At 36.2% G+C, this 51321-nt stretch overlaps 2 protein-coding genes and 1 pseudogene across 5 annotated transcripts; all 3 read left to right on the top strand.

The window, feature by feature from the left end:
• Positions 1-9505: 9505 nt before the first annotated feature.
• Positions 9506-12863, top strand: LOC136202334 (receptor-like protein 7; annotated as a pseudogene).
• Positions 12864-18746: 5883 nt separating this feature from the next.
• Positions 18747-22251, top strand: LOC136202335 (receptor-like protein 7). Its single transcript, XM_065992893.1, has 2 exons — positions 18747-18838; positions 18962-22251. Exons 1-2 carry the CDS (start codon positions 18836-18838, stop codon positions 21584-21586), a joined length of 2628 nt encoding a protein of 875 aa, XP_065848965.1. The 5' UTR covers positions 18747-18835; the 3' UTR covers positions 21587-22251.
• LOC136202333 (receptor-like protein 7) lies at positions 19085-27173 on the top strand. Of its 4 annotated transcripts, none has more exons than XM_065992889.1 (4): positions 19085-19218; positions 22314-22520; positions 22619-22669; positions 24037-27171. In XM_065992889.1, the coding sequence occupies exons 2-4, from the start codon at positions 22479-22481 to the stop codon at positions 26887-26889; spliced, it is 2946 nt and encodes a 981-aa protein (XP_065848961.1). In that variant the 5' UTR covers positions 19085-19218; positions 22314-22478; the 3' UTR covers positions 26890-27171. The 4 variants fall into 4 exon arrangements, with proteins under 4 accessions (XP_065848961.1, XP_065848960.1, XP_065848962.1 ...); XM_065992888.1 differs by lacking the exon at positions 19085-19218 and adding an exon at positions 19560-19694; XM_065992890.1 differs by lacking the exons at positions 19085-19218; positions 22619-22669 and adding an exon at positions 19560-19694 and having other exon boundaries at positions 24037-27170.
• Positions 27174-51321: the final 24148 nt, after the last annotated feature.

Genomic DNA, 51321 nt, shown 5'->3' with positions numbered 1-51321 from the left:
GTCGCAACCTTTAATTTCAGAGGAGGGGGGTTTCAAGGCCATTAAAGTCCCACAAGCCATTTATGAGGAATGAGTTAAAGCGTTTCAGCACTCAGTCATTGGGAGGATATCTCTGAATAAGGGAGATCGCCCCTGGAAACATGCCGAATTGAAGCAGCGTCTGAATCAACTATGGAAGAGAAATATGGATTGGAAGCTTATATCGTTGGGTAAGGGTTTCTACCAGATTATTATGCCAGATAGGGATGCCCTACAGACTATTTGGGGGCTCGAACCCATTTCACTCAAGCCTGGAATCATTCGGTTTTCACCTTGGACATCGGGATTCAATCCGTACTCACACAAGTCCACCTCTGCGCAAGTTTGGTTACGTTTCTATAACTTGCCTTGGGAATTTTGGGACACTCGGATCATTGCGAGTATTGCACGTGTGGTAGGGGTGCCTATTCGTTTCGATCATAATACTGTTAATGGAGAGTTTGGCCATTACGCCAGGGTGTTGATAGATGTTGACTTGTCAAGGGATATTCAGTCGAAGCTCAGAGTGTATACGATAATCAGAGGTTGTGGGTTTATTTAGAGTATGAAAAGCTCCCGGCTCTTTGTGGCACTTGTTCGTCCATTGGGCATACCACGGCTCAGTGTAGGTGCAACACCAGAGAAGTAAAACCTCCAATGCAGAGGCATATGAAGTCAAGTAAGAGTGGAGCGGCACCTGCTACACATGAAAATCTGGATGTTCATTCGGAACCAAATGAAGCTCACGCTTCTTCTGCCGCGGATGATGCGGAAAAAAACAAAGTAGCAGAAGACACTTTATAAATAATTCTTCATCCCGTCGCCAATTTGGAAATTCAGGGAAGTGAGGAGGGTTCCAAACGTTGGGGAGACTGCAGTGACGAGGAAGACGTCCCAGCAGCAGAGACCGATACTCCTCGTACAACTGAGCGAGTTGCTGGAGGTAACTTGACGAGTTCTTCAGAACGACCTCAGAATAATGATATTTACATTTCAGATGTGGATACTGACTGGATAACAACTAGAAAGAAGGATAAGGCCAAGATGTCGGGTACTAATACATATTCGGCGGAACAAGCCGATTATCAATTACACATGATTGTGTTGTATTGGAATTGCAGGGGAATTAATAACCCTGGGACTCAATGGGCATTGAAGCTCATTTGTCAAGTAAATCATTCGGATTTGGTATGTATTTCTGAACCCATGGTTACTTTGGATAAAATTTCTACGTTTTTCTAGAATTCGATTGGCTTACAGTTTGTTGAAAGCAATCCTTGTAATTCTATTTGGCTTTTCTGCAAAATCGGTAATTTCAGTCTTTGCAACATCATTTTGAATCATGATCAGCACATTACGATTAGATATGGTACTGCAGTGGGTTTTTCCCAATTTACTTTTGTATATGGCATCAATTATTTTGGTCGACGACGTCTGCTTTGGGATTCTGTCAGTGCTATTGATGATAGCAGAAAAAAAATGGTTATTGGAGATTTCAATGCGATTACAGGGGCTCACGAAAAAACCGGACGCCTTCCGTCTGATATTAGCTGCAGGGAGTTCCGTGATTTTATTAACAACAATGAGCTTATCGAAGTGGCTAATGCAGTACACTTGGTCAAACGGTCGGTTTGGCACTGAACATGTTGAAAGTAGACTTGATAGGGCTCTTGTGTCTGGGGATTTTGTTGATTCCTGGAGTACTATCAGTTGTACGGCTCTCTCCCGCTACCAATCAGATCATAGTCCTTTGTTATTAGTTTGCAAAAATGGTATAGTAAGGCATTCCCGGTTTCGGTTCTTTTCCATGTGGACTACCCATATCTCGCTGCAGGATTTGGTTTTTGCGCACTGGCAAGGTACTCATGTCTCTTTACCACCAGCACAACTTTTCTGCTACAAACTGAAATCTTTAAGGGCTAAGCTCCGGGTCTGGAACAGAGAGATCTTTGGCAGAGTTGAGAATAATATAGCTGCTGCAAATTCGCGCCTCTCGAGTATACAACAAGTTATTTCTTCTCAGGGTCTGAATGAGGTAAACCGTGTGCAGGAAATGGAAGCAAAACAAGATTTATATCTTCAGTTATTCAGATAGGAGCTTCTCCTTCGGGATAAAAGTAGAGAAAAATGGCTTGAAGCGGGGGATTGTAACTCGAGCTATTTCCATCGCGCAGCTAAAGGTAGGAAAACTCATTCATCTCTTGATACCCTTCTTATTGATGGTGTCCTGGTCAACGATGAGAATGTGATCGCACAACATGTAGTGGATTATTATTTAAGTCTGTTCACAAGCACCAGGCCTCTAGTCGACCATGCCCCAATCACTGAGATAATTCCGGTTTGCGTCACATCGATGGATAATGAGCTTTTAACTCGGCAGCCTTCGGTTGATGAGATTAGGTCTGCGGTCTTTGATCTGAACCGAGATAGCTCTCCGAGATCTGACGGCTTCGGAGGAGTATTTTATCAACAGTATTGGGACATAATTAGCACGGATCTTTGTAAGATGGTTCAGAGTTTTTTTTGCTTCGGGCTACATGTTGCCGGGGATGAATTCCAGTATTATGACTCTGCTTCCCAAATCTGCTGATGCTATAGAAATTCAACAGTTTAGGCCAATTGCTATAGGTAATTTCAATTATAAAATTATCTCGAAAATTCTCGCAGACAGGCTAGCCCCTATTGCTTCTCGTATTGTGTCTGACAATCAATTCGGATTCATTTCTTGTCGAAGTATTCATCATTGTATTGCCGCGGCTTCTGAAGGTATTAACATGTTGAATAAAAACTGTTATGGTGGTAACATGGCCTTGAAGATTGATATTAGAAAGGCTTTTGATACACTTGATTGGAAATTCCTCTTGGCTGTTTTGGAAGCATTTGGTTTCTCATTGCAATTTAGAGACTGGATTTTGAAAGTTCTTCGATCAGCTAGAATCTCTATTGCTCTGGGAGGCGGAATTAAGGAGTTTTTGGCTGTTCTTATGGTGTGCGACAGGGCGATCCTCTTTCCCCGATTCTTTTTGGCATTGCTGAAGACTTTTTTAGCCGGTGGCTGGCTAAGCTGGTCAGGAACAATCAGTTTCAGACTATGACATATAACAGGCAAGCTTCTTTTCCTTCGCACCTCCTCTATGCAGATAATATGTTGTTGTTTGCCAGGGCTACCCTAAAGAACATGAAGTGCATCAAGGATCTTTTGATTTCTATGCAGCAATTTCGGGTCAGATGGTTAATTGGGAAAACTCGGAGGTGTTTTTTGGAATCAGATCAACATTCAGCGCCAAAACAGACTTGTCGGCATATTAGGAATTCAGCGTGTGAACTTACCTTTCAATTACCTTGGTGTTCCGCTTTTTCAGGGGCCCCTGAAGGCAATGTTTTTGCAACCTTTAATGGATCGTTTTATTGCTAAATTCAATCTCTGGAAAGGGCAAGCGCTTTCTCTGGAGGGCAGACTCACTCTAATTAAATTTGCTTTAACGGGAGCTTTGATCCACTCATTCATGGTTTACAGATGGCCTGCCTCGCTTATCACAAAAATTGATAAAGCCCTTCGAAATTTTCTTTGGACGGGAAACAGAGATCAGCGGAAACTTTGCAATGTTGCCTGGCGTATCTGTTGTCAACCTTTGGAGTGTGGTGGACTGGGAATTAAAAACATGGGTATGTTTAATTCAGCACTCCTTGGGAAGTTCAGTTGGGAACTTTTAAAGGGCGACGACTTCATCCCTAAGCTTCTGATTACTCGCTTTCACACGCATTTGGGCTTACCAAATCCATACATCTCAAACTTGTCGGTCTGGTCTTCCATGAGGAGGGTATATGAACAAGTTAGAGAGGACATTGTGTGGTGGTTCGGAGACAACTCCCGGCTAAATTTCTGAACCGACTCGTGGATATCCCCGTCTGTCGCTGATCAGCTCGACATTCCGCCTAAAAATCAGCGCACACTTTTTGAGCCGGTGCAAAATTACAGGTTGGATAACTCGTGGAATAACTTGGATCGGCTTCCCGAACAGGTCCAGACTCATATTCTTCGGGTTCAAGGTAATCGGGATGGAACCGACACCTGCATTTGGAAACATTCTATGTCGGGTGAACTTACGATAAAATCCCTGTACAGCTCGCTCCGCTCTGTTTCGCCTGCGGTTCCCTGGAATCGCTTTATTTGGAATGCTTTTGTCCCTCCTCGACGTTCGTTTGCCTGCTGGCTGGTAATTCATAAGAAAATTTCGGTTCAGGTTAATCTTCAGGTACGCGGCTTCTCTCTTGCTTCGAGATTTGCCTTGTGTAATTGCAATATCGAGACTTTGGATCATCTTTTTTGTTACGTGTTGGATTGCGAGACGTCTTTGGGCGATGGTCTTTAATAACTTTGCGGTTACTCTCTGCTTTGTGACTACTTTTGAGGCTTTATTTAGTGTTATTAGAGCGGTTGGCTTCCGATCGAAGAAACGCAGCTTGTGGAACTTGGCGACGGTTACTACGGTTTGGTATATTTGGCATATCAGGAACCTGGCTGTGTTTGAAAACGAACTCTCTTCAATCCAAGTTCTTCTGAACCGTCTCTTCTTCCTCTTCCACGAGCCTAAATGGACCTCCTCTTCAACGTCTCGGGTCAGGCCACCTCCGGAACCGGACTTCATTACGGTGCTCTGGTGTTTGCCCCCCGACAGGCTGGATTAAAGTTAACACCGACGGGGCTGCTGAGGGTGCTCCTGGCATCGCTGGCGCTGGAGGATTTTTAGAAACGGAAGAGGTTTTGTAATGGGCTGTTTCGCCTTTCCCATTGTCGATTCTTATACTCATATGGCTGAACTGATGGCGATCGTCTTTGCTATTGAAGTTGCCTGGGAAAGAGGCTGGCACAATTTGTGGATTGAATCTGACTCGGCATATGTGGTTAAGTTGCTAAGTGAAAAATCTACTGCGGTTCCATGGAGGATTAAGCAAGAATGGTTAAGCTGCTTATCACGTTGTTCGTCTATGAACTGCAAAATCACTCATATCTTCAGGGAAGGTAATCAAGCTGCGGATCGTCTTGCCTGTTTTGGCAAATCTGCGTTAGCGCTCCACTGGTGGCACTCTGCACCTTATTTTTGCCAATTTCATGTTTTCGATGACCTTTGTAATGTTGCTCATATTCGTTTCCTTTAATTTTCTCTCCATTTTGTAATTTTCTTTTTTTATTAATAATATTCAGGGTTGGTTAAGTGCGTCAGGGGTGCCAACCTAGTTGGGATGTCTAACCTCTTAATCGCGTCCCAATCTTTCATTAAAAAAATTTAATAATAATTATATATTGATAATAATACTACAAATTGTCTTTTTTTTTTGTTAGTCATCGTCTCTTGACAATAATAGCACAACAAGAGTTTCAAAATTTATTTCACAACTTTTTTTAAATAGGGATAATTACAAATTTTGGCATATGGTTATTGGGGAAAAACAAATTTAACATCTACGTACAAAATAGTACAACTTTAAACCTAAGATTCACTAGATGATACTAATTCAACCTCATTAACAGATGATGAGTTTTTTCGGTAACAAAAAAATCTTATTCGTTGTTCAGAATGCTAACAAAAACTCATATTTCATTAATGAGGTTTGAAATTGGATTTTGTTTTGTACATAAAGGTTAAATCAATTTTCACCCAATCACCACAGTGATAAATTTGTACATAATCTGCCAATTACCAAAAAGTTTAAGCTTAAATTGATTCTTCTTGTTGAGTCAAAAATTAATTATATTTCATATATATTAAATTTAAATTTGTAGAAGAATGGAGTATGGGAGCTGCCTAGAGTCTCTAAAATACTAGAGCCGCCCCCTTGCCACCTCATACCAATGTAAACCTCAATACCACAGGCCCAGAAAACAACCCTTATCATTTGTCCACCCGATTTACAAAAGTAGAGTTCCCCGGGTTCGACGGTACTAACCTGAATGGTTGGTTGTCCCAATGTGGACGTTTCTTTCAGATCGATCTAACCCTTATCAACACCAGAGTCAAGCTAGCCTCTCTTCACTTGTTAGGGAGAGCTCTGGAATGGCATCAGTCCTCGATGAAGAACATGGGGTGCATAGAGGAACCTCCATGAGAAGAATATGTAATAGCAGCCACTAATAGGTTTGGAGAACGGTTTTATGAAGATCCAATGGCAGATCTTTGCTGGATTACATCGAAGCATTCGATATATACTCACACAAGGTAACTTTGACTTGGGAGAATATCCTAAGTTGTTTTTTGAGTGGATTAAAAGATGAATTGGGGTATCCATTGCAAATGTTGGGACCATCGAAACAAGGGTGGTGTGGCGAGAAGATTGGTGGCCGACTGATCGGAGCTGGAAACAACGACTGCACCCCCATGGCAGCCACCCCCTCACGACTCGGTTAAATGTAACATGAGTGTAGCGATTTTTGCAGATGAGGATAGATGTGGACTTTGAGTCGTGGTACGTGATGAGAAGGGTAAATTTCTTTTATGTAGTAGCAGTCTAACCCATGGTCTAAAAGATCCAAAGGTACTTGAAGCACTGACAAGTATGCTTTGGCTTAAGAATCTTAATTTTACACGGGTTGAATTAGAAACCGATGCTAAATTGGTGGTGGATGGAATTTATTCTTCATCTTTGGATCTTTCAAAGTTTGGCTCAATAATACAGGATTGTAGGGTTAATGCTATGCTATTGGAATTTTATCTTTCAAGAATGTCCAAAAATCTCATTTATTGTACTTTTCAATTTAATTGATTTAAATTTGTTCAAATTTCCAAATAATAATAATAATAATAATAAAAGAAATTAATCCTAGCAATTAAAAGTAATAATTAGAGATAAAAATATTTTTAATATAAATATTGCAAGCTTCTAAAATTAGTTTTTTCTAAATTAGCGATTTGAATTCAATTAATCCGTTTTTCACTATTTTCAATCATATCAACTAAACTCATTACAGATTATTCCTAATCGTTTGCTTAATTTGATCTTTTTTGGGTTTTCAATTGAGGAATCAAGACCTACCCTTTCAATCTTAAGGAGACGGGTAATCTTTTGTACAAACCCAAAGCTCTGCAAGCATCTAGCTGATTAGGGCATGTTTTTGGTTGTAAGTAAATTGGCTTAATCCACTATTTGCTCCCTAAACTTATCTAAAAAGCTTGATTGGTCCTCTAAATTTTCAAAGTATCCCAATAATCCCCTCAACTTGCATAGAATGTCCCGTTAGCTCCATGAACTTGCATAAAGTGTAATCAATAAATCACCCAGTTGTAAAAAAGTAAGTTAAATGTGAAAAATGTATTGCATGCGTCTTAAAAGGAAGTAAAACGACCAAGATCGTGGTATGCGGTTCTAATATTAGAGAAAAAAAAAGTTTTATAGTTGAGCAAGCAAGAACTTCATTTTTAATTTATTCTATGAATTATGTAATAAATTCTAAGACGTATGCAATACATCTAACTTACTTTTTTACATTTGAGTGATCAATTGATTACATTTTATGTAAGTTTAGGGGGCTAAATGAATATTTTCTGTAAGTTCAGGAGGCTATCAAGACGCTTTGAAAGTTCAAGGGGCCAATGAAACTTTTTAGACAAGTTTAGAAGACAAATGATATATTAAACCTACTAAATTCAAATTGGTAACAACCAACCATTAGAGCACATCTAACTTATTTTTGTTCGTTATTCTTTTTGATAACAACCAAAATTTTCACTTACCCACATAAAGAGAGGGATATTGAATATCACGCAGCCAACCTCAAGAAATTGAACATCACTCCGCACGTTGATGTAGGGCCCACGAGTTCACCAACAACTCCACCATTAGTATGATATTGTCCGCTTTGGGTCAAACTCGCACGGATTTGTTTTTGGGCTCCTTCCCAAGGCCTCATACTAATGTAGTTGGTGAACTTCTTTATAAATTATGTAACTCCCTTGTATCTTTCCGATGTGAGACTTGGGATGTATACCCAACAGTTGATACCTGGTAAAGCATCAACTTTTGCTTTTGCTTTTTCTATCAAATTACAATATCAGTCTCCTGTTATTAATTAATATTTTTTTCCCATAAAATTCTGAAAAACAATGACCCCTAATGGGTTGTAATTTTGATTGTAATATATCCTATGTGGCACCCCAAGTTGTGATCTTCTATTAGGATGGTTTTACAAGCTCAAACATGGCTATAAGAGCATCTCCAATAGAGGTTGCTCCAAAGGGTGCCAAAAATTAACACATCATACTAAAATACAATATTTTTATTAATTTAATAATCCACATCACTCTTAACAACTTTTATTTAAAAATGCTCCAATAGTAAGCAATTTTAAAAGTTGTCACAATTGACCCCACAAATCATTACTTAATATATAATTCATTTAATTATAAATATTGTCAACCAATAGTGAAATGAGAGAGAAAGTCATCAAAAAGATGAAGCAATAGTATTCAAGTAAATCAATTTTTTTATATTAAAAAATGTTTGGCAACCTCGAAGCAAGGTTGCCAAAAATTGGCAACCTTTTGGCAACTTTTTTGGTACCCAACATCACTCCAATAGTAGGTACCCTTTAAAAGTTGTCACACTCAATGCCACATCAGCTAGCATTCTTTTGGACACCCTCTATTGCAGAGGCTGTAATAGATCTCTCCAAAATCCGAGAATGATTGATTGGAATGGTAAAGTACCCCCTTGACTTGTGTGGACCATAATTAATTGTAGGGTAATTACTTTATTAGTCCCTATATTTTGACAAAACACAGTGTTTAGTCATTCCGTCTGTTTGTTAGATTTTTTTACCATCTATGACTTCGGAAATGACAAAATTACCCTTTACTATTTACCTTCAAACTTCAGAAGAGGAAATCCAATTTAGAAGAAAAAGAACAAGAAAAAGAACAGACCCAATGCTTACGAATTTGAACCATTAAGAAGAAAATCAAGAAGAAGAACACTCAAAGTTGATTTCGGATGCATTAGAGTTTAAAGGAAAGGAAAATAAAGGAAAAGAAGAACACAAATCCAAATTGACTAACAGAATCTTCATGAGAGTCTAACGGCAGGGACTAAACAGTTCACCGAGAAAAACGTTAGGGACTAAACAGTTCACCGAGAAAAATGTTAGAGATTTTATCGTGTGTTTTTGAAAATACATGGACTAAACAGTGTATTTTGTCAAAATATAGGGACTAATAAATTAATTACCCTTAATTGTATAATCACAAGGGAATTAATTTGGTGAGTTGGAATAGTAACTCTGCAACTCTACTAACTTGTGAGATGTAACATTTCAGTGTTTGTGAGAGAGGAAGACCAAAAAGAAGTGGTAGTGATTAAGTCATGGTAGTCTTTCAAAAAGAAGTGGTAATGATTAAGTCATGGTAGTCTTTCAAACTTTACTCATATTGAATACTTAGTTGTTTTTCTAAAAAATGGATGGTAGGGGTTTAATTAATAACTCACTCAAACACTTTGTTCTACCTCTTATGGCACCCTTCTTCTTCTTCTCTCTCTCTAATCTTTTTCTGCAATATTCATTTCTCTTTTTCTCATTTAGCTGTCTGCTCTATCACTCATCCTTTGGCTTGCAGAAGCCATCTTGCCAAGATGGTGACAAGTCTTCCTTGTTACAATTCAAACAAAGCTTAGTCTTTGACAATTTCTACTGCGATCCTTCTACTGATAATTATACCAAGCTCAGCTCTTGGAAAGTTGGAGATGATTGCTGCTCATGGGATGGTGTCGACTGCGATGTTCAAACAGGTCATGTCATCGGGCTTGACCTTTCGAACAGTTGTCTCTATGGTTCTATCAATTCTGATAGTCCTATCTTCCGACTTGTCCATCTTGCAAGTCTTAACCTTTCTTCGAATAACTTCAATCTTTCAAGAATCCCAGGTGGGATTCAAAGCCTGTCAGGGTTGAAGCATTTAGACCTCGCGTTAGCAAACTTTTCTGGCCAAATTCCATCACAAATACTGGAGCTGTCCAAGCTGGTTTCCCTTGATCTCACATATAATCCATATTTGATGCTCCAAAAGCCTAATCTAAGAGATGTAGTTGAAAAACTTACCCATCTGGCTGAACTTCATCTAAGTGGTGTCAACATTTTTTCCCATTTACCTCCGAGTTTGTCAAACTTAACTTCTTTGTCTTCTCTCCTTCTCAAAAATTGTTCACTGCAGGGTGAATTTCCCCCAACTATCTTCCAGTTACCTAATCTTCGTGTTCTTAGCTTGTTGAGCAACCCAGATCTCACCGGATATCTACCACCGTTCAAGGTGGGTATCCCACTTGAGAGATTGATACTCAGTGAGACAAATTTCTCCGGACAGCTACCTCTTACAATTAGGAACCTCAAGTCATTGAGAGTTTTTACAGCCAAGGGGTGTGGTTTTACAGGCCAAATACCATCTTCAATCGGTAACCTTACTAAACTTAATGCCTTGGACCTTTCCAATAACTACTTCTCGAGGAACATCCCTTCCACCTTGGCCAATATGCTCCAACTCACATATTTGTCACTTTCACAAAATAATTTCAGCTCTGGCACCTTGGACTGGCTTGGTAAACTAACCAACCTACAACGTTTGGTTTTGCCTGAAACCAACCTTATTGGGGCCATCCCATCTTCATTTCGAAACCTGACCCAACTCTCTGAGTTAAGGCTTTCTTCCAATCAACTGACTGGTCAAATCCCATCTTGGCTAGGTAATTCAACCCATTTAACAAAGCTTGTCCTTTCAGCAAATGAGTTGCACGGTCCGATTCCAGAATCAATTTTCAGGCTTCCAAATATTCAAACAATTGCCATGCGTTCCAACAATCTTAGTGGGTCAGTGAGATATGATTCCTTTCTTCAATCTAAATATCTTTCTTATCTCCAATTATCGTTTAATCATTTGTCCATTGTAAACAACACATATATCAATGCCACTCTCCCTAAATTTCAATTCCTAGGATTGGGTGAATGCAATCTCATAGAGTTCCCAGCTTTCTTGCAGGGGCAACTTCAACTTGAAGCCTTAGATCTCCCTTATAACAACATTAAGGGATATGTACCCAACTGGATATTCACTTTGGAAAGACTTAGTTTTTTAAGATTGAATGGCAATTTTGTGAAAGGTTTCGAGCATTCCCCCGACATTACTCTGGCATCGACTAATTTGCAATTTTTGGATCTCTCCTCTAACAAATTGGAAGGATCCCTTCCAAAACCACCACCTTCCATTATCAGTTATAGTGTTGCAAATAACAAATTTAGCGGAGATGTCTCACTATTTTTCTGCAACTTAACAACTCTTTTGGTTTTAGATTTGTCAAGCAACAACTTAAGTGGCAACTTACCTCTCTGTTTGGGCAACTTAGGAAATTCTGCATCAGTTATAAACCTAAGAAACAACAATCTCTCTGGAAAAATTCCTGATAAGTTTACAAGTGGTTGTGCATTAAAGCTGGTGGATTTCAGTCAAAATAAAATGCAAGGTGAGGTTCCTAGATCAATAGCCAATTGTTCGAAACTAGAAATCCTCAATCTCGAGAAAAATGAAATGAATGATGTGTTCCCTTCTTGGTTGGGTATTCTTCCACGTCTTAAGATTTTGTCTTTGAGATCTAATAAATTTCATGGTGCAATAGGACAACCTCTAAGCAAATTTGAGTTTAACCAACTGCAGATTATCGATCTTTCTTATAACAATTTTACAGGAAAGTTACCACTAGAATACTTTCGAAATTGGGTTGCCATGAAAAGTGTTGATCATGACCACCTACAATACATGGCAGTGAACACAAGGTTTGACATGGATGGCTACAAATGGAGTGGTCGGTATCCGTACTTCATTAGAATTGTGAATAAAGGCACAGAGACAACTTACAATCAGATTGCAGATTTCTTTGTGGTTGTTGATCTCTCGAATAATAAGTTTGAAGGTGAAATTCCAGAAATTATTGGGACTCTAAGAGCACTTCAATTGCTGAACTTCTCCAACAACATTCTCACAGGCCATATACCGTCGTCCTTGGGGAATTTAAAAGGCCTTGAAGCTTTGGATCTTTCTCTAAAGACCTCTCAGGAAATATCCCAGCACAACTCATATTCCTTACTTTCCTTTCCGTCTTCAATGTCTCTCACAATAACCTCACAGGAGCTATACCCCGAGGAAACCAATTCGAATCATTCCAAAATGATTCCTTTTCAGGCAATCCGGGGCTTTGTGGGATGCCGTTGACAAAAAGATGTGGGGATACTCGGACCTTACCATTAACACCTTCACAAGATGCAGAATCGCCATTTGAATTTAACTGGGAGATTGTGTTGATAGGGAACTCCGCCTGTGAGGGTCACTTGGTGGCCTTTACAGCCGGTCCCAAGCCCGGACAAAGGAGGAGGGTTGCGGTAGGTTTGTGGCGGCCAGCGTAAAACTTAGCCACATCTTATGACATGAACCATAATATAAATACCGTTGGGGCGTTCCCTACTCAGCGACGCGCTGCACTTCTTAGACCCGGGTGTAGTGATAAATGTGCAAGGGTTGCTAGGTCGTCGCCCCGAAGCGGCGCGCCACCCCAGGACCCGGGGGTGGTGTCAAATATGCAAGGGTTGCGGGTAAATAAGCTAGTCCACGGTAATGGTAGGGGTAGGGGTAAGGGTAGTAGGTTACGCTTTGGGACATGGAACATAGGTTCTTTGACAGGAAGATTAGCTGAAATTGTAGATGTTATGAAGAGGAGGAGAATAAATATATTATGCCTACAAGAAACCAAGTGGGTTGGAGCCAAGGCTAGAGAGATAGCTCCTTGGGGTTATAAGCTTTGGTACTCAGGAAAGGATAAGGGTAGAAATGGAGTAGGTATTCTTATTGATAGGGAGTATATTGATGAGGTAGTAGCGGTGTCTAGGAAGAGCGATAGAATTATGAGTGTTAAGCTAGTGATAGGGGATGAGGTTGTGAATGTCATTAGTGCATATGCGCCACAAATAGGATTAGATGTGTCTATAAGACAAGCTTTTTGGGATGACTTAGAGGAAGTGGTGCAACAGGTTCCTAGGGATGAAAAAATGGTACTAGGGGGTGATCTCAATGGACACGTGGGTTCTAGGCGAGATGGGTTTGAGAGTGTTCATGGAGGGTATGGTTTTGGAGATAAGAATGAAGCAGGAAATGATATTTTGGAATTCGCATCAGCCTATGACTTGAGTATCATGAACACATGGTTTATGAAGAGAACATCCCACTTAGTGACTTATCGGAGTGGCGGTAATGCGAGCCAAATTGACTTCTTCTTAGTAAGGAGTGCTTGGAGAAAGAGTTATATTGATTGTAAGGTGATCCCTGGTGAGAGTACGACAACCCAACATAGAGTAGTGGTGCTAGATTTTCGAAGTAGGAAATGTATAAGAAAACAAACACCTCAAGTAGAGACTAAGATTAAGTGGTGGAAATTGCAAGGGGAGAATCAACAAAAATTTGTGGATGAGATGACCAAAAAAGATATTTGGACTTGCAATATGGATTCAGATATAGATTCGATATGGAATAAGATGGAGCATAGTATAAGGGAAGTAGCGAAGGAAGTTCTAGGGGAATCTAAAGGTAGCATGCCACCGGGTAAGGACACATCTTGGTGGACAGAAGAAGTACGACAAGCAGTAAAGAGTAAGAGAGAATCCTATAAACTATTGGGGAAATGTAGGAGTGACGAGAACTACGAAAAATACAAAGAGGCTAAAAGGGAAGTAAAGAAGGTCATACGAGATGCTAGAGCAAAGGTGAATCGGGATCTGTATACAAGATTGGATACGAAAGAAGGGGAAAGAGACATATATAGAATTGCTCGGATGAGAGATAGGAAGACGCGAGATCTCGGAAAAGTTAAATGTGTGAAGGATGTGGACCAGAAAGTCCTAGTTGGAGATAAGGATATCAAGGAACGATGGAGGTCCTATTTTGATGACTTATTTAATGGAGATCGCCAACAAGATGTTGGAGATATAAGTATCCATCACGATATGATAAATCATGAATGCCTGCGGAGAATTCAAAAGGGTGAAGTCAAAATGGCATTAAGTAAGATGAAGTTGAAGAAAGCAGTAGGACCTGATGGCATCCCTATTGAGATTTGGAGATGTTTGGGAGAAAGAGGAATCGAATGGTTGACGACGTTCTTCAACAAAATTTGGAGAAACAATAAGATGCCATCAGAATGGAGGAAAAGTACCTTAATCCCTTTGTATAAGAACAAAGGCGATGTCCAAGATTGTGCCAACTATCGGGGAATCAAATTAATGAGTCACACTATGAAACTTTGGGAGCGAGTGATTGAACAAAGGCTAAGGAGGACAGTGAAGATCTCGGAAAACCAGTTTGGCTTTATGCCGGGAAGATCAACCATGGAAGCCATCCATCTAATGAGACAATTAATGGAGCACTATCGAAATAAGAAGAAAGACTTGCATATGGTTTTCATTGACTTGGAGAAAGCATATGATAAGGTACCAAGGGAAGTACTTTGGTGGGCCTTGATAAGGAAAGGCATTTCGCGGAAATATATTGACATCATAAAGGACATGTATGAGGGAGTATGCACGAGTGTACGTACTAGTGTTGGGAAGACTGAAGAGTTTCCTATTACGATTGGAGTGCATCAAGGTTCCGCCCTAAGCCCATTTCTTTTTGCCATCGTTATGGATGAACTAACAAGTTCACTTCAAGATGGTATACCATGGTGCATGCTGTTTGCAGATGATATTGTGTTGGTTGAGGAGACGAAAGAAGGAGTGGAGATGAAGTTGGAACTATGGAGGCAAACTCTAGAATCTAGAGGCTTTAAGTTGAGTCGAAGTAAGACAGAATATTTGGAGTGTAAGTTTAGCGGCCGTAGGAGTAGGGAGGCAGGGACAATCATCCTAGATGGGAGAGTTGTTCAGGCCTCGGATTGCTTCCGGTATTTAGGATCTATTATCCAAACGGATGGAGCAGTAGATGGAGATGTTGCTCATAGGATTAAAGCTGGTTGGTCGAAGTGGAAGAGTGCTACGGGTTTCCTTTGTGATCCCGGCATGCCTAATAGATTGAAGGGAAAATTCTACCGGACGGCAATTAGACCAGCATTGTTATATGGTACGGAGTGTTGGGCAGTGAAACACTGCCACATCCATAAGATGTCGGTGGCGGAGATGCGTATGTTGAGATGGATGTGTGGTCACACGAGAAAGGACCGGGTGCGTAATGAAATAATTAGGACAAAAGTAGGGGTCACATCTATTGAGAATAAAATGAGAGAAAACCGACTAAGGTGGTTTGGCCATGTGAGACGTAGAGCGCTTGATGCGCCGGTTAGGAGAACCGAAGAGTGGCAAAGGGATGTAGTGGTGAGGGGTAGGGGAAGACCTAAGCAAACTTGGAGGAGGGTGATCGAGAGTGATATGAGTTTATTGGGAATTGAGGAAAATATGGTAGTGGATAGGACGGAGTGGAGGGAGCGAATCTGTGTCGCTGACACGACTTGATTTTCACGGTTTTATATGATGGTTCATGTTAGCCGACCCCGAATCATTTCGGGACTAAAGCTTTGTTGTTGTTGTTGTATTGTGTTGATAGGGATTGGCAGTGGATTAGTGATAGGTGTAGCTTTTGGATGCGCTATGGATACTAGGAAGTATGAATGGTTTGTCAAGAATAAATTGGTAAGGTGGTTCAAAAGCTAGAGATATTAATGGAAAAATGAAATTCTTATAATAGAACATGTTTATGTTTTAAGATTGTACTAAATAGTGTTTGTAAACTACTTGTAATAAATTTGTCTATCTCCTAATCCCAAAAATATATAAAAGATTGATCAATTTGGATTCAACTTATAATTTGATTTTCAAACACAAAGCTAAATAAATCAATAAGAAGCTAAACAAAATGTTTTTAGATATAAGCCAATAAAACTTTACCAGAGTCTTATTCAACACGACTCATAAACAACTCTACTCACAATTAAACATGTTCATAAACTGTTTACTTTTCTGGCACACGAGGCCAACGTCCAATGGGCTGGGTTGAATAAGGAAAATGACTTAAGGTCCGATCCGGTTTAGACACGTTAAAGTTCATCTATATCTAGCATGAGCTTGGGTTTTATATCTCATTGCTTTTCTGCATTTTGACATATGTTTTGGCGTTAACAGTAGTTCTAATGTTATATACTCCTTCCATTCTCAAATAAGTGTCGTTTTAGATAATTATTTTTATTCTTTTTTAAGTGTCGTTTTCGTTTTTCAATAAAATTTAGTATAGGTTTTTGGTCTAAGCATTTAAATTTTGTCTCGATTTATGTGTTTTTTAAGTTTTCAAAGTTTCTTCTCCAATCATTATAAGAGAGAGAATTTTTATTTAGTTAATTCATGTAAATTTATTAATTTAAGTACACATTAATTGTGTTTCTTAATTTGTGTGAAAATTCTAAAACGACACTTATTTGAGAATGGAGGGAGTAGTATATTCCAGTGCAATGTAGATATTATTCATTTGGTATCTGAGTCATTTGGGCCTTACAAATTTAAAATACGTTTATATATGAATCGTAACTCTCTTTATATATGAATTGTAACTCTCTTTACATTTTCGATGTGAAATTCAGTTTATTCACCGCTATCCTCCCCCGCCATTATTTGCAGGTAACGAAGTCTAGCTCACAAGGTATGGATAAGATCAATTTGATTCTTAGGTTAGTCATTTTCTAAGGTATTCTTTTTAAGTGAACGCTTTTACAAATTTTAATAGATTTTTTTGAATGAATTTTTGTAGATTCCATAAATTTGTAAATGATTTTCATATACTTCACATTGATAGACTTACTTTTATAGATTTTAGGCTGAATATATCATTTGCAATTGAACTTATCCAAAAAGGTTGATTGGCCCCCGAACTTACATGATGTCTTGTTAGCCCCGAAACTTGCTTAAAGTGTCGTGGTAAAGTCCCTAAATCTATAAAAATGTCATAAATGTTTAAAAAATAGAAAGTTAATTTATTTTAAAGATTTACGATCACGAATCGGACTTTTATTTTTTATGTTTTGTATTTTTTTACAAGTTTAGACATTGAAATGTATATCACTTTAAACAAGTTGAGGGGGCAAATGGATCACTATAACCAAATTCAGGTGGCAAATAGGTTATTTTAAGCAAGTTGTGGTGATTAAAGAGACACTTTATAAGTTTAGGGGCTGATCAAATTTTTGGGACAAATTCATTCAGGGTACTCTTGATGTATTAAGAATAATTTTAAGTTGCATCACTTAAATTATTGGTGCGTGTTGTTCCCTCCCTGGTGCAGCATGATGCATATTCTTTTATGTTAGGCATTAATTTGGTGAGTTGGAATGGCAACTGTAGTAATTAGTTACTTGGAAATTTCTTTGAAGAAGACCAAAAGTTGGATGTAACATCTTGTTTGTGAGAGAGGTCTTTTGTCTCGCATAAGAAGACCAAAAAGAAGTGGTAGTGATTAAGTCTTTCTCTATAATTACTTCATTTCTCTATAAAGATCTGCAAGCATCAAAGCTGATTGATTGGAATGCTAAACAACCCACTTGACTTGCTAATTGTTTGTATAATCAAAGGTTTATCACAAGGCATTCAATATTGACCGTGAGATGAAACAAGTGCTAGTGATTAAGTCACATGTCTTTCTCAGTGTTTGTGAGAGAGGAAGACCAAAAAGAAGTGGCAGTGATTAAGTCACTCTGAAATGCTAATTACTTCAGTTGTTTTTCTATAAAATGAAGTTGTGGATGGTAGGGGTTTAACAACTCACTCAAACACTTTGTTCTACTTATCTTGTGGCACCATACTTATCTTGTGGTTCATCTCACTCAATTTCCCCTCCTTCAAATCACAACCATTAGATTATAACCCTAAAATCAACGGACAGATCGCCTCCACATGTCTCCTGTCCTTGATGTCCTCTTTTATTCCTTTCTTGTTAAGCAAACCTAGACATAGTATAAATATGTAAGCATCTTTAATTATAATTTTTAATGAGAATCAAAGTATTATTCAATTATTACCTCATTCATTTCCATAAGGACAACATATTATTTATTAATAAGACAAAGTACTACGAGTAAACCTGCGGCCAAACTTCATCCGCTATTGTAATAAGTGTGTATATAGGACAAAATTTCATTAAAATTTAAAGTTTGATGATTTTGATGTTAAGAAATTAAGTTTTGTATCATTAGTGTTCCATGGATGTATTTAACCCTAATTCATCCGTCACATATCTTTCTTTGGGTAAATTATCCTTGTGGTCACTGAAATTTGGTCAGTTTGGCTCACTCAATTTCAATTTTTTTCAATAAAGTCATTAAACTTTCCTTTTTATTTTAATAAAGTTATTCCGCAATTCAGATAGAAAAAATCATCGGAATAGTAATGGTGACAACCACTTTGAAAAAAACTTACTTTTACGTATAATATAACAGTCACGTGACAGCAAGAAATTTTTTTTTATTGCCACATAGTTCAAATAGTTGAATTAAGTAAATAAAAAGGTTCTTTTTACTTCTTTTTTTCCATGTGGCTGTAATGTTGCATGTAAAAGTTAGTTATTTCCAACTTGACTTGTTCACTGTTCAGCGATTTTTGTTTGAAATGGTCAAAATCATTTTATTGAAATAAGAGGGAAGTTCAATGACTGAAAAAGAACACAAATTTCTTTGTTTCTGTATAACCAGAACTTCACCTTTACTCTCAAAGTCAGTCTTGTTATGCTGAAATTTCTAAGTTTGTGGAATACGTTGATGTCAAATGGTATAAAACGCAAATGTTGCTGTGTTTAACAACTCATCCAACAAACACTTAATTAATATGATTATGCATTCATTTCTCTTATTCTCTTTATCCTTTCTTCTGAATCACTCATTTGGTTTTCAGCAGTCACTTTGCCAAGATGCTGACAACTCTTCCTTGTTACAATTCAAGCAAAGCTTTGTCTTTGACAAGTTTCCCTGTCATCCTTCTACTAATTATACCAAGCTCGACTCTTGGAAAGTTGGAGATGATTGCTGCTCATGGGATGGTGTCGCCTGTAACGATGAAACGGGTCATGTGATCGGGCTTGACCTTTCGAGCAGATGTCTTTACGGTTCTATCAACTCTACCAGCCCCCTCTTCCAGCTTCACCATCTTAGGTATCTTGATCTTTCCTTTAATAACTTCAATCTTTCAGGAATCCCACCAGGGATTCGAAGCCTGTCAGGATTGACACATTTAAATCTCACATTCTCAAACTTTTCTGGCCAAATTCCATCAGAAATGTTGGAACTTTCCAAGTTGGTTTCGGTTGATCTCTCTCTAAACTCGTTGATCCTCCGAAAGCCTAGTTTAAAAGATGTGGCTGAAACATTGACCAACCTCACTAAACTTCACCTAAGTTGTGTCAACATTTCTTCTCATGTACCTCAAAGCTTGTCAAATTTAACTTCTTTGTCATCACTCCTTCTCGAAAATTGTTCGCTGCAGGGTGAATTTCCCTCGGGTATCTTTCGGTTGCCTGATCTCCGTCTTCTTAGCTTGCGGGATAACCCAGATCTTAATGGATATCTACCAGAGTTTCAAGTGGGTAGCGCACTTGAGATGTTGAGGCTCCAAGGCACAAATTTCTCAGGTCAGCTACCTCTTTCAATAGGGAACCTTAATTCATTGAGAGTTTTTACTGCCTGGAGGTGCCGTTTTGGGGGGGTTTTACCATCTGTAATAACTGGTAACCTTTCTAAGCTTCACATCTTGGACCTTTCACACAACTATTTCGCAGGTCAAGTCCCATCTTGGCTAGGTAATTCTACCCAATTAACACAACTTTTACTTTCAAATAATGAGTTGCAGGGTCCGATTCCAGACTCCATTTTCCAGCTTCCATATCTTCAAGTTCTTAATCTGAATTTCAACAAACTCAGTGGCACCTTAGAATTTGATTCGTTTCTTCAATTGAAATATCTTTCAGAGCTCCAATTATCAGGCAATCATTTGTCCCTTATCAGTAGTCCATATATGAATATTACACTCCCTAAATTTCAAATCCTAGGATTGAGAGGTTGCAATCTAAGAGCATTTCCAGCTTTCTTGCAAGGGCAAAATGAAGTTGAATATTTAGATTTGGCCAATAACAGCATTGAAGGATATGTACCTAACTGGATATTCACTATGGAAAGCCTTAGTTTTTTGGATTTGGCCAACAATTTTCTAATAGGTTGTGAGCAGCCCCTCAACGTTCATCCATGGAGTAATTTGCAGATACTTAATCTTACCTCCAATAAATTGGAAGGACCCTTACCAATTCCACCGTCTTCCATTCAGACTTATGATGTTTCGTGGAACAATTTCCACGGAGATGTCTCACCTTTGTTCTGCAATTTAACATCTCTTTTGGTTTTTGACTTGTCAAACAACAACTTAAGTGGCCATTTGCCTCGCTGTTTGGGCAAGTTAGGAGATTCTGCATTAGTTCTAGACCTAAGAAACAACAGTCTCTCCGGAAAAATTCCTGACACATTTGCTAGTGGTTGTGCAGTAAAGCTAATGGACTTGAGTCAAAATAGAATTGAAGGTGCAGTGCCGAAATCATTAGCCAATTGTTCAAAGCTAGAAATCCTCAATCTTGAGAAAAATGAGATGAATGATGTGTTCCCTTCTTGGTTGGGTATTCTTCCACGTCTTAGGATTCTGTCTTTGAGATCTAATAACTTTCATGGTGCAATAGGACAACCTCTAAGCAAATCGGAGTTCGGAAAATTACAGATCATCGACCTCTCCGATAACAATTTTACAGGCAAATTGCCATCGGAATACATTCAAAATTGGGTTTCCATGAAAAGTGTGAATTATGAACAGCTAGCATACATGGAAGCAAATGCAAGTTTTCACATGAAAAGCTACATATGGACTTTTCGATATCCGTACTTTATTAGAATTGTGAGCAAAGGCATTGAGAGAGCATATGACCAGATCTTAGAATTTTTTGTGGTTGTAGACCTCTCTCGTAATAGGTTCGAAGGTGAAATTCCAGAAATCATTGGGACTCTGAGAGAACTTCAATTTTTGAACCTCTCCAACAACATTCTCACAGGTCAGATACCACCATCTTTGGTGAACCTAAAAAAGCTTGAAGCTTTGGATCTTTCTAGAAATAAGTTGTCAGGGAAGATCCCAATGCAACTCTCAGTCCTTACCTTCCTTTCAATCTTCAATGTCTCTTACAATAACCTTACAGGACTTATACCTGGCGGAAACCAATTCGAAACATTTCAAAATGATTCACTTTTAGCCAATCCCGGGCTTTGTGGGAGCCCGCTATCGAGAAAATGTGAGAACATTGAGACCTTATCATTACCACCTTCAGAAGATGAAGATGTAGAATCTACATTTGAATTTAGTTGGGAGATTGTGTTGATCGGGTTTGGCAGTGGATTAGTGATAGGAGTAGCTTTTGGTTGCGCTATGAATACTAGAAAGTATGAACAGCGTGTGAAGAAGAAGTTTGCAAGATGGCTCAGAAGTTAGAGAAAATAATGGAAAACCAAGTTCTAGCTTCTGCAAATGATTTGCTTGAAATAATGGCTTTTGTATTTGAAATTATTGTTAGTTATATCATTGTAATTGTAAAGCATATACATACCACGTTTGTTGTCTAGACATTTTTTTAGAAAGCAATTTGAGGCTTAATACATTTGTTTTCTATGCACTTGGCCGAAAACTTTAGTTCTCTGAAGTTATAAATGACTTTATATTCTTGTCTAATCCCCAAACTGAATGACAATAAGGAAGAAGTTGCTATGGTATCTACATGGCTTGAAAGTTACATATTGTGGGTAGCACTAACTTGGTGCCTAATGAAAATCTATAATTACAGCCAGTTTTGGAACCAATGTGCAAAATTTGCAAGCAGGTCTCTTTTAACACCAGCATATTTCTCATTTTGTTTGTTAGATATTAATATGAATTGTAACTTTAACTATTAGCTTCAGATTTTAGTTCAATTGGTTACGATATAGTATCAGAGTCTCTCTGACCAAATAGTCAAAGGTTCAATTTCTTGTAACCCATTTGTTAATTAAATTGCATTACATGGTAATTTGGAACTGTGTTGTACACGTTTCAAGCTCAATGGGCATTTGCGTGTAGGAGTGTGTCTGATATTAATATGAAGTGTAGCTTTAACTTTTAGCTCGAGCTTTCCATGACTGTCCTTGTAACTCTCACAAACTGAAATACTCTTCTTATGTCACAGAAATGCATAAATCCAGCGATTAGGTTTCCTGAATTTTATACCTGCTTCCCCGGAAGTGCAATTCCAAATTGGTTCAACCATCAGAATTTGGATGGACTATTTCTGAGAATACAGCTCTCTCCAGATGAAAATTTGTGGAACATTGCAGGTTTTGCTGTATCAGTCATGGAGAGGAGATCTGATTCTCAACCGGATTGGTGGCTTGAGGTCAGTAGTAAAAATGGAATGTTGGAGACTTGGTTTAATGTAAAAATTCAGTTTATTCATTGAGACCGTTCGCTATCCTTCCTCGCCATTATTTGCAGGCAACGAAGTCTAGCTCACAAGGTATGGGTAAGATCAATTTTATTCTTATGGTAAGGAATTCCATCCGTTGCTACTTGCATAGGAATGGGTAAAATTGAGGTAGAGTTTTTAGTTAGACCTAATAAATTAATAATCAAAACAAGATCTGCAATTTTTTTGGTACTTATGCATTGACATATCTCATGTCAAAAAAAAACATGTTGAGTGTGTGAACAAAAACAAGACAAAAAAGATAAGTATTTGGAAGGGATAAGAAGACCAAAACAAGTGGTAGTAATTTAGTCTCATGTCTTTCTCTATAAACAAGACTCAAACTTTACTTTGAAATATAAGCCCATAAAATTTTACCAAAGTCTTAGAAGGTTTTTGTTTTAGCTTTTCAGATTAGAGTTTAGCGTTTCACTCAAAACTGCAAGAAATATAGCGTTTAGTTAGATTTATACAACGAAAGCGTTTAAAATTTCAACGTTTTGGAGCTTTTCACGAAAAGCTTATTTTTGGAGTTTTTCATGAACAACTGTTTGTAGTTATTTGTTATTGACAAAATTATCCTTTTTATTTCCATAAAATATGTTTCTTTCTTTAACATTATTTCTAAAGGTTTTGTTGCATTCAAAATTAATTTGTGTAATACATTTTTTATTTTATAATTTATTTGTTGATTAATTTAAAACATATTCACATTAGACATTTTAAATACTAACAGCAACAGTTCAATATAATTTTACCAACAAACAAGCAGCGAACAGCAACAGTAAGTCATTTGCTGCAACCGCAAACAACAACAGCTATTAGCTAACAGCTGAACCAAACATGTCCTTATTCAACACGACTCACAAACAACTCCACTCACAATTAAACATGTTCATGGGTTGTTTTATAATATTTTGAATATATTAAATCATTATTTTTAATTTATTAATAATATATTTTAAAGACTAGTTTTATAAACTAACCCAAAGCTATGCAAGCATCAAGCTGATTACAAGCTCAAACAAGCTAACAAGTCTCTCCTAAACCGGACAATGATTGATTGGAATATTAAACTAGTTACTTGACTTGTGTGGATCATAATTAATTATACAATCAAAGTTAATTTGACTTTGTCATACTAACAGTTGACTTATTCATACTAACAGCTGGAAATTGACCCACCTGTCAGATGTAACTCACATGTCTTTCTCTATAAACAAAACACAAACTTCCCTCCTAAATGATAATTACTTCAACTGTCAGTGATTTTAATGCGAATGCTTAATCGTATGGAATGTTGATTGGTTTTCTATAAAATGAAGCTATGGCTGGAAGGGGTTCAACAACTCACTACTACTCCCTTGAACACTTAGTTATGTTTCTGCAATATTCATTTCTATTTTTCTCATTTTCCCATCTGATCTACCAATCATTTTCCTTGCAGAAACAACTTTGCCAAGATGGAGACGGGTCTTCCTTGTTACAGTTCAAGCAAACCTTTGTCTTTGACACGTTCTCCTGTGATCCTTCTACTGATAATTATACCAAGCTCAGCTCTTGGAAAGTTGGAGATGATTGCTGCTCATGGGATGGCGTCGACTGCGATGTTCAAACAGGTCATGTCATCGGGCTTAACCTTTCAAGCAGTTGTCTCTACGGTTCTATCAATTCTGACAGCCCTGTCTTCCGACTTGTCCATCTTACGAGTCTTAACCTTTCTTCGAATAACTTCAATCTTTCAAGAATCCCAGGTGGGATACGAAGCCTGTCAAAGTTGAAGCATTTAGATCTCGCTTTCGCAAACTTTTCTGGCCAAATTCCATCAGAAATCTTAGAGCTTTTCCAGCTGGTTTCTCTTAGTCTCTGGCAGAATCCATTCATGCTCCAGAAGCCTAGTTTGAAAGAGTTAGTTGAGGCATTAACCAATCTCACTGAACTTAAACTAAGTGGTGTCAACATTTCTTCTCATGTACCTCAGAGCTTGTCAAACTTAACTTCTTTGACGACTCTCCTTCTTAAAGATTGTTCACTGCACGGTGAATTTCCCGGAGCTATCTTCAAGTTACCAAATCTTTGTATTGTTAGCTTGCGGAATAACCCTGATCTCACCGGATATCTACCAGAATTCTCAGTGGCTAGCCCACTTGAGAAGTTGGCGCTTGATGGCACAAATATGTCCGGTCAGCTACCTTTTTCAATCAGCAACCTCAGATCATTGAGCTATTTTAGTGCAAGTGGATGTAGTTTTGGGGGGCTAATACCATCTTCAATTGGTAATCTTACTAAGCTTGACCACTTAGAACTTTCTGATAACTATTTCTCAGGGAACATCCCTTCCTCCTTGGGAAATCTCCTACAACTCACATATCTGGCACTTACCTCTAACAATTTCAGCCCTGGCACCTTGGACTGGCTTGGCAAACTAACAAATCTTCAAATTTTGGATTTGAGGAATACCAACTCATATGGGGCCATCCCTTCTTCATTTCGAAACCTAACCCAACTCGTTGAGTTATGGCTTACTTCTAATCAACTAACTGGTCAAATCCCATCTTGGCTAGGTAATTCTACCCATTTAACCAAACTTGTCCTTTCAGACAATGAGTTGCAGGGTCTAGTTCCGGATTCGATTTTCCGGCTTCCATATATTCAAGTTGTCGACCTATATTCCAACAATCTTAGTGGATCAATGAGATATGATTCCTTTCTTCAATCGAAATATCTTTCTATTCTGCAATTATCAGCGAATCATTTGTCCTTTGTCGACAACACATATAGCAATGTTACTCTCCCTAAATTTGAAATCTTATCATTGGCTGGATGCCAACTCGGAGAATTCCCAGCCTTCTTGCGTGGGCAAGATAAACTTGAAGTTTTAGTGCTCAATCAGAACAACATTAAGGGATATGTACCCAACTGGATATTCACTTTGGAAAGACTTAGTCTTTTGAATTTAGCCCACAATTTTCTGATTGGTTTTGAACATTACCCCAGTGTTACTCTCCCATCGACTCATTTGACCGTGTTGGGTCTCTCCAATAATAAATTGGAAGGACCACTTCCGATACCACCAGCTTCTCTTGCTGTTTATGATGTTTCACAAAACAAATTAAGCGGAGATGTCTCGCCATTGTTCTGCAATTTAACATCTGCTTTTGCTTTAGATTTTTCAGGCAACAACTTAAGTGGCAACTTGCCTCCCTGTTTGGGCAACTTGGGAAGTTCTGCATCAGTTCTAAAACTAACAAACAACAATCTCTCCGGAAAAATTCCTGACAATTATGCAAGTGGTTGTGCATTAATGATGATGGATTTCAGTCAAAATAACTTTGAAGGTGAGCTTCCCAGATCATTAGCAAATTGTTCAAATCTAGAAATCCTCAATCTTGAGGATAATCAGATGACTGATGTTTTCCCTTCTTGGTTGGGTATTCTTCCACATCTTAGGATTCTGTCTTTGAGATCTAATAAGTTCCATGGTGCAATAGGACAACCTCTAAGTAAACTTCAGTTTAACCGGTTGCAAATTATTGATCTTTCTAATAACAATTTCACAGGCAAGTTGCCATTGGAATACTTTCGAAATTGGGTTGCCATGAAAGTCATTGTTAATAACCGCCTAGCATATATGGAAGCAATCACAAATTTTCAGAGTAGCGGTGGGTTTTATAATTTTCTATTCCCGTACTTCATTAGAATTGTGAATAAGGGCACGCAGAGATCATACAATCAAATTCTGGAATTCTTTGTGGTTGTTGATCTCTCAAGTAACAAGTTTGAAGGTGAAATTCCAGAAAGCTTAGGAACTTTAAGAGCACTTCAATCGCTCAACCTCTCCAACAACATTCTCACAGGTCATATACCATTGTCCTTGGGGAATTTAAAAGACCTCGAAGCTTTGGATTTTTCTCTAAATGAGCTCTCAGGAGACATCCCTATACAACTGTCAGTCCTTACTTTCCTTTCAGTCTTTAATGTCTCTTACAATAAACTCACAGGACCTGTACCCCGAGGAAACCAATTCGGCACATTCCAAAACGATTCATTTTTTGCCAATCCCGGGCTTTGTGGGATGCCTTTGTCAAAAATGTGTGGAGATACCGGAACCTTGTCATTACCACCTCCAAAGGATGAAGACGTAGAATCTCCACTGGAATTTAATTGGGAGATTGTGTTGATAGGGATTGGTAGCGGATTAGTGATAGGAGTAGCTTTTGGATGCGCTATGGATACTAGGAAGTATGAATGGCTTATCAAGAAGAAGTTTTCAAGGGGGAGAAGAAGCTACAAAAATTAATGGAAAAATGAATTCTTGCTTCTGAAAATGATATTGTAATAGTATATGTATATGTTTTAAGGTTGTACTAAATAGTGTATGTAATTTACTTATAATAGTTTTTGGAATGTAATCGAAGACGTATACGTAATTTGTTTAGTAATTTTAAGTGTCTCACAACTCCCCAAACTTACTTATTCTGTAACAACTAAATACAAAAACCATATTACTAACTCTCGATCCTCATCTATTCAATCTTTCAAACCTGCAACACTAACTCTTATAATAGGTTGAAAGGTAGGAGAAGCTAAAAAATACCTCATGAATGGATGAAGACGTATTTTTAGGATTTAGGTTTAATAAGTTTTTGTATTTAGTTGTTACAGAATAAACAAGTTTAGGGAGTTGGTGAGATACTTACAAAGTTCAGGGAGCTAATCTACTTTTACGGACAAATTTAGGGAGTTGGTGATACGAAATAAGCAAGTTTAAAGAGCTGGTGAGATACTTGCAAAGTTTGGGGAACCAATCTACTATTTTGAACAAGTTTAGGGAGCTAGTAGGCCAATTGGAAATATGCTTACTTATATAGTCTTCTCTAGTCATACATTTTCAGTGTAGAATTTATTTTATCCCCTACCTTAGGAGTGGGTGGGTAACTTGTCTCAGAGAAGTTGAAAAGCAGACTCCGAGAGTGGCTTGGTGAAGATATCAACAATTTGATTCAATATAGAAAGATAGGAGACTCGTATTTCTTTCTTAGCAACTTTATCAGGTAAAAGGTGAAAATCAAGTTCTAGATGTTTGGATCGATCATGAAAGGTTGGATTTGCAGTGAAAAAAGTGGCTCCTAAACTACTACACCAAATTGTAGGCATTGAAGTTGAGGGATAACCAATTTCATTCATGAGACTTTTGAACCAAATGATTCTAGAAGCAAGTGTCTATAAGGCATGATATTCTGCCCCAATAGAGGAGCGAGACACAATGCATTGTTTATGTGAACGCCAATATATTAAGTTGGGACAGATGTAGACCACATAACCCTGTGTGGATTAGTGATTATGCAAGTAATGGAGAATGTGTTTGATATCCTTCCAATGATAAGACTGGGATGATGTATAAACTGATTGACTTTGTTGACAGCATAGACAATGTCAGGACGAGTTATTTTAACATACTGGAGATCGCCAACAATACTCCAAAAAAGGCAAGGATCATCAAATGGCCGTTTGAGACAATTTAAGAAAAATTAAGTTTAATCGATTGCATATTATCAACCTTTTTTAGAACAATTTTACAGGAAAGTTTCCACTGGAATACTTTCGAAATCGGGCTGCCATGAAAAGTGTCGATTATGACCACCTAGCATACACTGAAGCTACATATGGACTTCTCGATATTAATACTTCATTAGAGTTGTGAACAAAGACACGTAGAGATCATAAAATCGAATTCTGTAATTCTATAAAACAACTCCCAAATAAGATTAATGTGATATTTAACCTTCCATTACTCTCATTTATCTCCATTAACTTCCTCCCAAACAAGGACTAAATAAACTCTACGGAGATATCCCAACACAATTTACACTCCTTACTTTCCTGGCAGTCATCAGTGTGTCTCACAATAATCTCATAGGACCTGGGCACAATACTAACTATAACTGAATATATCATGCAATACTGAATATATCATACAATACTGACTATAACCAATAATTAGAACTAAATATATCATACAATACTAGCTATAACTGATGAAATACAAAACGCATAGCTGTGGGATAAGCTCCCAAATACCCTTTTCACTCCCTCAAATCAGCTCACCCTTACACCTTATCCCCTCAATTTGTTTGTTGAGTCACCCACATAATTCCAAAGGGGATAAGGAATCAAACGGCTCCTTTCTTGAATTAGTTACAGATATCTTTTACTTTTTTGGTTTTTATTTTCCTTTTATACAAATGTATTCTTTTGTCTCTTGTGATAAGCTAGGGTTGTAAATTAACTTTGTATAAATGTTGCTCTTGTAATCACCTTTTATCATTGAATGAAAAGAATATTTTTCAATTCATTTCAATCATCAATAACCGAACCAAGAATATAAAATAGTCAGATTTAAAATCCATTTCAATTATGGAAGGAATCCAATTGACGAATTATGTATACATTAGGGACCTAATCTGCAATTTTAGAAGTTTATAGACATAATTAACTTTTAAGGTATAGATTGAGGATCTAATTGATTCTTTTAGAAGTTTAAAGATCTAATTGAGTTAATTGACTTTTAAGGTATGGATTGGAGACGTAATTGGACTTTAAGCCTATAATTTAATATGTGAAAGACATACTTTTTCTTACTTAGGATTATGCAATGTTAAAGTTGAGAAGTATATATTAATGACCTAATAAGTTGCTTAGAGAAAAATAATGAAATTTCAGCTTACTTGGCTTGACCGGGTTGAAAATCCCCCGTTTTGGTCAACTTTTGATAGCGAGACTTAAAGGTCATGCTTAACACAGTAAGTCTGAAAGGGGAAGTTCTATTTCACTTTTTTAAGCATGAAATCTATGAATTGAGATCTTTCTAGGCGGAAGAAAATGCGAATTTGAGAGCGGAATCAAATGTACTGCTTAGGAACGAAAGTCTGGAATCTGTTTTGGGACTTAAGTCGGTTTCACCCAGATTGTGTTCAGCAAGGTACGTAGTAATTGACTATGGTTATGAAGGAATCATGTTTTCTATTTTTTTTTATAAGTATAAATAGAAAAGGAATTTGTTATATTGTGTCAAATTCGCATTGAGAAAAGTAATATTTCTTTTCTCCTAAAAATATGAAAAAAAAACACTTTTTTTTTTGTAAAATCTCGTCTATTAATAAATTTCTATTCCAACACGGAAAGAAAGGGACAATATACAGGATGGGTATAAGAAGTTGTGATACTTGGCTACCCTAAACTAGGGAATAGAAAAGAATACACAAATCCTATAGATCCTTAGGGTTAATTTAATTGTGGATCCCCGTGAATCTCCGAACCTTCCCTTGATGGGAGGACCAAGAATAGAACCTTCACTTTCTGAACCTCGCTACTTCCCCGGGAAACTTCAATGCAAGAAAACCCGGAATAGCGGCCTTGGTTTCACTCCTAGCTCGAAAGAAAAAAGCGATTCGCGGAAGGGCAAGGGCTTTGATGGGGAACTTGTGAAAGACCTATTACTGGATAATTCATGGGTAGAGCAAAAGAATGTGAACTGTACACGTTAACAATAGCATTGATTAAATGATTAAATGCAGGAGGGGGGCTCCGGTGTATAGAGAAGACCTTTCCAAGTGGAGATGGTATCAGCCTGGAAAAATGATATCATGAGGCAATTGAGCTTGGTATTTGACCAGAGAAATTTGTATCCTCAAGCCTTCATAATTTGAAGAGGGCTAACCACCTGAAATTCCAGCAAGTGAGATCTCGATTCGACAGCACACTCAGAGAGCTCAGAGAGCGAAATCTGCGAAATCAGATAGAAGGGAGAAAGACGAAAGACTAAATTTTTTTTAAGTGTTACATATATATTAAGAGTATTTTGGAAAAGTCATGCAAACATAATCTAGATATGTAGTAGGTTAAGTAAATGAGTTAAATATGTAAATGGGTCTCCCATTTGACCCAATTTTGTAATTTTCCCAATTATATATCCTTGCAATCTACAGTCACTGAGAATGAGAGAAGACAAAAAAGATACTGACCTGTTTGGCAAATGGTTGTTAGCTGATTTGATTTGAGTAGCTTATTTGGTCAAACTTAGCTGATTGTTAATACAGTAAAACCTCGATAAATGCATATCCTTGGGACCAGAAAAAAATATTCATCAAGCGAGATTATTTATTTATCGATAAATGAATAAATTATTCATTTATCGATAAATCAATATTTATTATTTCATAGATAATTTTTCATTATAAAATGCATACATTGTATCGTCAATAATGAACAATGATAATGATGACAAAGAAATTATCCACTCAATAATAAACAGTGATGATGGAAATGATCCAGAGCCAGATGATAGTTGCGTTGTCGCAAATGTATCGTCAAAAGAGGCATTTCAAGCAATGGTCACCTTAAACAACTACTTGCTACAACATGAGAAAAATATAGCAGAAGTTGTGTTTGCACTACAAAAAGTTAAGGATGACGTTCATTTTGGTTTAGGTGGAAAGAAAAAACAATCAACTATATATGCATTTTTTCAGAAGAAATGGCTTCTAGTTGATTGATTGAAAGGTTTTGGTTTATATATATATATATATATATATGGAAGAGTTCTTAACGGCGAGCCTCCATTCATGGGGACTAATATATTTTGATTAAATGACCTGCTATAGGAGGTTACCAATAGGGTATCAAGTTACCCAAAGACACATTTCTCTCCCTATAATAAATGATTGTTCACATTTTTAAAAAATACTCTCTTTCCATAATAAATCCATAAAAATGATTGGTACATATAATTATATATGAAAATCATTAAGAAAAAAAATAAAACTAAATTCCGCTAAATTTTTTTTTGATGGCCTTGGTATAAGATTCTTTTTTTTTTTCTATTAGTTGGAGACTTAATTTAACTAATTGGCCCTGTTTGGGAATTAGCTGTTAGCTGATTACATTAGCTGTTAGCTGTTAGCTGATTACATTAACTGATTTGACTAGCTGATTTGATTAGCTGTTTGTGTAGACCTGTTTGGTAAAAATTAGCTGATTGATAATAGCGGTTTGTACAAAAAGACGAATAAGGGCATTAATTTTGGCACAGGAGAAGAGGGAGTCTATCTATTAGGGTTAAAGAAGTCCATTAATTTTAATATTCCAAAACGCTAATTGAAAAAGCTCATTTTAAGAGCTTTTTCTAAATTAGCGTTTTCATCCCAAAACTCTCTCCCAAACCTCTCTCCACCAAACACTCCAATTAGCGGTTTCAGTGGTCAAACCTCTAAAGTTGGTCAAAACCGCTCTTTTTATCCCAAAACGCTCTTTGGCAAACCGGGCCATTGTCCTCTAAATCATTTTTAAGATCCTACTCAAACAAACAAAAACAACCCTTCTTTTTTATGCGAACAAATTTTAAAAAAAAAATCAATCTTCCCTTTGATTGTTTAAAAATAAACCTACTACATTTCCGGCCATTAAATTATTCAAAACTGCAACTGACCTTTTGAACTTCAAAAATTATAATAATTTATTCAATTTGCTTACTTGGAACAAATAACTCATCAAATGTTACGTGGCAGCGCATGATATGAACTTAAAAGTGTTATAAGTAACCCCCCTATTATCACGTGTTACCAATTGTGTGCTGCCACATAGCATTTGAAGGAGTATTTGTTCCAAATAAATAACGTAATGTTAATTAGGCACAATTGAGCTCGAGCCGAGCTCGGTCTCCACACTTCTCGAGCTGAGCCGAGCCTGTCCCTGTTTGGTCTCGGTTCGGCTCGTGTGCACCCCTAGGAGTGACAAAAACAATGAAGGATAAAAAGGCGTTGCCATTTATTCCGACGTCAAGAACAGAGGTTCCTGATTATTTTCAGAGGAATTTTTTTTTTAGGATTGATGATAGAAGAGACATTTGCAGCAGGTGTAAATTTGACGGGATCAATATGTCATTTAGCTATTTTGGTTAATATGTATCTAATTGGTGGCTTTAATAAAGAATAGGGAGTGATTTGCTGATTTTAGGAGTATGGGGACCTAATTGATTTTGGATGTATAGTTTAAGGCTGGTTTGGACTTTATACATTTTTTTTTAGAAAAGTGAATGATTTTAAAAAAAATATATTAAGTAATGGGTTTACACAAAAGGAATGTTATTATCAAATTAAATCACGTCACTCTATATTTCTTGCCTATAAATTTTCTTCATTGTAAATTGTAATGTGTTCTAATATATTTTTCAACTCATACTGCACCAATTTTAAACAGAAAAATAAATTAATTAATTTGGATGAAATGATAAATGTTTAAATGAAATATGAACAAACATTATAATAACTAAAAAAAATAAAGATTATAATATATATAAAATTTATTTTTCTAAATACCTCTAAAGTTTACGACTATGAGCAATTTTTTTATAGCGTCTAAAATAGTGCAATTTTGCCCCTAACCTTGACAGTGAAGAGTAATTTCACCCTTAACATTGACAAATTTTTAAATTGAGCTTACAATCCTAAAGATTTATAAATTGATCTTATATTTATTACGTTACGTTACGTTAGGGATTCTAAGCTAAATGATTTTTTTCTTGTAAATAAATGAAAGCTTAAAGAAATAAAAAACCCTAAGGATTTACAAATTGAGCTTACATTTCTAAGGATTTACAAATTGAGCTTACAGTCCTAAAGATTTAGAAATTGATCTTACAATCCTAAAGATTTATAAATTAAGCTTACATTAAGTTACTTTACAACTTAGTTATGTTACGTTAAGTTCCACTAAGTTGTATTATGTTAAGTTTGGTTAAGTTACATTATGTTACATTGCGATAAGTTACACTAATTTAGGTTACGTTATGTTAAATTGTGCTAATTTACGTTACGTTATGTTACGTTACGTCACGTTACGTTAAGTTACGTTACGTTATGTTACATTACGTTACGTTACATTATGTCACGTTACGTGACGTGACGTGACGTCACGTTATGTTATGTTACGTCACATTACGTTACGTTACGTCACGTTATGTTACGTCACGTTACGTTGAAAGCTTAAAGAAATAAAAAAATTTAAGGATTTACAAATTGAGCTTACAATCTTAAGAATTTTCAATCCACTGATGTTTTAATTCAGTAATATTTCAGTTTAGTAATGTTTCAGTTCAATGATGTTTCAGTTCAATGATGTTTCAGTTCAGTGATGTTTTAGTTCAGTAATAATTAGTTGAGTAATGTTTCAGTTTAGTGATGTTTCATTTTAGTGATGTTTCAGTTCAGTAATATTTTAGCTAAGTAATGTTTCACTTCAGTGATGTTTCAGTTTAATGATATTTCAGTTCAGTAATATTTCAGTTAAGTGATGTTGCAGGTCAGTGATGTTTTAGTTCAGTGATATTTCAGGGACCGAAACTACTCGTAACCATGGAAGTTCCGGCGACCGGAGGGGCCCGCCCCGCCCCTGGGATTGGACACGTCATTTCTATTACTCCGTTAAGTTCTGATTTCTCCCCCATGTACAATTTACAGAACTTAACGGAGTAATATCAATGATGTGTCTCGTTCCGCTATCGAGGCCTAAATTGGTACTCTTTTTTAAATGTTAAGCCTATATTGATTATATTTCGTACGTGGAGCCTAAATTGATACTTCCTAAAAAACCATAGGCTTATTTTGGTACCTTATCCCTTATTTTTTTGGCTTAATACATCAAAAGCCCCTTAAACTTGTCTAAAAAGTTTGATTGGCTCTCTGAACTTCTAATGTTTACGGCTAGGAGCAATTTTTTCTATAACGTCTAAAATATTGCAATTTTGCCCTTAACCTTGGCAGTGAAGAGTCATTTCACCCCTAACATTGATAAAATTTTAAATTGAGCTTATTATTTATTACATTATGTTACATTAGGGATTTTAAGCTAAATGATTTTTTTTGTAAATAAATGAAAGCTTAAAGAAATAAAAAAAAACCTAAGGATTTACAAATTGAGCTTACAATCCTAGATATTTATAAATTGAGCTTACAATCCTAAGGATTTATAAATTAAGCTTACATTAAGTTACTTTACAACTTAGTTATGTTACGTTAAGTTCCGCTAAGTTGTATTATGTTAAGTTTGGTTAAGTTACATTATGTTACGTTACGTTGTGTTAAGTTACGTTACGATAAGTTACACTAATTTAGGTTACATTATGTTAAATTGTGCTAATTTACGTTATGTTATGTTACATTACATTAAGTTGAAAGCTTAAAAAAATAAAAAAAACCTAACGATTTATAAATTTAGCTTACAATCTTAAGGATTTTCAGTTCAGTGATGTTTCAGTTCAGTAATTTCAGTTTAGTGATATTTCAGTTCAGTGATATTTCAGTTTAGTAATATTTCAGTTCAGTGATGTTTTAGTTCAGTAATATTTTAGTTTAGTAATATTTCAGTTCAGTGATGTTTCAGTTCAACGATGTTTTAGTCGAGTATTATTTCACTTCAGTAATATTTTAGTTAAGTAATGTTTCACTTCTGTGATGTTTCAGTTTAGTGATGTTTCAGTATAGTAATATTTCAGTTCAGTGATGTTTCAGTTCAGTGATATTTTAGTTCAGTGATGTTTAAGTTCAGTGATGTTTCAGTTCAGTGATGTTTCAGTTCAGTAATGTTTCAGTTGGATAATCTTCTAGTTCAGTGATGTTTCAGTTCAGTGATTTTTCAGTTTAGTAATATTTCAGTTCAGTGATGTTTTAGTTCAGTAATATTTTAGTTTAGTAATATTTCAGTTCAGTGATGTTTCAGTTCAACGATGTTTTAGTCGAGTATTATTTCACTTCAGTAATATTTTAGTTAAGTAATGTTTCACTTCTGTGATGTTTCAGTTTAGTGATGTTTCAGTATAGTAATATTTCAGTTCAGTGATGTTTCAGTTCAGTGATATTTTAGTTCAGTGATGTTTCAGTCCAGTGATGTTTCAGTTCAGTGTTGCTTCAGTTCAGTGATATTTAAGTTCAGTAATGTTTCGATTTCGTAATATTTCAGTTCAGTGATGTTTCAGTTTAGTGATGTTTCAGTTCAGTAATGTTTCAGTTTAGTATTATTTCTGTTCAGTAATATTTCAATTGAGTAATATTTCAGTTCAGTGATGTTTCAGTTCAGTGATATTTTAGTTTAGTAATGTTTCAGTTCAGTGATGTTTCAGTTTAGTAATGTTTCAGTTCAGTGATGTTTCAGTTCATTAATGTTTCAGTTCAATAATATTTCAGTTTAGTAATATTTCGATTTAGTGATGTTTCAGTTCAGTAATGTTTCAGTTCAGTGATGTTTCAGTTTAGTGATGTTTTAGTTCAGTAATGTTTTAGTTCAGTGATGTTTCTGTTCATGGGACAAACTGAATATTTAACTTAGTTTTTTACGACTAAGTGATTAATTGATTAGATTTTACACAAGTTCATGGGACTAACTGGATATTTTATGCGTTAAGTTATATTATGTTACAGTATATTACGTTACTTTACGTAACTTAACTTAATGTACCATAACTTAGCATAAAATAATGCAACTTAACATAACACAACTTCTTGTAGCATAACATAACATAATATAATGTAACAAAACGTTAAGTTACGTTATATTACGTTACGTTATGTTACATTACGTTACTTATGTTACGACACATTACATTACATTAGGATACGTCATGTCAACTTACGTTATGTTATGTTACGTTTCATTTCGTTTCGTTACGTTACGTTACATTACGTTACGTTACGTTACGTTATGGTGATGTTTCAGTTAAGTGATGTTTCAGTTTAGTGATGTTTCGGTTCAATGATTTTTTAGTTCAGTGATGTTTTAGTTCAGTGATATTTCAATTCAGTGATGTTTCGGTTTAGTGATGTTTTAGTTTAGTGATGCTTCAGTTCAATAATATTTCAGTTCAGTGATGGTTTAGTTCAGTAATATTTCAGTTCAGTGATGTTTTAGTTCAGTAATATTTTAGTTCAGTAATGTTTCAGTTCAGTAATGTTTCAGCTTAGTAGTGTTTCAATTTGATAATGTTTCAGTTTAGTGATTTTTTAGTTCAGTAATGTTTCCGTTGAGTAAGATTTCAGTTTAGTAATGTTTCAATTAAGTGATGTTTCAGTTAAGTGATGTTTCAGTTCAATAATGTTTCAGTTTAGTGATATTTCATTTCAGTGAATGTTTCAGTTCAGTAATGTTTCAGTTCAATGATGTTTTGATTCAGTGATATTCAGTTTAGTAATATTTCAGTGCAGTGATGTTTTAGTTTATTAATGTTTCAGTTTAGTAATATTTCAGTCCAGTGATGTTTCAGTTCAGTAACGTTCAGTTCAGTAATGTTTCAGTTCATTAATGTTTCAGTTGAATGATGTTTCAGTTTAGTAATGTTTCAGTTTAGTAATGTTTCAGTTGAGTGATTTTTGAGTTTAGTTATGTTTGAGTTCAGTAATATTTTAGTCCAGTTATATTTGAGTTTAGTAATGTTTCAGTTTAGTAATCTTTTAGTTCAGTAATGTTTCAATTTAGTGATGTTTCAGTTCAGTAATATTTCAGTTCATTGATGTTTTAGTTCATTAATGTTTCATTTTAGTAATATTTCAGTTCAATGATGTTTTAGTTCAGTAATATTTCAGTTTAGTAATGTTTCAGTTCAGTAATGTTTCAGTTTGGTAATATTTTTGGTTAGTAATATTTCAGTTTAGTAATATTTCAGTTGAGTGATGTTTGAGTTCAATTATGTTTGAAGCCACTGATATTTCAGTTCAATAATATTTGAGTTTAGTAATGTTTCAGTTTAGTAATCTTTGAGTTCAGTGATGTTTTAGTTCGGTGATGTTTCAGTTCAGTGATATTTCAGTTCAGTAATATTTCAGTTCAGTGATGTTTCAGTTTAGTAATATTTTAGTTCAGTAATGTTTCAATTTAGTGATATTTCAGTTCAGTAATATTTCAGTTCAATGATGTTTTAGTTCAGTGATGTTTCAGTTTAGTGATGTTTCAGTTTAGTGATGTTTTAATTCAATAATATTTCAGTTCAATGATGTTTTAGTTCAATAATATTTTAGTTCAGTAATATTTCAGTTTAGTAATATTTCAGTTTAGTAATGTTTTAATTCGGTAATGTTTCAGTTCAGTAATGTTTCAGTTGAGTAAGGTTTCAGTTTAGTAATATTTCAGTTAAGTGATGTTTAAGTTTAGTGATGTTTTAGTTCAGTGATATTTCTGTTCAGTGATGTTTTGGTTTAGTGATATTCAGTTCAGTGGTGTTTCAGTTTAGTAATATTTCAGTTCAGTGATGTTTCAGTTCAACGATGTTTCAGTTTAGTGATGTTTCAGTTTAGTAGTATTTCAGTTCAATGATGTTTTAGTTCAGTAATATTTCAGTTCAGTAATGTTTCAGTTCAGTAATGTTTCAGTTCAGTAATGTTTCAGTTTAGTAATGTTTCAATTCGACAATGTTTCAGTTTAGTGAGGTTTCAGTTCAGTAATGTTTCAGTTGAGTAATGTTTATGTTTAGTAGTATTTCAGTTCGGTGATGCTTCAGTTCAGTAATATTTCAGTTCAGTAATGTTTCAGTTGAGTGATGTTTTGGTTCAGTGATATTCAATTTAGTAATATTTCACTTTAGTGATATTTCAGTTGAGTAATGTTCCTGTTTAGTAGTATTTCAGTTCAGTGATGCTTCAGTTCAGTAATATTTTAGTTTAGTAATATTTCAGTTAAGTGATGTTTTAGTTGAGTAATGTTTCAGTTTAGTAATATTTCTGTTCAGTAATGTTTCAATTGAGTGATATTTCAGATCAGTAATGTTTCAGTTGAGTGATGTTTCAGTTCAGTAATGTTTTAGTTTAGTAACGTTTTAGTTCAGTAATGTTTGAGTTCAGAATGTTTCAGCTCAGTGATGTTTCAGTTTCGTGATGTGTCAGTTCAGTAATATTTGAGTCCAGTAATATTTCAGTTTAGTGATGTTTTAGTTCAGTAATGTTTCAGTTCAGTAATGTTTCAGTTCAGTGATGTTTCAGTTCGGTAATATTTCAGTTCAGTAATGTTTCAGTTCAGTGATGTTTGAGTTCTGTAAAGTTTTCTGTTCAGTGATATTTACGTTACGTTACATTATGTTTGTGTGAGGATATAAATCAATTGCATGAAATGAGTAGTATTTAATACAAAAATCTAAATGGATGATATTAGACATTTATTATTGTCATTAGCGTGTCATTAGAATATATAAATTATAGAGATTGTAAGTTTAATGATTGTTTATAAATAAATGAATGTTTAAAGAAATAAAAAAAATTAAGGATTTACAAATTGATCTTGGAATCCTATGGATTTACAAATTGAGCTTACAATCCTAGAAATTTATAAATTGAGCTTACAATTCTAAGATAATAAATAGAGGGACAACACCATTAATTAGAACATCATTAATGTTGTATTTGGTTATCATAAATAATGTTGTACATTCTTAATATCAAACTTTTCGTGTTCCCAATGAATAGTCATTTATTAAGATTTAATGTATATAACATTGATTAGACGGATACAAAATTACTTAAAAGAAGACGTCTTCTTATGTAAAATAGAAACATGCGAAAAAAAAATTATTTCTTGGAAGTTGGTTATATCTTGAGGAAAGAGAAAACGTTTTTCAAAGCACAATATTCCAAGTTACAACTGACATGTGTCATCACGTAAACCAATTTTAATATTAAATCACAACTTAAATCATGGACCACTAGATCTTGATCCAATGGATATTAATCACTCACCATCCATAGAGATAATTTAGTGCTCACCATTGAAAACAACCCCATATATATATATATATATATGGTATGTAATTCAATAATTATTAATTTATATTTTCATGGGTCCTTAAGGATTTAAATATTTTTATTACTTAATGCATTTAGCGAGGTTATTACTTTAGTCCATTGGCCCAAGTCGGGACCGAGAGAATTTATTATATAAACGAGGTTATTACTTTATCATTCAAAATAGATGGGGCAATAAGCTAATTGAAAAGACTCCTAAAATGAGTTTTTTGGATCCAATAATCTCTTTCAAACCTCTATTCACCAAATATTTTTTTTTGTGTCTGTTTTCATCTATTTTGTGACTTATGTAATAACATTTTAAGGTACATGCAACACATCTTCCGCATGCATCGATGATATATTAAGCTTTTTTTTAATAGCTGATTTATTTTAATGGATAGCATTTTTTTTTGTAGACAATGAAGGCTCTAGACCTAATAAAAGAATAAAAGAAACAAGAAAACTGTAAACAAATAACTCTATTTAACCTTAACCCTCTACCGTCATCTGACAGTATTTTCTGGAGGCCTGCAAGAGACGCATCAAACTCATGATGACTCAAGGGGCAAGAACCTGCGGAGTTCGTCAATCAGTCAGCATCATGATTTCCTTTTCTGTAGCTATGTACAAAGGTGATTGACCAATCTCTGTCCCGAATCTCTTGACATCGTTTGATTAACCAAGCATACAGGTGGTTGAGCTCTGTCACGCTGTCAAGAAGCTGGAGTGCAAACCAAGATAGCTCATCTTATCGAATGTGATGCATGCATGCGACTCTTTTAAATTATTTTTAATATATTTTTAAAGAAAAATATACATTTTTTTAACAATTTCTGCATGGAAAATTTTAGAGTACTCCTAGAGTAATACTCCCAACAAATGAATTCAGGACACATGTATATATATTTTTTCTTTTCACCAACCATGTCCATGCAGTGGTATTCAAAATGATTTTTATTGGTCGGAAGTATTAGTCACAAAATACTGTAAAATTTCTCGTTCTTCGGACATTGCTCCTACTCTTCAAATTAGCCACATTATGTGACTGACGGTATTATTTAATTATGATTTCTTATTAATTAAATGAGTACCCATAAAAAAAAATTGGAAAGACTTAAACCTTCTACAAAATTTATTTATTTTAGGGCAAAAAATTATATTTATAAATATAGGACTGGTTTAAAAGTTTATAAATAAAAATTTATGATATATTTTTTTACAAAACAAAATATTTAAAATAAATGGATAATTATGAGCACTTTTTGTTGGTCCCATGTAATTAGTTCCAAGAGAGGGGTTAGGAACTAATGTAACTTTTTCGCTTAATTATGCTGACTTAATCAATTCTTTAAATTACTTAACTTAGTTTAGGTCAGCACGACCGAGAGATGTAAGACAGCTTTAGTCAGAGACTGACTAGAACCGGTTTACTTGTGAGTTGGGAATTAACACTTAAGGTCGGCTTCCAACTCAGCACTAAGATTACTCAGTGTCAGCTTATACAATTTATATCCTGAGCAATTTAAGCAAGCAGACTTATCCTGGTTCGGCCTCGCCGCCTACGTCCAGTCCCCAGAATCCTTCCGGGCTTTTTCAATCCAATACTGAGCTCTTTAAAGGTAGAGCACAAACCGTTTACAAAGCAGTTGAGTATGCAAGAGTACCTTCCTCTATTCGTCTACTCAACTCTACTAAGTGCTATAACCCAACACCTAGATTTTCTCTACCGCTTAGTACTAAAACCGAGTACTCAGCACCACTCTCTCAATCTTTACAATTGATACAAGTTTGTTCTTTCTAGATGAAGAACACTTTAGATGAATACAAATTCGATCTAGACTTTTACACAGAGATAGGAATTTGGTGTAAGATTTTCTTTTCTTGTTTGAATATGCTTTGTATGTATGCTCTTTTTCTTTTGTACTTCGGCAAAGGATCCAAGTGAAGAACTTGTCCTTTTATAGTGAATTTCTGAGGATGCAATCATTTGAATTCGGATGTATCCGTTGAATTCAAATGGTCTTGTTGCGTCATTCACTGGTCAGCATACAGTTTTGCAGGCCAATCCTGTCGTCTGAATTTAGCAGGCGTCAGGCTTGTCTTCTTCCGCCAGGTTCGTCTTCTAGCACCAGTTTCATCTTTTAGCCAGAGGCCAGTTGACCCATGCGTCTCGAAACTGTCTCCACGCGTAATTCCAAGGCTTTTGAATTGGCGCAGATCTCTGTCAGATCTTGTCTTTTAGTAAACGGATCATTGGCATTGTCCTGATGAACACTCAGCTTGACTTGATAGACGTTGCCTTCGATCTTCGTCTTTGACGATGCTGAGTTACTTTCTACTCAGCTTCCTCGGTCAGCTTCATCTTCAAATGTTTTGTTCTGAAGAAGACTTTTCTTCTATGATGCTGAGTTGTGTTCTACTCAGCTTGTGTGGCTCATGCTGACTTGGATTTCTATCGTACTTTTTATTTCTGTTCACTTATAATTATACTTAACATTGAACAAACACATTAGTACAATTAAATAAAAGCACTTAAATTTAATTGTCTTAATCATGGATTAACTTAAATAATTTTGTCAAATCAAAATCATATGGAAAGGTGTTTCAACAAACTCCCCCATTTTGATGTTGGCAAAATATTTAATTAATGGAACTCAGCGTTGAGATTCCCCATAATTGATTTATCTTTCATTCTTCTGAAGTTACTCCCCCGTAAAGGTTGCATCTATTGACTTAAATTAACTCTACACCTTCTAAGATTTAATCGAGTGAAGTTAAGACATGCTTTTACTGACTTAGTTCAATTCTAGACCTTCCAAGATCTAATTCAGATTAGCCTAGGTCAGCTTTCAGAAGAGGTCAATGCTTGGAACATATACTTGTTACTCAGTGTTGCACATAGGTATCAGAGTTATTATATTGGTATCAGAGTTATGTGTGCTGAGTAAGTTTTAATTGTATTTTCCTTATGTTCATAAGATTTAATTTGTTGTTCAATGAATAGACAGATCAGCATATAGGCACAATAGCATCGTATAAGCATAGTCAGTTTTGAATAAGGATGCATATATAGATAGTCAGCATAACAAAATAGAACATGCCACGAATAAAGTTACAAGTCATAAACTAAGACTGTTTCTAATCTATCTTTTGATGTTGACTTGAACTTGTTTGGATTTGCCTTTGTCCTTGGCAGTTCTTTGCTGACTTGGATTAATTGGGTCAGCAGAAGTTGAACCATGCTTCTGCTGATTTTCGGTGGCAGGCTGAGTTATCTCCCCTATTCTCTGCTGAGTTCCAGTAGCGCGTTCTTTCTCCCCCATTTTGCCAGCATCGGGATTGGAAGGAGGAGGAAAGAAGATTCCCTGTTGAGTAGCACGAGACAATTTGGATGAGTACATTTGAAGCTGACTCATACTTTCCCGAAGACCGTCGAAGACTGCCATGCCATCGGCCATGGTGGAAGCGGGGATCTTAATGTTGGCACTGAGCATACTTAAGAGATACTCTTAGGATTTCCCGATCCAAGTGATAGATTCTGTTAGTCTAGCATATGATTGATGAAACATCCTGAGCAGGGCAGTGTCATATTGTTGACGTTGAATGTTGGTGTGCCGAACCTGCTTAAGGGTAGACTGAGTGTAGTGCAGAATCTCATTAGTCTTCACTAGGTCAGTATCCATTTCCTGTTTATTCAGGTTGAGTAGGCGAATGGCTTCTCCAATCTGTTCGATGGAACACTGGGAGGATGAGGAGATAAGCTCACGAGCTCCGATCAGCTCAAAGGTCAGCTGGGAAAAATGTTGAGTAACCTCAGCAGAGGTAGCATAGGTTGAGTTTGCAGGTGATAAGGTATTGAGTTGACCTTGGATGGCGTTCATATGATTCACCATCATCAGCTGGAGCTCAGCCAGCTTCACTATTGATTCTTGCTTGGGTTGTTCAGATTGAAAGGATGTCATAACACTCATCAAGTCTTTGAGACCTTTGATTTCAGTGAGAAGTTGAGTGTGTTGGGGTTTAGTGTCCTAAAGACAATGGTTGTAGGATGCAAACTTATTGTAAATGAATTGTTCTTTATATCATTTGTTTTAATAAGATATATGTTTGATAACTATATAAAGGCAAACCCTTTTACAGCACTAAATAAAGTCTAATAAAAGGAAATCCGTAAGTTTGTTTAAAGTGATTATAAAGTGTTCATACAAGCATGAAGTGAGACAAGACTTTATAATAAACTAATAAACTTAAAACCACCCCAAGTTAAGTGAGATGTTTAGGATTGACATATCACTGTTGAGACTTGTATGTAACAATGTCTTCTGTCCGATAGAAAGCTGATCTCACAAGCTTCATATATATAGATATCTGGACAGTTACATAGATCCGATGAAACGTCGTTCATCAGGATTGGGGATCCGATTTGAGATAACAGGATGGGTAGATTCGTCCTTGTCACCTATTCATCTCATTGGTATTAATAGGTATAAATAATCCTCAGACTCAAAGGAATGTTAATTGGTCATCCTGAATTACTGAATGTGAGACTTTGATCGCGTGGTCCCATGATCCTTAACAGAGATGACTCTGGGGTGTGAACTGCAAAGGTTGGGTGTCACAGGAGGTAATGTCAGGGTAGTTATACATTGGATTGAGCATTTATCACTCCCGACGAATGGGAGATACGTCCAAGGATCGCTTGTGGAAGACTCGACTCTAAATCCTTGCAAGGTGATAGCTTAAGAGTAGAAATACAGATTTCACTTAACCTATCTATTTGAGTTGACTCGGCCTGTACAAGTAAAACGAACGTCTCGCTATATATGACTTGACATCATCCATAGTCATAAGATTCAGTTCAAGGATGTAGTTGATAAAGGATCGAATTATACTGTAACTAATACGGAAGGGTTAACGGCAGAATCAACCTGTCTTCTTAACGGACTCTGGGGGAATGATTACGGACATGCCGATAACATGCTCTGTTCATCATTCCGTTATGCAAGGATTAAATATAATTCTTGGAGAAATTAATTTAATAGTTGCATACGGCCAGAAGTAGTAAGGATCTAATGGATCACACATAAGACTTGGAAACAAAAGAGAGATGGATCTGATTAATAGATGGAAGCCCAGTTGAGCCCAGTAAGGCCCATGGATAAGGGGGGGGGGGGGGGTCGAAATTATATGTATTAAAGGAAGGGAATTAATTTATTCCACTCTTCCTAATTGGATTAGGATTGTGAAATTAAATTAATTAAGAGATAATCAAGTTAGGAGTTATTAATTGGATTAATGTCCTCCTATTATTATCTAACTAGGTTACTTATTATTATCCTAATTATATTAGATATATAGTAAGATAATAATTAGAAATCCTATTCCGAATTGGATTGCTATTAAGTAACCTAATCCTATCTAACTAGGGTTTAGAGACAAGATAATATATATACCCCTTACCTAGTGAATTTCGACACACACACTAGCCCCACCCCTTGTGATTTTCGAAATCTACTAGCTAGAGAGAGAAAGTGAATTCCATCCCCAAGTTTGTGGATAAGAATTCATACGGCTTCCGTCAATCGATTAATCTCTTCCATCTCTTTTCTCTTTGATCTTGTGTTGATTTGTTAGAGGCAATCTATTTTGGTTGCATCTCATAAGGGTTGATTCTAACTTAATCTCACCGTGTTCACGAAAGAAGAAAAACAATCAAAAGAGAAAAATTCGTTTTTCTTCGCCTACATCAGGTCAGTTCACTATTTCGAGGATTCCCGGAGATTGAACCGTCGGATCGTCGAGATTTTTGGACAGTAGCTTCTAGATACATTCTTCCACGTTTCCACCGAAGGGATCGTCGTTCGGAGGTCTGGAAGGTCTATTTCGAATAGGGGCAGATTGGTAAACAGTTTACATCTCCTTTGAAGTTGTGGGCACTTCGTTTGCAACGGTAGATTGATCATCGAAAGGTATATCTTCTTATCCCTCTTTATATGAAATAACGATTAACGGATCCTATGGTTAAAAGGAAGTAGGCTAAAATTTTTATATTTCCGCTGCTATACCTTAGCCCTATTTCCTACAGTGGTATCAGAGCCATCGTTAAATCCGTTATTTCATATATGAAATTTAGAAGCTTTCAATAGGATTGAATGAATATTTATGGTTAGGATTAATTAACAAATTGTTTGGTTAATTAATTCTAAAGATAAATAAGTGAAATAGATTATGCGTATGTTCCTAATTATTTCGGTTGATAATCATTATAACAAAATCTATTAGTTTTATGGTTAGATTAATAAAATTAGTTTTATTGATTCTAAAGATAAAATGGAAAGCTATTGTAGTTTTTCCTATTTCTGAAAATTGCTTTTCAACCGTATTGAAAATCTGATATATATATGAAATTTAAAATTAGTTTTGAATATAAAATATATATATACATGTTTCGGAAATTAATAGTTCTCTGTTTTGATTATCGAATGAAAATTCGTTTAAAAGTTTGTTTTTACCAAGTTGTAAATCAAAGCGTTAAATGAATTGAAATCAAAATAATTGGGACATGTATAATTGAAGTTTTGTATGGTTATATTAATCTAAGAATTAATATAAAGATGCAAAACGGTTAGAAGTAAAATTAGATGGAAATTAATTTGATGAGTTAATTTGATTAACATAAATATTACATAAATAAGTTATGTAATCAACCAATTAAATTTATTTAATTGAGTCTTTGCATGTTTGGAGTTATGGACATATTTGGACCCTCTTTTATTCTTTTGGTATTTTTGAAATAGGGCCTGCGCGTCCTGCCTTTCTACTATCTATTGTAATTTCTCTTCCCATCTATTCCCTTCAATTTCGATTGAAGTTTTCTTTAGTAGTATAGAAAATTAATATGTAATTTTCAAGGCGCCATGGAGAAGACGGAGGACCTAAAGAGAAATATGTAATAGTTAGTATTTCCTTAGGTTTGGCCTTTTATTCCGTCTCTGGCTCGACGGAATAATTTAGATAATATGTCCATAACGCCAATGTATGTGTGAATGTATGTCTGATGTATGCTAAAGCAAATCAAGACTAAGTTAGATTATGAGACTTAAATAAAAATCCCTCATTAAAAAGTTAAGTAAATAAATAAGTTATTAAAATCGGTTGCCCCTCCCTAATATTATAATTCAGCCGGCAGTACTGGGGGCCTTTGGGTTGTTGGCAAAAGTCAAGCTCGGGATCTTATGGTAACACCTGGATTATCGAAAATAGTTATTTCATGAATATGGGGTAATACTTAAATTAGAGTATAACAATTGGTTGGCAAAAGTCATGTTGTTCATACACTAATGGGCAAAATGGTTGGGATTAATATGAATGACATATTAGTTACTAATGTGGTTAGTAACCCAATAACCTAGGAGTCACATTCGAGATGTGATTGATTGAATGAATCTACCTAATGAATGAGACTAGTTTGTTGGCTAAAGTTAAGGCGAAATCTCAGGAGTTAGGATCCTAGCTCACTAAAGGATTTGTGAAATTCTTCGAATTAATATGGAGGGTTATTAATTTGGCAAAATAGTGGGAGCAATCTGAAATAAATTAAAAGGCCTATAATTTTAGATTGTTACACTTTAAAACAAATGAATAACATACGTTTACTCTTTCTCACTCTCAAGTTTTGTTTAAACACTCACTCTTGAAAATCATGACTAAAACCAATCTGCAAAACATTCTTACCGATAACAAGTTGAATGGTTCAAACTTCACCGACTGGTTTCGTAACCTCAAAATTGTTTTGAAGTTCGAGAAAATTGGGTATGTACTTGATACACCGATACCCCCTATCCCGGAAGATGATGCTCCCATCGAGGAAATTGATGCTTACCAGAAGCACAAGGCTGATGATGATCATGCCGGTTGCATCATACTTGCATCGATGACGTCGGAATTACAAAGGCAACATGAGGAGATGGATGCCTATTCCGTCATCATGCACCTAAAGGAACTGTTTGGGAAACAGACCAGGTGCGAACGCTACGAGATATCCAAATTGCTATATCGTTGCCGGATGCAAGAGGGCACATCAGTCATGACACATTGTGTCAAGATGATTGGCTACATTACCAAACTTTCTAGTATTGGATTTGTGATGGACAACGAATTAAGTATAGACTTGATTCTTCAATCCCTCCCAGAGAGTTATTCACAGTTCATTATGAACTATCAGATGAATGACTTGCAAACTTCTCTTGAAGAGCTTGCAAACATGCTCAAGTCAGTTGAGCCCAATATGAAGAAAGACAAGGGCATACCGGCTCTTGTAATTGAGGGATCAAAGAAGAGGAAAGGGAATTTTCCCAATCCTAAACATCCCAAGAAAGGTAAGAAAGCTGTGTCCAAGGGAAAGGAAGTGAAGAGGCCCAAAGGAGAGTGCCACTTCTGTGGTAAAGATGGGCATTGGAAGAGAAACTGCAAGGAGTATCTAGCCACCCTCAAGAAGGGAAAGGGCGATGCTTCTACATCTGGTATGTTCTATATTGAAATAAATACAGTTTCATTGTCTGAATCTTGGGTACTTGATACCGGATGTGGATCTCATATTTGTACAAATATGCAGGAGCTAAAACAGACTAGGGAACTTAAGAAAGGAAGCATAAACTTGCGAGTGGGAAATGGAGCAAGAGTTGCCGCCATTGCAATTGGAGATTATGTTTTACTTTTGCCCTCTGGGCTTGTAATAGAATTAAGGAATTGTTTATACGTTCCTGAGATGTCTCGTAACATTATTTCTATTAGCCGTCTTGTTGACGACGGTTTTCATATTTCAATAAAGAACAATAGTTGCAATTTTTATAAAGATTCGATCTTTTATTTTTCAGGAATATCACAAAATGGGATTTATGTGTTAGATGATAAAACTCCTGTTTTTGCAATTGATACCAAAAGACATAAACTAGATAATTCAACTTACTTGTGGCATTGTCGTTTAGGCCATATAAACAAGAGACGCATGCTAAAGCTTCATTCAGATGGGCTTATAGATTCAATTGATTCGGAATCATTGGAAACATGTGAATCATGTTTAAAAGGTAAAATGACAAAGACACCCTTTAGCAATAAAGGTGAGCGTGTATCAGACACTCTAGGACTCATTCATTCAGATGTATGCGGTCCTATGTCAGTCCAAGCAAGAGGAGGATTCAGATACTTCATTAGCTTCATAGATGACCATACTCGATATGGTTATGTCTACTTGATGAAGCACAAGTCAGAAGCTTTTGACAAGTTCAAATCCTTCAAGAATGAAGTGGAAAATCAATTAGGAAAGAAAATAAAGACACTTCGATCCGATCGAGGCGGTGAATATCTTTCTGATGATTTTCTGAATTATCTAACTGAATGTGGGATATGCTCACAATGGACACCTCCCTATACACCACAACACAATGGTGTATCCGAGAGGAGAAACCGTACCCTATTAGATATGGTACGGTCCATGATGAGCATGGCCTTACTTCCAAAGATGTTCTGGGGCTATGCCTTAGAAACTGCCCTCTTCACCCTAAATCGAGTACCAACTAAATCCGCTAGTTCCACACCGTATAAATTGTTCGTTGGTAGGAAACCTGTGTTCTCATTTATGAGAGTATGGGGTTGTTCGGCATATGTCAAACGCATTGCGTCCGACAAATTAGATTCTAAATCTGATAAATGTTTCTTCATTGGATATCCCAAAGAGACCGTAGGGTATTACTTCTATCATCCAGATGATCAGAAAGTAATAGTATCCAGATACGCAACCTTCTTAGAGAAAGAGTTTCTCGAAGAAACACAAAAGGGAAGCGTGATTGAACTCGACGAAGTTCAAGAGGAAGAGACGCCGGCTGAAACAACAGAAGCGGTTGAAGTACCCGAAGAAGTCCCATTAGATGAGACTCCAGTGGCACCTATTCGTAGATCACGAAGAGTTCGTGAACTCCCAGTTAGATATGGTTTTCTAGTGGGAGATGATGACGAGGTTCCCGTGTTAGACGACGAACCTGAAAACTACGAAGAGGCTCTTACTAGTCCAGATTCTAAAGCATGGCTTGAGGCCATGGATTCTGAAATGGATTCCATGTATACTAACCAAGTGTGGACTTTGGTTGATCCACCCGAAGGAATAAAACCCATCGGGTGCAAGTGGATCTTCAAAAGGAAGACTGACATGGATGGAAAGGTTAGCACCTACAAAGCTAGGTTGGTAGCGAAAGGATATCGTCAAAAACAAGGCGTTGCTATGACGAAACCTTCTCTCCCGTTGCTATGTCCAAATCAATTAGAATCATGCTTGCAATTGCCGCTCATTTTGATTATGAGATTTGGCAAATGGATGTGAAAACAGCTTTCCTAAACGGAAACCTGCTTGAGGATGTATACATGATGCAACCTGAAGGTTTCATATCAAAGGATGCAAATAAAGTTTGCAAACTTCAGAGATCCATTTATGGACTCAAGCAAGCATCTAGAAGCTGGAATAAGCGTTTTGACGAAACCATAAAACAATTTGGTTTCGAACAAAATTGCGAGGAAGCTTGCATTTACAAGAAAGCAAGTGGGAGCTCTATAGCATTTCTCATACTATATGTGGACGATATACTGTTAATGGGAAATGACATTGCTCTATTACAATCGGTGAAAGTTTGGTTATCCGGTAACTTCTCAATGAAAGACCTTGGTGAAGCAGCCTATATACTTGGTATAAAGATCTATAGAGATAGATCGCGTAGACTGCTTGGTCTTTCACAGGCTACATACATTGAAAAGGTGCTAAATCGGTTTAGCATGCTTGAATCGAAACGAGGTAACTTACCCATGGTACATGGAGTGAAGTTAAACAATCATCAATGTCCTAAAACTGATGATGACAAACGACGCATGGCTGTAGTCCCGTATGCCAGCGCGATCGGTTCGATTATGTATGCTATGCTATGCACTAGACCTGACGTAGCGTTCGCGTTATCAGTAATGAGTCGTTACCAAGGGAATCTGGGTGACGAGCATTGGATTGCCGTCAAGAACATTCTTAAATACTTGAGAAGGACTAAAGATATGTTCCTAGTGTACGGAGAAGGAGATCTGAAAATTGAAGGATTTTCAGACGCTAGTCATCTCACAGATGAGAATGATTTTAAATCCCAATCAGGATACCTGTTTATCTTGAATGGGGGCGCGGTTAGTTGGAAGAGTTCCAAGCAGGGAAGCGTGGCTTTCTCTACGACCGAGTCAGAGTACATCGCTGCTGTGGAAGCGGCAAAGGAAGTGGTTTGGATTAGAAAGTTCATTACAGAACTAGGAGTGGTGCCTGACATTGTCAATCCCATTACTCTGTACTGTGATAACAATGGAGCCATTGCGCAAGCAAAGGAACCACGGTCTCATAATGCATCCAAACACTACCTAAAGCGACACCACATCATCAGAGAGATTGTGGCTAGAGGAGATGTGAGAATAGAAAGAGTACCTACCGAGGACAACGTTGCAGATCCGTTGACAAAGCCATTGGCCCAGAAAGTACATGATCGTCATTTAACTTCTACTGGGATAAGTTTTAGAAACAATTGGCTTTAGTCCAAGTGGGAGTATGTTGGGGTTTAGTGTCCTAAAGACAATGGTTGTAGGATGCAAACTTATTGTAAATGAATTGTTCTTTATATCATTTGTTTTAATAAGATATATGTTTGATAACTATATAAAGGCAAACCCTTTTACAGCACTAAATAAAGTCTAATAAAAGGAAATCCGTAAGTTTGTTTAAAGTGATTATAAAGTGTTCATACAAGCATGAAGTGAGACAAGACTTTATAATAAACTAATAAACTTAAAACCACCCCAAGTCAAGTGAGATGTTTAGGATTGACATATCACTGTTGAGACTT

The sequence above is a fragment of the Euphorbia lathyris genome, chromosome 8, assembly GCF_963576675.1.
Source record: "Euphorbia lathyris chromosome 8, ddEupLath1.1, whole genome shotgun sequence".
Lineage (NCBI taxonomy): Eukaryota > Viridiplantae > Streptophyta > Magnoliopsida > Malpighiales > Euphorbiaceae > Euphorbia > Euphorbia lathyris.
The sequence above is the reverse complement of the archived record's forward strand: the minus strand, read 5'-3'. Positions and strand labels throughout refer to the sequence as shown.

What these genes read in the sequence shown, in the direction of transcription:
- LOC136202333 (XM_065992891.1), top strand. Translation starts at nt 22,479, where the DNA reads ATGGAGAGGAGATCTGATTCTCAACCGGATTGGTGGCTTGAG. An exon ending in AACCGGATTGGTGGCTTGAG is followed by an intron (nt 22,521 to 22,618) that starts GTCAGTAGTAAA and finishes CATTATTTGCAG; the next exon opens with GCAACGAAGTCTAGCTCACA. An exon ending in AGATCAATTTTATTCTTATG is followed by an intron (nt 22,670 to 24,036) that starts GTAAGGAATTCC and finishes TTTTCCTTGCAG; the next exon opens with AAACAACTTTGCCAAGATGG.